At 40.8% G+C, this 51482-nt stretch overlaps 3 protein-coding genes across 3 annotated transcripts in view; 2 read left to right on the top strand and 1 right to left on the bottom strand.

Annotated features, from left to right (window-relative positions):
* Positions 1–8879, bottom strand: part of cox15 (cytochrome c oxidase assembly homolog 15 (yeast)) — a 38168-nt gene extending 29289 nt beyond the window's left edge. The window contains exons 1-6 of the mRNA XM_079842602.1: positions 8676–8879; positions 6158–6339; positions 5955–6077; positions 4806–4992; positions 783–950; positions 624–705 (exon numbers count right to left, since the gene is read on the bottom strand). Coding sequence (XP_079698728.1) covers positions 624–705; positions 783–950; positions 4806–4992; positions 5955–6077; positions 6158–6339; positions 8676–8744 — 811 coding nt within the window. The 5' untranslated portion in view covers positions 8745–8879. The remainder of the gene's footprint in view (positions 1–623; positions 706–782; positions 951–4805; positions 4993–5954; positions 6078–6157; positions 6340–8675) is intronic.
* Positions 8880–23327: 14448 nt separating this feature from the next.
* Positions 23328–31622, top strand: LOC307141763 (interferon-induced protein 44-like). The gene is made up of 8 exons (XM_079842205.1): positions 23328–23406; positions 24602–24675; positions 24780–24813; positions 24904–25108; positions 29004–29150; positions 29240–29411; positions 30478–30578; positions 30689–31622. Exons 2-8 carry the CDS (start codon positions 24651–24653, stop codon positions 30863–30865), a joined length of 861 nt encoding a protein of 286 aa, XP_079698331.1. The 5' UTR covers positions 23328–23406; positions 24602–24650; the 3' UTR covers positions 30866–31622.
* An 11294-nt stretch (positions 31623–42916) lies between these two features.
* On the top strand, positions 42917–50345 carry LOC307141709 (interferon-induced protein 44-like). The gene is made up of 4 exons (XM_079842102.1): positions 42917–43057; positions 43146–43317; positions 48442–48542; positions 48654–50345. The coding sequence occupies exons 1-4, from the start codon at positions 42971–42973 to the stop codon at positions 48828–48830; spliced, it is 537 nt and encodes a 178-aa protein (XP_079698228.1). The 5' UTR covers positions 42917–42970; the 3' UTR covers positions 48831–50345.
* The last annotated feature ends 1137 nt before the right edge of the window (positions 50346–51482 follow it).

Raw genomic sequence — 51482 nt, 5'->3', positions numbered from 1 at the left:
TCATAACGCTCCAAACTGCTGAATCGACTCACTGATTCATACCGCTTCAAACCGCTGAATCGACTCACTAATTCATAACGCTCCAAACTGCTGAATCGACTCACTGATTCATAACGCTCCGAACCGCTGAATCGACTCACTGATTCATAACGCTCCAAACTGCTGAATCGACTCACTGATTCATAACGCTTCGAAGCTTCATGAGGCCGTGTTTTGAAATCGTCATCACTATATAAGTCGTTATTTAGAGTTTTTTTGCGCATAAAAACTATTGTCGTCTTCTTAAAGTTATTGTAGAGCCGCTGTAGTGAGATGGACTTTGTAACTTTAGTCTTTAGTGTCTTTTAAGGGTCTTGAGAGTGTAAAGTTGAGCCAATGGAGGCCTTTCAGAGCATCAGATTTACACTAAAATATCTTCATTTGTGTCTGAAGATGAACGGAGGTCTGACGGGTGTCCAACCACATGAGGCTCAGCCATTAATGACACAATTTACATTTTTGGGTGAACTAGCCCTTTAAGGAGATTCCCCCCTTCTATGTAAAAGCCCTTTGAGTGAGTGCCAAAAAAAGCGCTATTTAAATGTAATTAATTATTATTATTAAGTCCGGTCATGCATGTGTACCTGAGAGAGCGGTGAGGAACACCAGGCCGCCGGTCACCTTGGCGAACCGCCTCAGATGAAGCAGCTGTCTGCTGTCCGGCATCTGCAGAGGAGAGAGAGATGGACCTGAGAGGGCATCAGCACAGAACCCAGCAGGCCGAGCGGCGGGCAAAGCCTTACCTTGTGTGCGGGCAGCAGGAGAGTGAGCCCGGTCCAGAGGCTGGCGCAGTACAGCAGCAGAGCCGAGCCCAGGTGAGCCGCCAGCCGGTACTGACTGACCCGCGGGACATCGTGCGACTCGGGCTTCTCCTCCAGCCCGCTCTTCACCATATACCAGCCCAGGAGACCCTGAACACGGGACCCGATCACTGATTACTGGACAGCACCATCTCAACCAACAGCTTGCATCCATTACAGTTTTACAGATAATACTTATAACCAGGGCTTAAAAACGGAAAAAAATATCAATGGGTTCACTCCGAGCAGAATCGATATTATAGCGTTTCCGTTTTTGCGTTCCTCAATAAACATTACTGTTCCGAAAACGGTTTGATTAAAAAAAAATACCGGTTAATAACGTTATTTTAATGTACCCTATACTTTAAACAAATATGTATAAATACACTTATTTTCACTCAATAATAATATAACGCATGATAATTAAACTTGAATATTTATTTCATAACATTTTTAAAACCACAACAGAAATACATAATTACAAAGCATAAACAGCGGGACAAATATTGACCTGTTTTAATGGAGCGTTAGACAATCTAAAGTGGCTCTTATGCCTAATTCTTTTCAGAAGAGAGATAACATTCTTTGTACATAACTTTTTTTCAACACGACTTGTTTTAAAAATCGCATGAATAAAGAATAAATAAACTGGATAACCATTGCTCTTTTAATGCACCGTCAACTGGTAATTTCACCGCAAACACTGCGCAACACTGCATCCCATAATCAAATCAGTCAGCTAATAAAGCTTGATCATTTAATGCAATATAACACCATTTTATACGACGCATCAACCGTCTATATAGAAAACATTGAGCTGTCCTGTATTGGCAATCTGAAAGACTATAGGAAAAATGTTTGATAGATGCTATAGCCTACTTGGATAGGTTTAAACAAAATCCATAAACTAGCCTAAATCAGTCTATTTGAGCTTAAAGTCCGTACTGCTAATTTAAACGTTCAAAAAGAATGTCCTCCAATACCTGCGCTTTCATTGATGACCTCAGCGGGGAGAGAAATGTCCTTGAGGCGTGTAAATGCGCTCACACTGACGGTAGATTCATAGATGATGCTGCGCGGGCATTTCACTCACGCTTGATCCGTCAACATCACATGCTGGACTACTCTATTCATGATTGGTCACTGCCAAATTAAAATATTAAAGAGAACGATAAAATAACGTTATTAACCGGTTAATGGTCATTTCAAATTAACGTTTCTGTTCAGAACGATTCAAATTGATTTTGATTTCGTTTTCTGTTCCTCTTAAAATTTCGTTCGTTTCCGGTTTTCGTTTTCGTTCCTTGAACCGGTTCAGAGCCCTGATTATAACACACATTTCATTTAAAGCTACACTGTGTGATATTTTCCTCCATCTAGTGGTGAAAAGGTATATGACCATCCAGTGAATATTAGTTTCTGTTCCTCTCAATTCCGATTTCGTTTTAACTCCTACGGTGGCTGATTTAGTCCAAGATTAACATGGCTTCCAGCTCGACCTCGTCCACATTCGTCACGGTGCCATCGAGTGTTAAAACGCCAAAGGCCAAGCTTGAATTTACGGGAATGTCCCTCTTTGGCTAATGTACTTTCAAGATGGAGGAGCAACATGGCGACCGGCATTCGAACCCTCACCCGTATGTGTTTACAATGGCATATTATAAACTTACGAGAATACTTTATTACTTGAAAGAAGTAAATATACATTAATGAGCACATATATTTTTGAAAGAACTAAGTGTTTTTAGCTGAGAATAAACTAAAAAAGTTACACAGTGTAGCTTTAAAAAGTTTTGTTTTAGTCAAGACTACTTTCAAAAACAAAACAATTGTACATAAAAAATGTAGAAAAAATGCTCTTAGTAATTTTTGTCTTGTTTCTAGTCTAAATATTTAAACATTCTTAAATCAAGATGCATTTACTAGATAAGTACAATATATAATAGATGTCCTGCTGCTCTCAGTCACACCTGAATTAAGCTCATTCATTATGCAGCTCATTAATGCGAGCTATTATGTTCTTTTGTCCTCTCAGGTGTTATCTCATCATTATTCATTAGCTATCACGCCTCCTCGCATACGGGCTTTGTGAAGAAAAACTGTCTAACACATTTTAAATCAGTGTATTGTTTTATGTGAATGAGTAGACTCAATGATTCTCACATCAGTTTGAAGCAAAAACTCTAGGCAAATACACCCATTGGTCAAAAGTCTTGTGAACACATATCTATTGTGTGTTTAGAGGCCTTAATTAAAACAAAACAAATGTTCTCAAAAACCATGCATAAACTTTATTCTCTCAAAAATACAAGCATGTTCATACATGTTGCTCAGATATTCTGGTAGCCCAGTTTGTGCTGAATACAGTGTAATGACACTTTTGCCATTAGTGTGTTTATAAGCAACTGAAAAAAGCACAAAGCATGTCAAAACTTCTAAAGGGCCCCAAAACAGCTCAGACTCTTAGGGGTTAAGAACATTTATTAATATAACTCTGATTGTGTTCGTCTGAAAGAAGAATGTCATACACACCTAGGATGAGCTGAGGGAGAGGAAATCATGGGCTCATTTTTGGGTGAACTATCCCTTTAAAGGCTATTGTCCACTTGGATCTATTTTTATTACCACAAAAAAATATCTGATTACCCGAAGCCCTAGCTTTGTTTGAGGTCATTGTTAGCATTTCCTTCAATTATTTTAATGTTTTTAACTACCAGCTAGGGATGCGCGGTATACCGGTACTGGAAAAATACCGGTATATATTTTATTTCAAACGGTACGATATCATGATTTTGCTCATTTCGGTATATGCTGCTGTTCCGAAGTACACCGCTAGATGGCAGCGCGCTACACAAACTGAAGCGAAACTGGCAAATGTGGCAACAGAACAAGATGAATACAGCAGTTGAATCTCACTCAACACGCACAAAACTCATTAATAAAGAGAGTAGACGTGAAATTTGGAATTAATTTGCTTATAAAACTGCTGAAGAACCATCAAACCTTGCCAAGCATCGTCACTTAATTCCTGACTTGTAAGACATCAAGAGATCGACAGCTGCGTGCATAATTCTAACGATCTAATGTAAACATTTTTAACACTGATTAACGCACATACACAAGATCGTATCGTTTAAATATAAAGAAATCTCCAGCGTTCGTTTCAACCAGTGACGTTTAGATTTCATAATATTTGCACGCATACTATTGCACTATTTACATCTGCGAAAGACACAACCAACTGTGTTTATGTGACGACTCACTAAAGATGGACATTTTTGACATAATTTTGTGTGTATTTGACTGAGGAAAAACAACTTAATTTGGAATGCGCGAGCTCTTTAGGCTTGTGTGTGTGTGTGTGTGTGTGTTTGTTGTTGGCATGAGCGCAAAGAAAACTCTCTCTCTAAGAGCTCGTCCCATATGTATTACGAAATGCTATAAAATCGCTGGCATGTTTAAATTGGCGAGGTTTAAAAAGACGTGGGCAGTGATTTCCGTCAGCTGTCCCGCAACAGAAGCGAAAGTGTTGAATCTGAGCGCGCAGATGCTTTTATAGGTGCGATGTCTTTTGAAGCCAGAAGCAATTTGCTCATTTTGAGAGAATGGAGACGCGCAGTAATGCTGAAATTACTTACAAAAAAGTTTCCAAATGACTGATTTGATAATCTTTGTTGATTAATTTAATAATAAACATTTGCGGTAATTTCCCACTTCATAAACCCAAAACTTGCGAGAGTGAGTAAAATTATGCGCAATACCCGCATCAAAATTCAGACCCTGTATGGTATCGATTTAATATCGGTACTTCGGTATTAGATTGTGTGTGGTACCGTACCGAAGATTAAATTGTGGTATCGAGCCATCCCTACTACCAGCTGACACTCAGATCTAAGTGAAGCTGAAATTCAAGGCTACAGTTGTGGAAACGGGTTTGCATTGACATTTCTGTACTTGACGGTTTACCTGGAAGAAGACGAAGCCACAAAGACCCAGAACCCGAGCCTTCATGGAGCGGCTGAAGTATCCTCTCCTCCAGAAATACGCCGCAGGAAGAATGTACGCCAGTCCCACCAGCCGGCCCCACATTCGGTGACCCCACTCCATGAAAAAGATGAACTTGAACTCTGTCAGAGTCATGTCGTGATTCATGCTGTTAAAAACAGGGCATTATCCTGTGATTAAAGCCTCATGTACAGCATCAGAATGTGACAGGGGACAGAAACTAGGGATCGACCGATATGGATTTTTTAGTGCCGATGCCGATTTTTTTTCCTCAGCCTTAGCCGATGGCGATACGAGCTGCCGATTATCTGGAGCCGATATTTGGAGCCGATACTGCTTTTGCTCCCTCAATTTACAATGATCATGATAACAATTTAAAATTTACAATTTAAAAAAGGAACATTTATTGAACTAAAAAAAAACAATATTTAACAAAAAGTAAAAACAGGTGAGGTAGAACAAGAAAAAAAAAGTTCAGTGGTGAAAATAAATTCAGAAAATAAATATTTAAGCATAAATAAAATAATGACACTATTGCACACAGTATCAACAAGCGAGCAGCATAATAAAGTGCACACTGACTGTACTATACTTAATTTAAAACTATTTACAACCTAGTCATTTAATGGTTACACTCTAAAAAATGCTGGGTTAAAAATAACCCAAGTTGGGTTGAATATGGACTAACCCAGCAATTGGGTTGTTTTGACCCAGCGTTTGGGTTAAATGTTTGCTTAAAACAACCCAATTGCTGGGTTAGTCCATTTTCAACCCAACTTGGGTTATTTTTAACCCAGCATGTTTTAGAGTGTAGGTGCACTTCACTGAATCTCTTGTAGAGCAACACCAGCGGTAATTCAGGAAAAATCTCCCAATGCTCCACGTGAAACTTCAGTCTTTCCACCTTTTACCATCGTCAATTCTCAATTGATTTTGATTAATATGCGCGAGGGAGAGCGAGAGAGTTTGCAGACGGTGAGAGCTGCCCTGTGGACGCCTGTCTGGAAATAATGCAGGGGAAAAACATTGGCCAATGCAGCAGCCTTGATACACATAAAAATCGCAAATATCGGCCCGATATATCGGTCTAACACTAACAGAAACACTCACATTTTGAACTCTGGGAACTGCTTGTACTTGGAGAACTCCTCTTCCCACTCCGCTTGGGTCTGCGGCGGCTTCATCTCCTTCACCAGATGCCAGTCAACCATGGACAGGCCGGACTCCGTCAATCTAAGACACACAGCCGTCACTGAGTGAGAGTAATGTTCACATGGACAGCCATGAGCTCAACGGTTTGATTGTGTTTTTACCTCGTAACTCCTCCCAGAACCACAGCGCCCAGAACCAGCCCACTGCAGCCCAGCAGCCATCGGCCAATCACACGATCCGTCGCTGCGTTGGGGACGGGCACGCTCCTGGCCAACACACTTCCACTTCCTGTGGCCAGCGTGGTCTGTCTTCTCTTCGGCAGCCATTGTCTCAAAGGGGTTCGCTGTCAACATAGTGACAATAAAGATACATTTCAATGAATAACTTGTGTAAAAGTGTCCAATCGTTTAGTTCCTGTCTGAATAGCTGTTTCCATCCAAAGTTGCGAACAGTATTGGGGGAAACACATTACAAGTAACTTGAGTTACGTAATAATATGACTTTTTCCAAGTAACTAGTAAAGTAACGCATTACTTTTCAAATTTACAACAAAATATCTGAGTTACTTTTTCACATTAATTTGACTGACAGCTCATGTTGAGAAGAATAAGTGCAGAGGCGTGTGTGTGTGTGTGTGTGTGTGTGTGTGTGAACATGATGGTTATTGTAGTTCTAGACTAAATGTGAGCATTTATTTCTCTCACTTGCACAATAAAGATTCTGTACTCCTCAAAATTATTAAAATCAGTCAAATGCAAAATCAGAATACTATGCAAACCTCCAATAATACAATTTTAAATAAAACAACAATTTTTATGCATAATCTACCTTTATATTTAATTGACCAATGTCTTGCTGCTGACCTTTGATGATGAAAAATACTAGATTTTTTGTTTTTATTGGTGTAACTTTTTTCTCCTGCGTCCTCTTCTCTCATTATCCAGAGCTGCGCCCTCTAGTGTTCATGCGGGAATCTGCATTTTTACCTCAGCCTGGGGCGCATTATTTACATTTTGGTATGAAGAGGTCTTTACAAAAATATAACTTTTTTTGTTATAAAAAAACAACAAAAACAAGCCCAGCCCAGGTGAGAAAAAGTAACGCAAAAGTAACGTAACGCATTACTTTTCTTAAAAAGTAACTAAGTAACTCAATTAGTTACTTTTTAAGGGAGTACCGCAATATTGTTGCATTACTTTTGTTGAAATGCAAATTTAAGAAAGTACATTGTATTTACAAATTTAATATAGATAATAAGTCTGGGGGTTTTCCAGCAGGAGATTTCTGCCGGACCTGTTTTCAGACTCTCACCGTCGTAGCATCTATGCATTTGAATAGTTATGCTGATTAGGAGTAGGTGATACTCTGTCTGGGCAGGTTTTCCCAAAACCTGTATATTTAATTAACATGCTTTGTTCAACCTCAATGTAAATCCCTCCCCCTTTGGACGGTATATAACCTATCAGGTATACTGTTAAAATCAGACTGTTTTCGGGCGACCTGCAGCACAGAAATTTCTCATTAAAAGAATTACTTCTGTTTGATCCCGACGTCTCCTGGTCTCCATACTTCAAGAAACAACTGAAGTTCACAACACTTTTCAAAGTAACTTTCCCCAACACTGGTTGCGTATATAATTTATGCGCAAAAATGCAATATCGCATAAAACATTTGCGAATAAAGCACTGTTTCCATCCAGTGAGTCAAACATAATCATCACTTCCTGATAAACTAAAGGCGAAAAAAATCTGTAAGAAACTACCATATATAATAATTTTCATATATCAATTATTTGCGTCTCAGAGTAACTTGTGGTGCGCCTCAATACACTTGTTGTGTTGCTTTCAGAGGCAGATGTTGCGGTTTGGGAACGCATGTAATACAGGAAATATATACCGAGCATCTTTGACTCAGACTTCTGAATGACCAAAACAGCATTTCAGATGTTTCGCAAAGAAGATTTTTCCGCTGGTTCCTACAGTTATGCTGTTACATCGCGAAAGTCACATGATTTTTTTTATGCACATCAAGGAATTTATTGGATAAATGCGTTTTCATCGTAGTTTATGCGCATGTTTTCGTATATCGGATAGAAAATGTATCCGACTCACTCAATATTGTTGGCTATTGCCACAGATATACCCGTGAGACTGCTTTTGAGCTCCAGGGTCACAAAAGTGCATTTACTTACAATTGTTCATGACAAGGCATTATTCCATGATTTCTAAATCCATCGTTTCCATCGTCTCTATTGTCAAGTTAAATGTTGCACTTGTTTTTAATTAGATTTTTATTAATATATATATATATATATATAGCCTATATATAATGTTTGTTTATATTCATAAAAACAATTCTGTGAAATTAATAAAATAATTTGATATCATGGTGACTTTAATGAGAGCGTGGACGTTTAAACGCAGTAAGTGTAGTTTTCACACGGTCCCTTACCATGCATTTTGACAGCACGTGAGAGCAGTTTTGAGTAAATATCAATATTCAATCGTTTTTCATAATATTATGTTGTGTATATAAAAATATGAATAATAGTATTGTATTAATTTTATTTTGTGACATTTCTACGCAGTTGTTTAAAAGCCATGAGCTGGAATCTCATTCAGGGCATCGAGGTCATGATGATGATATACATCCACAATAATAACATCTTCCCAGTCTTACGTGTGTGTGCTGGAAGATCCTCCACGCAGTGTGAGCGCGACACGACGCGAGCCTGAGCACCGGGAGCATGATGATGTCCAGCTCGGAGAAACGCGTCCTCGGCTAAATGTGTATTACAAAACTAGTCACATAACCAACATTTCGGTAACTCACAGCTCTCGCTCTTCTTCTTCGGGTGTGTGTCCCTTCCTTCCTGGAGGAAGTACCGCCCCCTGCTGTCCACTGTACACACACACACACACACACACACACACACACACACACACACACGAGAGATGATTCTACTGTACACGAGGGAGAATCGCATAATCTACATGTTTCCCCTGAAGGAAATAAAGGACTAGTTTCATGTCCAGCTGTATTAATTCATTTCAGGGTTTGGTCTCTGCATCACTCTAAAAAAGTTGGGTTGAAAATGGACTAACCCAGCAATTGGGTTGTTTTAACCCAGCGGTTGGGTTAAATGTTTGCTTAAAACAACCCAATTGCTGGGTAACCATCACCATCAACCATATCGTCACACAACCATCAACATGTTAAAGTGTTTACCATCACACTCTAAAAAATGCTGGGTTAAAAATAACCCATGTTGGGTTGAAAATGGACTAACCCAGCAATTGGGTTGTTTTAAGCAAACATTTAACCCAACCGCTGGGTTAAAACAACCCAATTGCTGGGTTAGTCCATTTTCAACCCAACTTGGGTTATTTTTAACCCAGCATTTACTATTAAACCCTTAAACAAACATGCAAATCAACAGCAGGGCTGCCAGTGTGTGTTATGCTGCCATAATGCAGTGAATTTGGGCTCTATGAAATCTTATTGTTTCCCAAATTGCATTAAAATTTTCATTTTTGGACTCCATTTAAATAGTTATTTAAAAAGCATGTCTAGTTAATTTAAATGAAACTTTTTATTAACAAGAATTTATTAAAAGTTTAACACAAATTACATTTTTGGGGCCTTATGAAATACGTTTTATTTATAATATCTCTTATATTATTTGTTTTTAGTTTTCTGGATTTAATTTTCAATGGTTTAATACATTTTCGTAATCAAAAAGCATGTCTAATTAATTTAAATGAAACTTTTTATTAACAAAAATGTATTAAAAGTTTACATGTTACAACAAAAATTACATGTTTAGGGCCTTATGAAATACGTTTTATTTGTAATATCTTTTTTATTATCTGTTTTTAGTTTTCTGGATTTCATTTTTAATGCAGTCTAAAAATGCTGGGTTAAAAATAACCCAAGTTGGGTTGAAAATGGACTACCCCAGCAATTGGGTTATTTTTAACCCAGCATTTTTTAGAGTGTACAAAGTCTTTTTTTCTGTTGTTTTAATAGAAAAAGATTAAAGAAATGTGTAATTTCTCTGTTTTAAAGAAGTTTTCTTTCATCATCTCGTGTTCGAGATCCACCTATAGGAAGGACATCCGTTCCGAACGCCTCGTTATATTTTGGATCTTTGAAATATGCATTTTAAAGCGTTTGTCACATGTTGTGAATGTACAAATAGGAAATATGAATGTGAAGTGAATTTGTGGTCCCGTTTCAAATGCATTACGTTGACCTCACTGAAGCCATGCAAGGCTATATTCCTGGTAATGGAAAATACCAAGCGCTTCCATTTCAGATTCCCTGTCTGTTGAAGATGTTGCTGATCATGTTTGTTAGCCCAGGACATTTGACAAATCCAGACCAGACGATGTTCCACGGCCATGTCTGGAATAAAGAGTAGCCTATCCATGTCACACAGTAAGATTTAAGAATTTGGCCATAAACCTATCCAAGTCACAGTCAGTATCAACGTCAATAGACGACATTTATTGTATTTCAACCACAAGGTGTCACTGTGGCCTCAAAGCTTCGCCCTCGCCTACTCTGAGCTCGACTGCTATGTCTGAGGTAAACCACGCCCTCCTCATTACCCTACGGACAAATACATGTATAAATAAATAAATGTATAAATACATAAATGTATAAATACATAAATGTATAAATAAATAAATGTATAAATGAATAAATGTATAAATAAATAAATGTATAAATGAATAATTGTATACATAAATAAATGTATAAATACATAAATGTATAAATAAATAAATGTATAAATACATAAATGTATAAATAAAGAAATGTAAAAATAAATAAATGTATAAATGAATAAATGTATAAATGTATAAATAAATAAATGTATAAATACATAAATGTATAAATAAAGAAATGTAAAAATAAATAAATGTATGAATGAATAAATGTATAAATAAATAAAATAATAAATAAATAAATATGGGAAAAAATAAACATTATATAAATAAGGAAATAAATGTATAAATAATTATTTATTTAAGGTTTTTTTTGCATTTCTATGTATATTTATTTATATATATATTTATTTATTTTAGCTTTTTTACATTTATTTGTATATTTATTTATTTATGTATGTATTTATTTTTAATATTGGCAGCTTTGGTTCCCACTTTTCTCTGTAAAGAGTGGACACCTCTCTGAACTTAAGCTTGCCGTCCCTAGTTTCCCCACTAGAGGGCATCATTGCATCACACATTAGCCAGCTGGGCATGCACGAAGCCAGCGCGGTGTGTGTCAGCTTGGCGAACTGCCGGACCACCCGAATGGGTAATGCGCACAATATCGCAGGGCTATCGTCTGCAGTTTGCTGTGAAACCCCCATGTTTCAGCAGCGTTCTCTCACACAGAGGAAAGCACGGCCCACGTTCTGAAGGAGGAAATCCCCTCTCTTCTGAGCAAAGGTGCAATTCAGGTGGTAGCCCCCAATCTGATAGACCAGGGTTTTTATTCTCGCTATTTCCTGGTTCCAAAGAAGGACAGTTCCCTCCGTCCTATTCCAGACCTCAGGGGGTTGAACAAACATTTGAGGAAATACAATTTCAGAATGTTAACTCATGGTTCGCCATAAAACGGAACGATCTGAAAGATGCTTTTTTCCACATAAGCATTTATCCACCACACAGGAAGTGTCTTCGTTTTGCCTATCAAGGCATTTGTTATGAATTCACGGTCCTGCCCTTTGGGTTAAGTCTAAGCCCTCGTAGTTTCTGTGTGTGTTTGGAAGCGGACTTGACTCCCCTGAGAATGTCTGGTCTATGGATCCTGATATACATAAACAATTGGCTCGTCATAGCCGATTCGAGGGAAAAGGTGATGCTCGCGCATATCCCATCTCTGGGCTTCAGGGTGAATGTGAACAAAAGCAATTTTACACCCAGCCAGAATGTGATCTTCCTGGGCATGGAGCTGAACTCAGTCTCCCTTCGAGCGCTTCTCTCGCTGATAAACTGCCCCAGTTCAGAGAAGGGGCGAGGGTGCAATATCGCACATGTCTCAGGCTACAGGGTCTTATGGCTTCATCTATCCAGGTTTAGCCAATACTCCTGAGAATGAGGGCGTTCATGAAATGGGTTTTGTCACTAACAGGGCTCCGAACCGGTTCAAGGAACGAAAACGAAAACCGGAAACGAATGAAATTTTAAGAGGAACAAAAACGAAAACGAAATCAAAATCAATTTGAATCGTTCTGAACAGAAACGTTAATTTGAAATGACCATTAACCGGTTAATAAGGTTATTTTATCGTTCTCTTTAATATTTTAATTTGGCAGTGCCCAATCATGAATAGAGTAGTCCAGCGTGTGACGTTGACGGATCAAGCGTGAGTGAAATGCCCGCGCAGCATCATCTATGAATCTACCGTCAGTGTGAGCGCGCATTTACACGCCTCAAGGACATTTCTTTCCCCGCTGAGGTCATCAATGAAAGCGCAGGTATTGGAGGACATTCTTTTCGTACGTTTAAATAAGCAGTGCGGACTTTAAGCTCAAATAGTCTGATTTAGGCTAGTTTGTGGATTTTGTTTAAGCCTATCCAAGTAGGCTATAGCATCTATCAAACATTTGTCCTATAGTCTTTCAGATTGCCAATACAGGACAGGTCAATGTTTTCTATATAGACGGTTGATGCTTCGTATTAAATGGTGTTATATTGCGTTAAATGATCAAGCTTTATTAGCTGACTGATTTGATTATGGGATGTAAGGACGTGTTGCGCAGTGTTTGCTTTGAAATAACCAGTTGACGGTGCATTAAAAGAGCAATGGTTATCCAGTTTATTTATTCTTTATTCATGCGATTTTTTAAACAAGTCGTGTTGAAAAAAAGTTATGTACAAAGAATGTTATCTCTCTTCTGAAAAGAATTCGGCATAAGAGGCCACTTTAGATTGTCTAACGCTCCATTAAAACAGGTCAATATTTGTCCCGCTGTTTATGCTTTGTAATTATGTATTTCTGTTGTGGTTTTAAAAATGTTATGAAATAAATATTCAAGTTTAATTACCATGCGTTATATTATTATTGAGTGAAAATAAGTGTATTTATACATATTTGTTTAAAGTATAGGGTACATTAAAATAACGTTATTAACCGGTATTTTTTTTTAATCAAACCGTTTTCGGAACAGTAATGTTTATTGAGGAACGCAAAAACGGAAACGGTAAAATATCGATTCTGCTCGGAGTGAACCGATTGATTTTTTTTTTCGTTTTTAAGCCCTGGTCACTACATTTCAGCCCGTTACACAATCTTTGCCGACAGTGACGCGCACCAGTTATGTTGCGGAAAGTTGTGACGACGTATGCGTCCTTAACAGGCTGGGGTGCCACCCAAGGGCAGAACTGTGAACAGTTTGTGGCCGAACAATCTACGTTCATTTGGAAGGCTCTGAATCATTTTCTGCCTCGTCTGCAGGGACATCATGTGCTCGTATGCTGCGACGATACCACGGCTTATATTAACCAGGGTGGCGTGCGCTCGTCGAAACTTCATGCTCTAGCTTACAAGCTTTTGGTATGGAGCTGGCGATTTTTCCTGTTGTTACGTGCGACTCATGTTCCAGGGATTCTGAACAGAGGCTGATCTTCTATCGAGGGGGAACCCGCTCTTCATAGATTGGCGTCTGCACCCTCAGATAGTGGGCATGATATGGATGAGATTCGGACAGGCGTCCGTAGATCTATTCGCCTTGCGTGAAAACAGCCATTGTCCCATGTTCTTTTCGCTAAAGGACTCGGACGGCCCCTCGGGGTAGATGCACTGGCCCACCCATACCCCTTTTCCACCAAAGCACAGCAAGAGCTAGATCGGAGCCAGAGCCTAGTTTCAAATCGGTTCTTTGTGTTTCCACACCCAAAGCCCCAGCTCCGAGCCAGGAAAAGTGGTTCTTAAGTAGCTCCAGAACATTGCTGGGCTAGAACAGGGCTAGAAGTAAGAACCGATTACGTCAGGCGCTGGGGGCGGGGTCAACAAGACCAACACACACTTGAGATCCGCCATTGTTGAAATAGCAGCTAATGGAGCTAATGGAGCTAACAGCTGCTGCTCGTTTGTAATCTCCGTCTATACAAATTACGGCGAACTGCATGAATGCGTTTGATTCGCTGTGTTTTGATGCCGATGTAGGATCGTAAAGCCATGTGAATCAATAGTAACGAAATGTTTGCTTTGTTGATGGAAGGCTTGTTCGCAGCAGTGTGATATGTGATACGTATGATAACGAGTCCAGCGACAGCATATGACTCCTTATGCTTTTGATTCACTCATGCGGTTTTTTTTTTATATATCATACGTGGATCGGTCTGCGCAGCGCCGATGCATCTCGAACAAGGTTGGTGTGTGTCTGTTTCCGCTGCCCACGGTTGCCAGGTTTTCACAACAAAACCAGCTCAATTGTTACTCAAAACAAGCCCAATCGCGTTCCAGGGGGGGATTCCCCAGTAAAAATCACATTTTGGGGTAAAATATGTGGTTTTTGGCATAGTTGCCTACTAAAATTCGCATTCCCGGGGCTAAATATCAGATAATTGGGGTCGCTTCATCCCGCGGACATGAAAAAACAGCCCGCGGCAAAACCACAGACTTGGCAACACTGCCGCTGCCTCGCTAGCGTTGCTGAGAAAGATGAGACGGATACAGTGACGTAAGACCGGCTCTGTTGTGGCTCTCAGCATGTGGAAAAGCAAACGGTTCTTAGAAGATTCCTCAGTCGAACCAACTATGAACTGGGACTAGCTCTGGCTCTGAATTAGCTCTAGCACTGCCTTGGTGGAAAAGGGGTACCAGAGTACTGCTGTATGCCTTTCCTCCCCTGTGCCTGATAATTCCCACTCCAGGGTGAGAGAGGGTCTGTCTCTCATTCTGATAGCGCCCTGGTGGCCCAAAGCACCACGGCTGGCGGAGATAATCCCTCTGTTACATGCCTCGCCCTCCGCACAGACCTATTGTCTCAAGCGAACGGGGAGATTTATCAGCCACACCTGGACAGGGTAGCTCTCTGGGCCTGGCCCATGAGAGGACGAACCTGAGCGCGTTAGGGCTTCCCCCGCGCGTGGTGGCTACTCTACAGAATGCCAGGGCTGTTTCTACACGGCCCTCATATGGCTGTAAGTGGCAAGTGTTCGATGAGTGGTGTTATGGGCGGGGTCTCACTTCATATCAGTGCTCTTTCTGATATTTTGTGTTTCCTCCAATACCTTATGGATAAGGGCAGGTCCTTTTCCACTATTAAAGGACAACTCCGGTGAAAAATGAACCTAGGGGTAATTAACACAATTTCGAAAATCGCGTTTTCATGAAAATCGAATGTAAAGAGTTTTATCTCTAAAAACAGATTAGCTTATAACGCTAGTATATGGGGCATAGAATAAGTCAAATTAAATCGCTAGTTAATACCACTAACAAGGCTCAAAATAGCCTCACACTAACACGGTGGCATAATGAGGGTCCCTACAAGCAAACCGAAGCATTGAGAAGTTGAACTTTGCAAGTGTAAAAACTGTTTAATAAGACAATACTTTATAAAGACAGTACATTACGCGTATACAGACAGGAGCCATCTTGGAAAACAGTCTCGACAAGTCGAGCCACGAACGCTGTGCTAAGTAATCAAGCTGGAGAAAGTTTTAATTATTGGAGATTTTAATCTTCATATTGATGATACCCCATGTATTGCAGCTACAGATCTCTTATCTATTACTGACTCTTTTAACTTTACGCAACACGTCTCAGGACCTACACATTTAAAGGGGCACACCCTGGACCTTGTTTTCTCATTAGGTCTAGAGATAGTAAATGTGTGTGTGGAGGATGTGAGTGATCATAGTTGTGTTTTCTTTAACCTGAACTTACCTTGGGACCCCCTGCCCCCGAGAATTAAGGCTCAAAGGAGAGTTATTAACCAGGATGTTGCTGGGAAGTTTTCTATTTTGTTTGATCCATGCCGCCTAAAGGGTTGCAGTGATGCAAATGTGTATGCTGAGTCTTTTAACAGCCAATGTTTAGAAATTTTAGATGAATTGGCACCTGTAAAATCAAACATTGTTTCACTTAAAAAGCCCTGCCCCTGGATAAATAAATCTATCCAGAGTTGTAGAAGTAAACGTCGGAAAATAGAGCGGTTATGGAAAACAACTAAACTCGAAGTTCACAGGCTCCATCTTAGGGAATTAACTGCTTCCCTAAATGAACTTCTGAAAAGTGCTAGAACTGAATACTTCTCTCAGCTAATATCCTCTAATAAGAAAAAACCCAAATTCTTGTTTGACACCATTAACTCTATTGTTTCGCCATCTGTACCTCCAATTGCAGTTCTCTCTCCATCAGATAGTAATGTATTCCTTAACTTCTTTGTTGAGAAGATTAGGGAAATCAGAGATAGTATCTTACCTCCACCTGCTTGTATCAAGGCATGTATTTTGGCTCCTTCCCATCCGTGCTTTTCTTTTAAACTAGTGACATTACATGAGGTCACCACTCTGCTAGATAAGTTGAAACCTTCTTCCTGTCACAGTGATGTTCTCCCGACTATGCTGTTTAAGCAGGTTTTTGATAGTATTGGCCCCTGTGTTGTACAAATTATCAATACTTCTCTTTTAACTGGTGTGGTTCCTAACTTCTTTAAACATGCTATTGTTGAACCTGTTCTTAAAAAGCCCAGTTTAGACCCATCAAAACCCATGAATTATAGGCCTATATCCAAACTCCCCTTTATGGCTAAGATTTTAGAGAAAGTGGTAGCAGAGCAGCTTACTACTTTCTTAGAGATAAATTATATTTTTGACAAATATCAGTCAGATTTCCGTAAAAAACATTCTACGGAAACTGCATTAATTAAAGTCTCGAGTGATATTTTGATGTCAGCTGATTCTGGGAAGCATACAGTGTTAGTTTTACTGGACCTTACATCTGCCTTTGACACTATTGATCATAATATTTTGATTAATAGACTTCAGGATCTAGTAGGGATATCTGAATCAGCTATAAAATGGTTTACCTCTTACCTTTCTGGTAGAAGTTTTAGTGTCTTTATTAATCAGAGCATGTCAGATACTGCAGGTTTATTGAGTGGTGTACCTCAGGGTTCTGTCCTGGGACCGATTCTTTTTCTTCTGTACATACTGCCTCTATGACAGATAATTGGCCAGTTTACTGATGTTTCCTATCATCTGTATGCAGACGACATTCAGTTGTAATGCTCTTTTAACCCTACTGAGTTACATAAACTTCTTTAATCAGCTGTCTGAGCAGTATCAAGCAGTGGCTAAATTATAACTTTTTACTTCTGAACTCAGCTAAGACTGAAACTCTGATCATTGCCCTTGAGCAAAGCATCCCTCAGATAAAACAACATATTGGTGCCCTAAGCTCGTCTGTCCAGCCGAGTCTTAGGAGCCTAGGTGTTGTTTTTGATTCTGCCATGTCCTTGAAGAAACACTCGAATCAACTTATTAAAAACGGTTTCTTTCAATTAAGGAACATTTCGAAAATAAGAGCCTTGGTGTCAAAGACCGAATTGGAGATGATTATTCATGCTTTTATCTCATCCCGTTTAGACTATTGTAACAGCCTCTTTATTTGTCTAAATAAGAACGATTTTTGTCACCTCCAGACTGTCCAGAATTCGGCTGCAAGGCTTTTAACCCACACCAGTAAAAGAGCACACATCACACCGGTCTTAGCTTCACTTCATTGGTTACCAATGAAATTTAGAATGCACTTTAAAATTCTGGTTCTTACTTTTAGAGCCCTACAAGGACAGGCGCCCTGTTACATCTCTGACCTGATACAGCTGCGTACATCTTCACGTATCTAAGATCAACAGGTCAAAGATTTTTAGTGGCCCCCCACACGCATTTTAAAACTAGAGGGGACCGTTCATTTCAAGCTATGGCACCTAGGCTGTGGAATGCATTGCCTCATTCCTTACGCTGCCTCGACTCAGTGGAAAATTTTAAAACACAGTTGAAAACTCTTCTATTTAAAGAGGCTTTCACTTAGACTGTAGGGTGGTTAGGTCGGTATTTTGTGCATTTCTGTTTATTTTTCTTTACTTTTTTGATTAGGTACTGTACTGTTGTGAAGCACTTTGTGATTTTTATCTGTGAAATGTGCTATACAAATACATTTTACTTACTTACTTACTTACTTACTAAGTGATGAACTGTGACTTGGAATCTCATATGGTCCGTTGTTTCCGGAAGAAAGCACTGAACGCAACAGAGACTAGTGCTTCCACAGGATACACACTAAAGAGATGGCGGATTATTCAACCGTGGCTCGACTTGTCCAAGGTGGCTCCTGTCTGTATACACGTTATGTACTGTCTTTATAAAGTATCTTCTTATTAAACTGTTTGTACACTTACAAACAGGGCTCTGAACCGGTTCTAGGAACGAAAACGAAAACCGGAAACGAACAAAATTTTAAATCAATTTGAATCGTTCTGAACAGAAACGTTAATTTGAAATGATCATTAACCGGTTAATAACGTTATTTTATCGTTCTCTTTAATATTTTAATTTGGCAGTGACCAATCATGAATAGAGTAGTCCAGCATGTGGCGTTGACGGATCAAGCGTGAGTGAAATGCCCGCGCAGCATCATCTGTGAATCTACCGTCAGTGTGAGCGCGCATTTTCATGCCTCAAGGACATTTCTTTCCCCGCTGAGCTCATCAATGAATGTGCAGGTATTGGAGGACATTCTTTTCGTACGTTTAAATAAGCAGTACGGACTTTAAGCTCAAATAGACTGATTTAGGCTAGTTTATGGATTTTGTCTAAGCCTGTCCAAATAGGCTATAGCATCTATCAAACATTTGTCCTATAGTCTTTCAGATTGCCAATACAGGACAGGTCAATGTTTTCTATATAGACGGTTGATGCTTCGTATTAAATGGTGTTATATTGCATTAAATGATCAAGCTTTATTAGCTGACTGAATTTGATTATGTGATGCAAGGACGTGTTGCGCAGTGTTTGCTTTGAAATTACCAGTTGACGGTGCATTAAAAGAGCAATGGTTATCCAGTTTATTTATTCTTTATTCATGCAATTTTTAAAACAAGTCGTGTTGAAAAAAAGTGATGTACAAAGAATGTTATCACTCTTCTGAAAATAATTCGGCATAAGAGGCCACTTTAGATTGCCTAACGCTCCATTAAAACAGGTCCGCTGTTTATGCTTTGTAATTCTAATGCATGTATTTCTGGTTTTAAAAATGTTATGAATTAAATATTAAAGTTTAATTACCATGCGTTATATTATTATTGAGTGAAAATAAGTCTATTTATACATATTTGTTTAAAGTATAGGCTAAATTAAAATAACGTTATTAACCGGTATTTTTTCATATCAAACCGTTTTCGGAACAGTAATGTTTATTGAGAAACGCAAAAACGGAAACGCTATAATATCGATTCTGCTCGGAGTGAACCCATTGATATTTTTTTCCGTTTTTAAGCCCTGCTTACAAAGTTCTCAATGCTTCGGTTTGCTTGTATGGACCCTCATTATGCTCCCGTGTTAGTGTGAGGCTATTTTGAGCCTTGTTGGTATTAACTAGCGATTTAATTTAACTTATTCTATGCACCATATACTAGCGTTATAAGCTAATCTGTTTTTAGAGATAAAACTCTTTACATTCGATTTTCATGAAAACGCATCCCAGTGAACGATCTACTCAGTAACCATGTGTTAATTACCCCTAGGCTCATTTTTCACCGGAGATGTCCTTTAAGGTCTATCTGGCAGCTATTTATGCTTGTCATGTGGACTTTGAGGGCTCAATGATTGGGCCGCATCCCCTAATCCGCAGATTTATGAAGGATGCCCGTCGCTCGTTGCCAGTCATTAGGAGAACAATCTCTGAATGGCACCTCTCCATGGCGCTGGAAGCTCTGTATCAATTCCATTTGGAGCCTCTGGGCAATATTTCCCTAAAGTTGCTGTCCTTGCTCTTGGCCTTGGCATCAGCCAAACGTGTCAGTGAGTTACATTGGTCCACCCCTCGTGCATTATATTCTCTCTGGGTAGAGATAAGGTTTTCCTTAAGCCTAATCCAGCCTTCATGCCGAAATGTTTCCCTGCGTTCTCATCGGAGGTGCTGGAGCTGTCCACTTTTCATCCTCTGTCCCTTTTCCTCCGCGGAGGATCAAGGGTTAAATGCGCTGTGTCCGGTCTGTGCGTTATAGACGTATTTGGCTAGGACCAGTGCGTTCCGGAAGAGTGACCAACTCTTTGTTTCATGGGCTCCTCCCCACAAAGGGGATCCCCTGTCTAAGCAACGCCTTTCACTTTGGCTTGTGGATGCTATTGTTTTTGGCTTACGAACCAAAGGGAGTGCAACTCTCAGAGCTCTTTCCACAAGGGGCTTAGCCGCCTCTTGGGCTCTGTTCAGGGGAGTATCGCTGCAGGCTATCTTCTCTGCTGCCAGTTGGCCTTTGCCCCGTACGTTTGTGCATTACTACAGGTTGGATGTCACCCGAACCTCGGTAGCACATTCGGTTTTTGTGGTGGGGACTTCCTAACCCTGCCTTATGGCCCTCATACTAGCCCTGTTTCATGTCCTGCTTTCACACCACAGTTACGTGTGTGCGTCGTTGTGGCGGGTTCATGATTATGAGACGTGTCAAGCACCGCCCCTTGGGGTGACCGTCTTTTTCTGGCTAACAGGAACTCACTGTGAGTGTATTGGGCAATCTGGGAGCTGTCCATGTCTCTCCCATAGGTGGATCTTGAACACGAGATGATGAAAGAGAACAATAGGTTACTGTCGTAACCCCGGTTCTCTGAAACATAGAGTGGAGAGATCCACCAGCCTTGCCCCACTTGCCGCACGAGAAGCGAATATACTTACTGATGGACAGTAGCACATGCAGGCTATACACTCACCTAAAGGATTATTAGGAACACCTGTTCAATTTCTCAATAATGCAATTATCTAATCAACCAATCACATGGCAGTTGCTTCAATGCATTTAGGGGTGTGGTCCTGGTCAAGACAATCTCCTGAACTCCACACTGAATGTCGGAATGGGAAAGAAATGTGATTTAAGCAATTTTGAGCGTGGCATGGTTGTTGGTGCCAGACGGGCCGGTCTGAGTATTTCACAATCTGCTCAGTTACTGGGATTTTCAAGCACAACCATTTCTAGGGTTTACAAAGAATGGTGTGAAAAGGGAAAATCATCCAGTATGCGGCAGTCCTGTGGGAGAAAATGCCTTGTTGATGCTAGAAGTCAGAGGAGAATGGGCCGACTGATTCAAGCTGATAGAAGAGCAACTTTGACTGAAATAACCACTCGTTACAACCGAGGTATGCAGCAAAGCATTTGTGACGCCACAACACACACAACCTTGAGGCGGATGGGCTACAACAGCAGAAGACCCCACCGGGTACCACTCATCTCCACTACAAATAGGAAAAAGAGGCGACAATTTGCACCAGCTCACCAAAATTGGACAGTTGAAGACTGGAAAAATGTTGCCTGGTCTGATGAGTCTCGATTTCTGTTGAGACATTCAGATGGTAGAGTCAGAATTTGGCGTAAACAGAATGAGAACATGGATCCATCATGCCTTGTTACCACTGTGCAGGCTGGTGGTGGTGGTGTAATGGTGTGGGGGATGTTTGCTTGGCACACTTTAGGCCCCTTAGAGCCAATTGGGCATCGTTTAAATGCCACGGCCTACCTGAGCATTGTTTCTGACCATGTCCATCCCTTTATGAGCACCATGTCCCCATCCTCTGATGGCTACTTCCAGCAGGATAATGCACCGTCACAAAGCTCCAATCATTTCAAATTGGTTTCTTGAACATGACAATGAGTTCACGGAACTAAAATGGCCCCACAGTCACCAGATCTCAACCCAATAGAGCATCTTTGGGATGTGGTGGAACGGGAGCTTCGTGCCCTGGATGTGCATCCCACAAATCTCCATCAACTGCAAGATGCTCTCCTATCAATATGGGCCAACATTTCTAAAGAATGCTTTCAGCACCTTGTTGAATCAATGCCACGTAGAATTAAGGCAGTTCTGAAGGTGAAAGGGGGTCAAACACAGTATTAGTGTGTGTTCCTAATAATCCTTTAGGTGAGTGTATGCCCGCGGGTAAAGGGTGGGACCGTACGGGGCATTGGATTCCGTCTTATCAGACTTGGAGTTGGATTCTTCTGCAGAGGTCAGGTACGGATGCCCTTCCCATAGGTGGATCTCTCCACACGATATTTCAAACATGGTCCTCTGTTGGTCATATAATAACACTCCTGATATGACTTTAGGGGACGTTCCATTTTGGTTATTCTATGGTCACATAGCAACTAGTCTAAAGTACAATGAACAATGAAACCAACTCAATGTGACTGAGTTTGACTGTAGTCCAAATTTATTTATCTTTCCAATCCAGGTAGTTTCTCTTATTTTATCTTTTGTAGATTCCTACATCAGCACTCAGCACTACTATGCTCAGTTCAGTTGCCGGGCTTTCACATTCTGTCAGACTGACGTCTACGTGTACCTGCATGTAAAATGATTATCTGCTATGATTACAACTCTCGCTGCCGCCAAGCTTGCCGTTTCCGTCGCAAGAGATCCCTTGACTGCACCTGCCACACCAATACTGTAATGCTGGGGCCAATCGACCTAAAAGGTCAGATGTCTCTCTGATAGTATGTCCAGAAGTGACAATTCTGTCATTATTTACTCACCCTTGTGTTGTTACTTTCTCTGTGGTGCACAAAAGGGAAATTCTGAGGAATCTAGGAAACGACGTGAAGATAAACAACACAATAAAGTCTGAATTATTAGGTCAGCTATCCATTTTTAAAACTTCTGATTAAAAATAATATCCCAGACAGCGACAAATCCAGGCCACATCTGGTATATGTAGTATTAGTATTGTATTTCTGACAGCTCTATCCCCTTATCCCTAAAGGTGCAGGACGGAGACATGCTTTCAGACGGCATGAGAAGATTGAGAAGAGTGATTTGATCATCATCAGCAACATTATTTCTCATCTGTATTATTAATCAAGTAATTTTATCCTTCCTAAGAAAAACAGCATTGAACAGCATTGTCCAATAGGACAGAACACGTGTTACAAAATAACAAGAAGGCCATTTCTTCTTTGTTATCACTCAGGTTATTCAAAGAGGTAAAATGACTCTGATTTGCAAGATTTTTTTCCCAGCTTTATGCCCAGGCTTTTTTTTAATCATTCCTCATGCAGAGTAAACATGAACAGGCAGAACAGCAGAGGGATGGGTCTTTGTGTTTAAAAGTGAAAGTAAAGGTGTATAAATTAGACTGTTACATGTCTGAGGCTTCATATAATAGCTGAACACGGAAGGATACGGTGAGTACATCATGAGGGATGGGTTGTTTAGATGTAATGCTTTATGGCTTTAAAATGACTTACTGTCTCTTACACGGTGCTCTTTAAACTTTCTATTTTGTAGAATGTTTGAATTTAGTGCATGGGTGTAGAGAAGAGATAAGCAGAAAAAGAAAAAAACAGAAAACAGTCGTGCAGTGTTAATGCTTGTGGGCTCTCTGCCTTTATAAAGTCAATTCCTCTGAATCTTTCTTCATTAAAGTATTAAATATGTTCAATATAAATCGAATTGAAAATTTGATTATAATATAGAAGTTAGTGGGCACAGATGCACTGGGTGTGTTTGGAGGTAAAATAAAACTTGTCATGTCCTGGCATGATTTAATAATCCAGATTGAAGAGGCATGACGCATGAATGAAGAAATCATATTTAATAAACACAAAGACTGTTCCATGCTGGTGGAATGACCTGCCTATCTCAATCTGAGCTGAACCTTCAGCCATTTCAAGAGATGTCTGAAGACAAGAGGAAACAGGAACTCAAACAAGAAACATCACGACAAACTAACAACATACAAATAAGTGGATTCTAGATGCTCCAAAAACTGACACACAGTCCAGGAGGAGCGTACTTTCACATATGCAGTGTTTTAATTTATTTCTTTTTATACATAATTGATTATATAGACTTTGGTTAGCTAAATTCCATAAACTTATGAGCTCATTTGGCCCAACATATCAAATGCTAAGTTCAGAGACTTCTTCACTATTTTGCGATAAGTTAACCAATCTGGAACGTGAACCTTTGCAATGGTGTGGATGATGTTAAAGGATTAGTTCACTTCAAAATGAACATCTCCTTCCTCACCCACTCTCATCCAAGATGTTCATGTCTTTCTTTCTTCAGTGGAAAAGAAAATAGTTTTTTTGAGGAAAACATTCCAGGATTTTTCTCCATATAATAGACTTCAATGGGAGCATGCATTGATTTGGACCTTCAGACGTTGGTTCCCATTGAAGTCTATTATGTGCAGAAAAACCCTGGAATATTTTCCTCAAAAAAACGATTTTCTTTTCCACTGAAGAAAGAAAGACATGAACATCTTGGATGTAAATTATCAGGAAATTTTCATTTTGAGTGAACTAATAATTTAATGAACTGAATCTGCTTTATGATTGCTCTGACTTTATCATATTTCCCCATCTTTACTTGTAGGGGAACCTTTTCAAGTTGTATTTTGGAGAATTTGCATTATTCAGAAGAAATGGGCAACAGGAAATCCCAACTTGGTGAGTCTCTCTCATTTAACAAAAACCAATGAGCTGCTTAATTACGTTATATCTCAGCGTATAAAGTGTGTCATATAGGCCAACTAAAACATGATCTCTCACAGAATACGATGCTCCATGGAGAAAAACTACTTGGGGGTTCGTTCAGTATGATTTGATTTTAACATTTTAACAGACAGCTGGCTAAAAAAGTATTTTATATTTTCTGATAATTGTCCTTTTGTTTAGGACGAAAAAGAAAGATGACTTGATAAACGACATTAAAGGGATTGAACCAACCACAGGAGATCTGAAATGCTTGAGGGTCTTATTGGTTGGACCCTGTGGATCAGGAAAATCAAGTTTCATAAACTCTGTTAATAATGCCTTAAAGGGACGGATAACAAGCGGTGCACTGTGTGACAGAGCTACTGGTGGAAGTTTCACAGTTGAAGTAAGTTTTTTTTTTTATGATGTATGTGCTTTCTAATTATTTTTATTTATGTTATGCTTAAATGGTCCGTGTACCTTAAGATCATTTGTTTTCAAATTTTTGTCTTCAAAATTGAAAAAAAAATAAAATTCATTTATCACATAAAAACTCATCTCATGGGGTTTTTTCCCCTCATATTTTTATTATAAAATCACCAAATCTTGCTTCTAAATCACAAAATGGAAACAAAAAAATTATAAGCATCTTGAATATTCGATCTCTACATGGGTGGGAAATGAAACGGCCCTTTCCATTCATTGGTCAATGATTTACATGTGGAAAATGAATTTTGAAGTCATTTATCCGTTTTCTACCCATGAACCAAAAAAATCAAGCTGAAATCTTGTTCCCATTCAGTCGGTCACTCCCAACGCCACGTCGGGGACGACAAATAGGAATCTCGCTTGCGAGAGCCAATCTACTTCGAGTGTAACTAAACGAGCCAATGCACATGCAATGATTGCACCAGGTGCTCATGCCATACAGCGCGGGTATAAATGAGACACAGGTTATTGCATCAAATAAGCTTTTTGCTTAGAAGCCGAGTGGTGGATGGTTTGTCCTGAAAACACTCTCTACAAAGCAGTGTAACTGACTAACTGTGTAATTCTGCCTTTTGGAAGTGGATCTCTTCAGTCAGTGTTGGTGTGACTTCTTCCTCTTGTACAAAAAAGTATGCATCCTTTAGGTCGATTGGAAACCGATGCATTTGAAAATGCGTTGCAGCGTGAGCATCTTGAACGATAGCTTGTGAAGGCTCTGATTCAGAACTCGCAGGTCCAAGATTGCCCGTTAAGGCCCTTTCACACCGGACACGTAACGAAAAAGCGAAGCGAAAAAAGCGAATATTTCGAATAGTTTACGTCAAAACCATTCACATCAGCCGCGACACAAATTTGCGACGTCTGTGATGTTTCAGAGCTCCAACACGCCGAAACGTTTGCGGCGACAGCCGAGAAAACACGGACACTTCATCATCCAGGGAAGACGAGCTTTACATTTTCTTTAAAAGACCGAAGAGAAGAAGGTTTTGGGTGCACCCAGTCTTAAAGAACAGAGAGTCTGAAGGGGGGTATGCTAATCTTGTACATGAGCTAAAACTTTATCATGGCCAGTTCCGCTCTTACTTTTAAATGTCCGTGGGACAATTTGTGGAACCAATCCATCCGGAGCAGCTGTGTTTCACAATGTGAGTCACAATGTAAACATTTAAATGCCACAGACATACTGACGGAAACACATTCACTTTCCATAGTCGCGGACACAATTAACGTTAGGTTAGAAAAAAATCTACGAGTTTTAACTCAAAAGGTGATGTTATCGTTGTCTGTAGCCTACAGTGGGCAAACACATCTGCATCTACACAACTAACGTTACAGCTGTAATCCTGTGACAAATGCTAGACCTGGCAAAGGTTAATGTTGAGTGAATGGCTAATGACATCAACTGGATATTTCGCGACCTTTATTTCCTTGTATTTGATTGGTTTAAGCCTTTTCTGACGCTGCGAGTGTTAAAAAAAATCGACATTGAAACGAAAAAAATAAACATTGTTTTCAGATTCAGATTCGGTGTGGAAGCACTCATTATACAAACAGCCGATCAAAAAATTAAACCATCGCGCAAATTATTTGCTCGTCAAAATCATGTCCAGTGCGAAAGGACCTTAACCCATTGGTTTTCTTGGGAACAATGAAGTACGGGCTGTAGAAGCCTGTCTTCAAATCGGCTGGAGAGACCGGCTCTATCGCGTCCTTCGCCAGTAGGACTGTGATCTCCGCACGCAGGACATAGGCATCTGTGGTGTTCACCGAAGTGAAGCAGAAGCCCATGAACCTGGGGCGAACTGAATCACATAGCCTAGTCTGATGGTCCGAATGAGCCAGTGAGACAGACTGGGGAGCGCTGAGACCATACAAGCAGTAGACCATCCACTGCGGCCCGCTGGCGAAGGGGGAGGATGAGTGTGGTAGGACGTTTGACCGGCCACAAGGAAACAAAACAGAACAAAAGATTCTCCACCTGGCCCTCCTATGGGGGATGGAGCGGTGTGGTAACCGTCTCCTGAAGAGTAAAACCTCCCCATCTCTGGGTTGCCCATTTCATGGTCGCTTGCCCTCGGCCTTGCCACCCCTCTTGGCGTTGGCCTGGACGGGCTGGGTGGCCTGCTTGCGCCCGGCTCCTCGCAGCAGCTGACCACCGTGGCAGGATGTCTGATCACCTCAGTCTGCTTCTATGCGGCCGAGAACTGCTGGGCGAAGTTCTGGACCGTGTTGCAGAAGAGGCCGGTCTGGGACACAGGGGAATTAAGGTTTCCCTCACGAAGCGTGAGGTCAGTTGAGATTCTCAGTTTGCGCAGTACTGAGGGATCATGACCACCCTCGTGCAAGCTCTTCAGTGCCTGGGCCTGATGAACTTGCAACAATGCCATGGCATGTAAGGCGGACGAAGCATCTCAACAAGCCTGGTAGGCCTTTCTGATCAGATTGGACAAGTACCTACAGGCCCGGGAGGGGAGACACGAGTTCCCCCTGGATGTGGAGTTAGGGCACAGTTGCATAGCAATGGCCGGTTCCACGGGAGGAACCTGCATGTAACTATCTGCAGGTCCGCCATCGAGGGTGGTGACGGAGGAGGATCCACTAGGCCAGTTTCGGGCAGTAAAAGGTGCCGTCCACAACCTGGTGAGCTCCTCATGCACCTCTGGAAAGAAAGGAACCAGGGTGGGGCGCTTAGAACCAGCACAGGCCACCCCGAGAAACCAATCGTCCAGCCTCGAGGGTTCGGGAAACACGGTGGAGGGTTCCACACGAGCCCGACTCTCTCAGCGGCCCGGGAAAGCCCCCCAGAGGCTCCAAGGGGATATGGCAGCTGCAGAGGCAGTAACACCACTCGGATGGCCCAAGATGGCCGTGGCAACGTGGCACTCATCAGGTGAGTATCACACCGGCCTCCTGCCAAACCTTCAGCCCGTGGTCAGACCCCTTGTTACTTCAGGCCGGAGTGCCCTTGGAACAGGTGTCCAGGCATGCTGTGGTTTTCACGGATACCTCTGCCATGCGTTGGGGGCCACGTACAATGGGCATGCAGTGTCAGGGGTTTGGATGGGCCTGCACCTGCATTGGCACATCAATTGCCTCAAGTTACTAGCAGTACATCTTGCACTGAGCTGCCTCAAAAGGCTGTTACGGGGCAAAGGTGTACTGATCCGCACGGACAATACTGCGACTGTTGCGTACATCAAACGACAAGGTGGTCTGCGCTCCCGTTGTATGTTGCAACTCGCCCGCCATCTCCTCCTCTGGAGTCAGAAGTGTCTGAGGTCACTTCGGGCCATTAATGTCCCCAGTGTGCTTAACCGCATGGCTGATGAGCTGCGCTCCCGGGAGAGTGTCCAGCTGATCTGGAGACAGTTTGGGGAGGTGCAGGTCGACCTGTCTGCCTCCCCAAAAATGTCCCACTGCCAGTGGTTTTATTCGCTGACCGAGGGCACACTCGGCACGGATGCACTCGCACACAGCTGGCCCTGGGGCCTGTGCAAATATGTGTTCCCCCCAGTGAACATACGTGCACAAACTCTGTGCAAGGTCAGGGAGGATGAGGAGAAGCTCCTGTTAGTAGCACTTGGTTCCCAGAGCTTATTTTTCTCGCGACAGCCCCTCCTTGGCCGATTCCTCTGAAGGACCTTCTGACTCAGAGACAGGGCACCCTGTGGCACAAATTGGAGTTTGCATCAAATTTACATCAAATTGGAGAACAAACTATCAAAACGTACACGGACCCATCAGGGTACCCTGATGACCTTCATTAAATATTTGTGTTTGTTTTAATGATATCATGTAACATATGTTTGTAGTACAAACCAATCAAAATTGAATCTGGACATTCAAGTTTGTCTGTTGTCTTCAATGATATCATGGGAATGGAACCAGGATGTAAGCAAGGATGCCCTGTGGAGGACATCATCAAAGCCATTCATGGACACGTCCGAAATGGTCATGTGGTAAATAATAAAAAAGCCTTCAAATACTCTATTGATAAAACAGTCTTATAAGCATATTTTACACTGATGCCTGTCTTGATCAATCATAGTTTAATCCAGAAAAACCACTGTCTCCAGAGGATGAAGACTATGTTAAGGACCCAACACTCTCAGATCAGGCCTTCTGTGTAGTGTATGTTTTAGCGGCTGACCGAATCCAACTCACAGATCCTAGTGTTTTGGAAAAGATCAAAGATATCCGAATGCAAGTTAGAGCTCTTGGTAAGACTAACACAGAGTTAATATACAGCTATGCAAACATTTAGCAACACATAACTTCATTAAAGGTGCAATGTGTAGTATTTAAGAGGATGTACTGACAGAAATGCAATATAATATAAAGTTTTCAGTGGTGTATAAAGACCTTACATAATGAACCGTTATGTTTTTATTACCTTAGAATGAACCATTTATCACTGTATAAAAAGTCCCTGTAAAATGTACGGTAAATAAACAGCAGCTGTGGTTGACAGAACTTTTTAGCAACGTTTTAGGTTTTACAGATTTAAGTTATATTTACAGTAAATAACCGTATTTCATTAACTGAAATGATGTTAAATTACCATCCTATTGAAATACTGTTATGTAACTTTGATATATACTGACAACCACCAATCACAGTGAAGATGAGAGTCACATGATGAATCAAAGCTTTTAGGAGAACAGTATATAGTCATTCATACAAACACTAAACACCATCATGCTAACACACTTGACATTTTAAGAATGCAATAAACATTAATTTAACAACATGTAACATACAACCCTAATGTACATAACTGATTAGAAAAAAACTAAGAAAATACGAAAATACATCAAATGTTAAGTGTCATGCAGGGAATTCTGGGAATGTCAATTTAAGTTTTCACTGTAAATTACACAAAGACTTGTTCTTTTTCACTTCTGGCAACTGTACATTTAACTGTATTTTACTGTAAATTTACATTAAATGTAAGGTTAGATCTATTACAGTTATTCACCGTATATAGTGAATAATGTATAAGTTTCTGCTAACCAGTTAACTGTTTTAACCGTAGCATTTTTACAGTCTTTTACCATTAAAATCCTGATAATTTGTTACCCGTGGGTCCCCTTACCTTCACTTTCTAACTAAATAATGTGATAGTTAAAATGTTATTTAAAACACTTCATACAAGCACATCTTTATAATATGTTACATTGTTAATACATAAAGCTAATATAATATAAAATATAATTTAAATATCTAACCACATAGAAATACGTTTAAAAAAATCTATGTATAAAGTATATTCTGAATATTTTGCAGCGTTGCCCCAGGTCATGGTCTTGACAAATGTGGATCAAGCATGTCCATTGGTGAATGCTAATTTACAGAGGATCTACTACAGCAAAAAAATCAAAGAAAAGGTATATTATGTATTCAAATAAGTATTAACAAGTCTCAGGCTCCATATTCTACTGATGATATGCATTTTGAATTCCAGTTTGAGCTTGACTCCCTTTTTTTCTTCTTCTAGATGGAATGGTGCAGTAATAGATTGGGAGTTCCCATGTGTCACGCCTTTCCAGTGAAGAACTACCACGAGGAAATCGAAACCAACAATGACATGGACATTCTGATTTTACAGGCATTACATCAAATTATACATGTGGCTAACGACAACTCACAGGCTCGCTCATCAAATAATTACTGAGCATTTTGAATTCAAGTTTAATCTACAAATTAGCAACTTCTGCATAATACCCTTTCTGTAGTCAAGGTCAGTAGGCCTGGGAAGAGTTTGAGACTGATTTATACTTCTGTGTAGAAACCAGTGTTAATTTTGACAGCAAATTTCGATTTAGTTTTAGTCTAGTCTTTTGACTAAAATGACATTTATTTTTAGTCATATTTTAGTCACCTGAATTGTTTTTAGTTTTAGTCTAGTTTTAGTCGACTAAATATCATAAGATTTTAGTCGACTAAATCTACAGTAGATTTAGTTGACTAAAATCTAATGAGTTTAGTTAAATTGTAATAGATTAAGCATTTAAGCATTACATAACAGACTGTCACTTGAACTGACATTTTGACATCATTTTGTTTTTGACATAAAAATACACGAAAGAGCTCAATTAACTTTTTTGTTTGTTTTTTAAAAACATCTATATCGTTTTTATAACTTTGTATTTCTGTTTTAGTTAGTAGGCCATATCAGGTTAAGCTAAAGCTTAAAATAAGTGTTTTTTATTTTATTTCAGTTAACATTTATTTAATTTCAAGTAATGAAGATTTGTTTAATGGTTTTAGTGAACTATTATAACCCTGATACTTTATTGAATATGTGTCCAATATTGGTCTTTCCTCCTGACTATGAATTAAATAGGAATTAAATTACAACCCCAAATCAGAAAAAGTTGGGACTGTATGGAAAACGCAAATAAAAAAAAAAAGAAGTGATTTCTAAATTTTCTTTGACTTGTATTTCATTGCAGGCAATATGAACACAAAATATTTCATGTTTTGTCTGGTCAACTTCATGTCATTTGTAAATATGCATCCTTTCCTGTCATTCAGACCTGCAACACATTTAAAAAAAAGTTGGGACAGTAAAGCATTTACCACTTTGTAATGTTGCCATTCTTTTCACAACACTTAAAAGACGTTTAGGGACTGAAAACACCAAGTGATGAAGTGTTTCAGGTGTAATTTTGTCCCATTCTTCCTGCAAACAATTCTTATGGTGGGCAACAGTACGGGGTCTTCGTTGTCGCATTTTGCGCTTCAAAATGCGCCACACATTCTCTATTGGAGACAGGTCGGGACTGCAGGCAGGCCAGTCAAGTACCCGAACCCTCTTCCTCCACAGGCAGGACTTTGTAATGTGTGCAGAATGTGGTTTTGCAAATATGCATGGACGTCCCTGGAAAAGATGTCTTCTTGAAGGCAGCATATTATGCTCCAAAATCTCTATGTACTTTTCAGCATTAATGGTGCCTTCACAGAAGTGCAAGTTACCTTTGCCAAGGGCACTGACACAACCCCATACCATGACAGACCCTGGCTTTTGGACTTGTTGCTGGTAACAGTCTGGATGATCCTTTTCTTCTTTGGTCCGGAGCACACGGCGTCCATTCCTCCCAAAAAATACCTGAAATACTGCTTCATCTGACCACAGTACACGTTTCCACTGTGTGATGGTCCATCCCAGATGCCTCCGAGCCCAGAGAAGCCGACGGCGCTTCTGGACACTGTTAACATAGGGCTTCCTTTTGACACAGTACAGTTTGAACTGGCATTTGTGGATGTAACTACGTATTGTGGTGCTTGACAAAGGTTTGCCAAAGTAGTCCTGAGCCCATGTGGTGATATCGCTTCTAGATGAATGACGATTCTTGATGCAGTGCCGCCTGAGGGATCGGAGATCACGGTTGTTCAGCTTAGGCTTGCGCCCTTGTCCTTTACGCACTGAAATTCCTCCAGATTCCTTGAATCTTTTAATTATGTTATGCACTGTTGAATGTGAAATATCCAAATCTCTTCCTATCTTTCTTTGAGGAACATTGTTTTTAAACATTTCAATAATTTTCTCACGTATTTGTTGGCAAACTGGCGATCCTCGGCCCATCTTTGCTCCTAAAGGATTAGACCTTTCTTGGATGCTGCTTTTGTACCAAATCATAATTACAATCTCCTGTTGACATCACCTGTTTCAAATCACATCATTATTTAACCATTTTACCTCATTACTAGCCCTAAATTACTCCTGTCCCAACTTTTTTTGAAATGTGTTGCAGGTCTGAATGACAGGAAAGGATGCATATTTACAAATGACATGAAGTTGACCAGACAAAACATTAAATATTTTGTGTTCATATTGTCTGCAATGAAATACAAGTCAAAGTAAATTTAGAAATCACTTTTTTTTTTTTTTGCGTTTTCCATACTGTCCCAACTTTTTCTGATTTGGGATTGTAAATACAGTTTATTGTGTAAGCAAAAAACGAATAAATAATGCGTGACTTTTAATGATAAACAAGCTCGAATTACACCGGGACTCTTATTTTGAAATGCACCTTACTATTGCAGTTGCAGGAGCTCATTCAAGTTCAGATGAGGAGATAAAATATGCATTGTTACAACCGTCTAAAACATATTACTATATAAACATGGTAAAGTAAATATTGTCATTACTCATCAGCATTAGTTCATAAACAATTGCCTGGCATAAATGTGTGTTATTCATTGATTGTGAGCCGCTCTGGAGCGCTGGATTGGGGATGCGTGAGCCTGTAGAAGCGCAACAGAGCCGTGTTTTCCAGCGGTTAGATCAGCACGGTCAAATCAAATGTGTGCATCTGTTACACAGGACATCAGTTCTGACTGGATCTCTTCAATAATCGACCCTCCCAAACATTTTCTTCTCGTTTTTATTTGTTGACGAAAATGACAGTTGATTTTCGTCATAGTTTTTGTCATCCAACACTAGTTTTTATTTAGTTATCGTCTCGTTTTCATCAGTGAAAAAAGGTTGTTGACGAAAATTATGACGAAAATGATTCGTCAACGAAATTAACACTGAGATGAGATGAGATTGAGATTCAAGTTTATTGTCATTACACATGTACAAGTACAATGCAACGAAATGAAGTTTGGAGCAAGCCTCCGAGCCGCAGCTATTTAAAGCGCCGCCACACGCTCTCCAGAAATAAAGAAATGCAGATTGCTAAGCATACATGCAAACATTACATACATAGTACACACAGTACACGTGGTCACGTGATGGTATTTTTTGTTGGGAATAGTAAGGGAGATAGGAAGGAGGAAAGGGGAGGCAGACGGTTGGATGGGGGGCAGGGATGGGGTGAGGTGTGTATGATGCGAGTAAGAGTCTTGAAGCTTCCTGTGTTGTGTGAGAATGTTAGCCATAACTTAAGATGTTTTCAAAGTTCAGTTCTGTGGCTTGTCCTTGAAAGGAGATATGGCCGTGCACAGGGAACGAAAGCAAGATAGCAGGACCCAGCTGTCAAGCTGACCTCCCAACCGAGAGATAGGGACAAGCTGGACGATGGGATGAGGGAAAATATCTTAATCCATTTAGCTGATCTTCTGTAATTTTCCAGACCATAATCAATCAATCCGTTCTGATCCTCAGCGTCAGCGGCGAGCGTCCGGTTCATGAATGGACCTGGACATTTCATCCAATTTCATGGTCAGACCAGACATACTGCGTAGCAGTTCACTAGCCTGACCCCCGATGGAGCCCACTCTTCCCTGCGTCTCCGCAGTCCGGGCTGAGATGTTACGATACAGCTCCTCAATCAATGTCATTCTTTGATCTAATACCTTCAGTCGGTCACACACATCCACAAAGCACTCTTTAATTTCCACAGACAGCGGCTGGGTGAATTTACTGGCAGCTGTCTTACCCATTTTTCGATAGGTCAGGGCAATCCCAAGGCCGAGAAATAGGAACCCCACTATCATAATGCCAATTATGAATAAATCCTCAATATCCTCCACGGACAGGACTTCCAGGCACAGGACTTGCCAGTTGTTCCAGGCGTCCCGCGTGTAGCCCGCGGGGAAGGTCCCGTCCGGGCAGGTGGGTTCTCCCGGAGTACCCTTCCTCAGTGAGAAAATCTTGTCAATCGCGCTGAGAGACCAGTTAATTAATTCCATTTCAGTATTTTCAGGAGTCCAGCAAGCAGGGAGTCAAGAAAAAAAGACAAAAAGATCAGCGCCAAAGCAGAGCGGGGAGCAGATAGAAGGCACGTCTGCTCTGTATGAGATCAGGAAGTGGAAGTAGAAACTGGTAGAAACCTATGGAGTAGCTACATTGTAGGGTGTGTGTAGCACGCGTAGCCTATGGCGTAGCCTGACGTCCACCTCTCTAAAAATGTAATAGCGTGTCAGTTCTACGCTGCCTGCAAGCATTGTGATTGGTCTACCCTCAGGTACAGACCACACACTCTCCAGAGTTTATTTGACTCCACACTCAAAACTGAAGCAGTGTTAAAGTTAATGAGATAATTATGTGATTAATTGAGTGATGATTGACCATTAGTGATGAACAACTGATAACAACAAGCAGAATCACAAAAGGAAAGAGTCACCATTTGTAGTCACCATTATGGTGATTAGTGTTTGCTTTGGTTGGGTTGTTTAAAAATAAATTCTGACTGCTTTCACAGAAATTGTGTTCAGGTAATGGTTTTATTTTGATAGTGACATGATCATCATGTAGGCTAGTGACCTTATTAACTGAGATCATTCTTAGCCCAATCTCTGATTATATGGGTGATGGTTACATTGTTGATTACAGCAGCCCTGTGGTGCTACAGCAGATCCTGCACAAAAAAAAGTTTGAACTACTTCATTTTTTTACACACTCCCACACACATCAAGAATCAGCGTATGAATCTCAACAACAGAGATTAGGGTTGGGATGATAAACGGTTTCATGATAAACCACGATAAAATGCACTGACGGTTAGTTATATTGTTTAAAATTGAATCATCATTAAAACTGTGTTTGATTATTGTGATTTTAGTCAGCGTCAGTCTAACGCAGACGCAGCGTTGTTTTTTGATCGAGGAGAAATGGCGGAAGGCAGTGACAGCGTTCAGGAGATTTTTTAGCTTTCTAAAAGGACCAAATCTGAGGTGTGGTCATATTTTAGGTTTTACAAAAGACCCAAGGGAAACTTAATTGAGGATGGTCACCCTGTCTGCAGAACATGCACAAATAAAATCTGCAATAGGAGGAAACACCTCAAATCTGCCGAGTCGTCTCGAGACCATCACACACTGTTGTATAGCGAACGCAAGGCAAATTAACGTTGACCTAGTCTCAGCCTCAGACTGAGCGTTGGCTGAGCGTCTGACGCATATGGCACACTTATCTGGAGTTTCGAAGTCATCTTCTGATTGGTTGAATTCTACAGGATGTCCGCGAGACGTGTGTGTTGCATTCTTTAACGGTCCATCTGGAAACAAATGCCGTGAATAAGGAAGAAGAACGCCAAAAATAAGGTCTGCAATAGGTGGAAATCTTCAAATCTGCAAATTGAATGAAACGAGAGCGCGTCCGTTGTGACACGTGGATGTGCGCTGTTATTATGCGTTGCTATTGACGACGGTCATTATAAGGAAGGAAATGCCACAGAATAAAATCTTGCTTAAAAAGTGCACAGAGCTGCTCGATTTATCTGTTGTTTGTTGATTTTCAAATATAAAACTTGTTGAAATGTTTTCAGTGTGTGCATCAGTTATTTTTGAACACTTTAATCTCATTTTAACAAAACCGTAATAATATTAATAATCGTGATAATTTTGGTCACGGTAATCGTGATAGGAAATTTTCACACCGTCCCATCCCTAATTCAGATAAACAGATCAATTCTGAACATCACAGAACAAGCTCACGTAAAACAGCCAAAATAAATGAAAACAGTAAGAACCAAATAAATGACTAAGACAAACCAGACAGAATTGTTTATTCATGCCACAATGCATGCTGGAAGCCATAGATGAGTTTTGATTAGTGCACCCAGAATGCACTGCAAAAAGCTTTCTGATGGCCACCATTGTTGAGATTCATACACTGATTCTTGATGTCTAAAGCCCCGTCCACACAGAGACACATTTAGCTGTATAGGTAAAAATGTTGTCCCGTATCAGCGTTTCGTCCACACGGATCCGACGTTTTGTGAGCCTGAAACCGGTATTTTTTGAAAGCGGGTCCGAGAGTGGATAAATCTGAAAATGACACCCTTGTGTTTTCGTGTGTACGGCCAATCCGTATATTTTGTGAACCGGTGATGTCATCACACCACGTCCCGCACGGGAAAGACTAGAAGGGATACAGCTATGGCCACTGGACATGCGCACATCAAAACTGCATCATTTAATAACTGTATTTGCATTAATGCAAGGGCAGGTTTAGGGTTGGGGTAGGTGTAGGCATTAATAAAGCACAATCTGGTAAGTAGCAAATGTATTTATTGTTATTTTATTGTGAGATTTTGCCTCACTTTCTACCATTGCTGTACCCCTTCTAGCCACAACTCTTCTTCTCTGTTTTTAGTGTTTCTGTGGCAGAATTACAGCGCCACACACTGGCCTGGCATGTGTACTACATCGCTTTGAGTCGGTTTCAGTGCTCTCGTGTGTACGCAGATATTTCTTGAAACTAGGGGGGAAAAAGATTGGATAGGGAAAGATCTGGCTTTGTGTGGACGGGCCTAAATGACAGGGTAGTTCAATCCTTTTTGATCACGTAAATCTAACTCAGAGATTAGGCTCTAAATGTTATCAATGATTCAGGTCACAACATGATGATTATGTCAAAACATAACCAATAACATCTGGGCTGCGTTCAGCCCCGACAAAACGTTGCAAAACGTTTTTTAAACGGTAACGGTGCTGCGTTGAACACCCTGTTCTGTTGACGCAAGAGTTGTAACTATGGCAGCCGAGAAGGCCATTCTTTGTGTTCTTTTTGTGGAATTTTCGGAGCCTGATGAAATCGATATAAATACTGCAAAATACATGCAATCACTGCCCTTGCCGTCCAGAATAAAAGACAACATCCCAATCCCATTTAATGAACCTTTTTCATCTCCTGGTAATCAATTCTAACTTAAATCATTTTATTTCTAGTTCTTACTTTTTTAATAGCTTGTATTTTCTTTCTCACTGTCAAGCAATTACCATATATGAAATTTGGTATATAAATAAACTTACCTTGCAATTAAGCTAAAGATATAAATAAATACATCATCATGTTGATTATATATATATATATTAAACTCTTACGACAATCATGTCTTCTAATACCAGCGGACACATTAAACAACTTTACTTCCATTGTGTGAGCTGTCTCTTTAATACTGCGTGGTTTATATACATTTTGCCGCTGATTGGGCTGTCATTTTTGACACACCCACCAAACGAGATCAAACGCATCTCAAACCCGTTGCACACCGTTTCCAGGAAACATGACGTTCAACCGGAAACCGTTGCAAAACGTTGCGCACCGGTTTGAGCTTTGAACGTGCCCCTGGTCACATTTCCTCTTGGATTGCCTGGGTCAGTTACAATAGCCAGACAACATCTAAAATGGTGACTCTTTCCTTCAGTGATTCTGCTCATTATCATCAGGTGTCTTCAATAACGGTCAATCATCACTCAAGTAATCACTTAATTATCTCATTAACTTTAGTTCATTTCAACACTCTTGGGTGTGGCCTCAAATAATCTCTGAGGAGAGCAAATTTAACACTGGAGTTTTTCCTGTGCATCTTCTCCTGTTCTGTTGTAGTCTCATTCTTTGTAGTTTTAAATAAAGGATCTGTTCTTCGATATTTATCAACTCAAGCTGCAACAAAAGTCGCTGTCTATATCAGTGCTGCTGCTTCTTCTTCGGCTTTTGCCTTGACACTGTGTATTGGTTTTGGTTTTTTGGTTTTAGTTTATTTGCACAAATATAAAATATACACAATAAAAAAAACTAAAGTACAATCCATATACAGTGAAGGGTGAGGCAAAAAACCCAAAGGGCTTATCTTAAAGCCTCCACCTAAACAACAACAAAAAACGAAATTGTAAATATATGAATGTATATAACTGCAACAAGTTAATTACAGCATGTATATAATAAATGAAAAATGATAATAATATACTTAAAAAACAAACGATATGAAGTGCATGAGACATCAATAAACAAACAAACTAACAAAAAACACAATTACAAAGCCGCAATAAAATGCTTCTTTATACATCTTTTGAAACTTTTTAAAGAACATTTTTTTGCTAGATGAGATGCCCAATTATTACTCCATCGTTACTCCACACTGCCTACTAGTGGCCTGCATGTGTAACTGCACGTCGACGTGGACAACAAAGCAGAAGTATTAATGAAAACCGCCACGGTCTGATACAGAAGTATAAATCAGCCTTTAGGGAGTCTGATAAAATGTTGCCAATTAAAATATATTACATATGTCAGGTGAGCATATTATGGGATGTCAAGGAAGACCAATGTGGATGAAGGTGAACTGGAAAGTGTACATATATGACAAAAGGAAGTAGGAGGCCTTATGAAAATCTGTTTATTTGCTTATCCAATAAACTTTGAAAGTCTTTGTTCAATGATAAATTAATATGTGTATGATTTTACTGAATAAAAACTCTTGTTTGCTTGAAGCTCATTTTGTAGCTCTCTCAGATGTTTCGGTTGGATCGCAATTTCAGAAAAATAAAATGTATTTAATTTTAATGCTGAATTTCCACCAGATTTCTATTACTAGTTATACTTCTAGTTCTATTAAAACTGATGATACACTATATTGCCAAAAGTGTTGTGACGCCTGCCTTCACATGCACATGAGCTTTAATCGCACTGGACGAAGGTTTAATAGACAGACCCGAATCGCTGTCATAAGATTGTGAGGGTTTTTGAATCCAGATGGTGATCTCGGAGAAGCGCATGTTAAAACAGTGCATATGCACGCGAATGAGCCGGCAAGGCTTTAAAACGCATGCAAATAATGAACTTTAGTGATTGTGAATAACTCTAGTGTTCTGTGAGTATAACTCTACCACTAACGTGTGATGTGAATGTATGTCACGTTGTTCAGTATATTGGGATGGAGGCAAATTATAGAATTTGTAGAAAAATAATTAATTAAATGCAAAACCGAAAAACCGCAATTCACAGGCGCGTATTGAACCGTGAAGGCCGTACCGAACGGTTCAATATTATATTGAGTATTGTGGCATCCCTAATATATATATATATATATATATATATATATATATATATATATATATATATATATATATATATATATATATATATATATATATATATACATTCACCTAAAGGATTATTAGGAACACATACTAATACTGTGTTTGACCGCCTTTCGCCGTCAGAACTGCCTTAATTCTACGTGGCATTGATTCAACAAGGTGCTGAAAGCATGCTTTAGAAATGTTGGCCATATTGATAGGAGAGCATCTTGCAGTTGATGGAGATTTGTGGGATGCACATCCAGGGCACGAAGCCCCCGTTCCACCACATCCCAAAGATGCTCTATTGGGTTGAGATCTGGTGATTGTGGGGGCCATTTTAGTTCAGTGAACTCATTGTCATGTTCAAGAAACCAATTTGAAATGATTGGAGCTTTGTGACGGTGCATTATCCTGCTGGAAGTAGCCATCAGAGGATGGGGACATGGTGGTCATAAAGGGATGGACATGGGCAGAAACAATGCTCAGGTAGGCCGTGGCATTTAAACCATGCCCAATTAGCACTAAGGGGCCTAAAGTGTGCCAAGAAAACATCCCCCACACCATTACACCACCACCACCAGCCTGCACAGTGGGAACAAGGCATGATGGATCCATGTTCTCATTCTGTTTATGCCAAATTCTGAAACAGAAATCGAGACTCATCAGACCAGGCAACATTTTTCCAGTCTTCAACTGTCCAATTTTGGTGAGCTTGTGCAAATTGTAGCCTGTTTTTCCTATTTGTAGTGGAGATGAGTGGTACCCGGTGGGGTCTTCTGCTGTTGTAGCCCATCCGCCTCAAGGTTGTGTGTGTTGTGGCTTCACAAATGCTTTGCTGCAGACCTCGGTTGTAACGAGTGGTTATTTCAGTCAAAGTTGCTCTTCTATCAGCTTGAATCAGTCGGCCCATTCTCCTCTGACCTCTAGCATCAACAAGGCATTTTCTCCCACAGGACTGCCGCATACTGGATGTTTTTCCCTTTTCACACCATTCTTTGTAAACCCTAGAAATGGTTGTGCGTGAAAATCCCAGTAACTGAGCAGATTGTGAAATACTCAGACCGGCCCGCCTGGCACCAACAACCATGCCACGCTCAAAATTGCTTAAATCACATTTCTTTCCCATTCCGACATTCAGTGTGGAGTTCAGGAGATTGTCTTGACCAGGACCACACCCCTAAATGCATTGAAGCAACTGCCATGTGATTGGTTGATTAGATAATTGTATTAATGAGAAATTGAACAGGTGTTCCTAATAATCCTTTAGGTGAGTGTATATATGTACTGTTGTGTGCTTGTGTAGTGGATGGTGGATGAGAATCATGATACACTGGAGAAAGTCTTATCTAATCAGGAAATGTAGCCAAAGCAGAAGGTCCAAGTTCGAGAAGACCCGAGTTTGAGTCACGGCTCGCGGAGCTTTCCCACTTTGCCTCCTGTCTACTCTATACTATCCTATCACAATAAAGGCAAAAACACCAAACATACATCTTTTAATGTTGTCTGGTAAAGTCCAAAGTTTAGAACAGCATTATCAAATCTTGATTTAGTTTGACCCAGGGTTGTGCAATAACAGGCTGTCGTTGATGAATGTCCTTTCCTCAGAGATCCTATGAATGAATTCTTCTTTGTTTTCAGGAATAGAAGAAGAATATGTGGCGACATTCAAAGGTTCAGAATACTTCTGCTACGACCTTTCTCTGAACCCGATCCAGAGCAGCAGTGAAGAAATCACACTGTCCTTCAGAACGCTTCAGAGAAACGGGCTGATGCTGCACACGGGGAAATCCGCAGATTACGTCAATCTGGCGCTGATCAACGGGGCGGTGTCTCTCATCATTCATCTGGGTTCTGGGGCGTTTCAAGCTCTGGTGGAGCCGGTCAATGGGAAATTTAATGACAATGAATGGCATGATGTGAAAGTAACACGGAATGTGCGTCAGGTAATAGAGCGACCAATGATTCAGTCGAGATCACACTACCATAGTTGAGGTTGAGGTCAGGACTCTACAGGCCAGTCCAGTTCCTCCACACCAAACTCGCTCATCCATGTCTTAATGGAGCGGCGCTTTGGTCAGTCATGCTGGGACAGGAAGGGGCCGTCCCCAAACTGATCCCACAAAGTTGGGAGCATGAAATTGTCCAAAATGTCTTGGTGACGCATTAAGAGTTCCTTTCACTGGAACTAACCTTTGAAAAACTGGTTATGGGGTGGGGAACAACCCCACCCCATAATCCCCCCTCCACCAAATTTTACACTTGGCACAATGCGGTCAGGCAAGTCCCGTTCTCCTGGCAACCTCCAAACCCAGACCCAGAAAGCATGATTATCTATTCTTGTAAATAAGCAAATAGTCTACACTAGTTTCATACTGAATACATTGTTTTGTTGTTCAATAGTTAACATTGGTTGTTATTGGTTTGATTAATCATAACAGTTCAACTGGATAAAAAAATAAAAAAAATTCTCTCTGGAGAAATCGTGTGGAAATCGTTGATGCTCGTATGGTCAACGAGCCAACGAGCCATGAATCGGCGACAATAGTTTTTGTGCGCAAAAAAACCCTAAATAACGACTTACATAATGATGACGATTTCAAAACAAAGCATCATTAAGCTTCGAAGCGTTATGAATCACTTTTTTGCGCACAAAAACTATTGTCGCCGAATCATAAAGTTATTTTAGAACCACTGTAGTGAGATGGACTTCGTAACGACGTCTTTAGTACCTTTTAAGGGTCTTGAGAGTGTAGAGTACCATTGAGCCAATGGAGGACTTTCAGAGGCATCAGATTTCAACTAAAATATCTTAATTTCTGTTCCGAAGATGAACGGAGGTCTGACGGGTGTCGAACGACATGAGGGTAAGTAATTAATGACAGAATTTTCATTTTTGGGTGAACTAACCCTTTAAGTATTTGTGTTTGTTTTAATGATGTCATGTAACATGTGATTGTAGTACAAACCATTCAAAATTGAATCTGGACATTCGAGTTTGTCTGTTGTCTTCAATGATACCATGGGACTGGAACCAGGATGTATGCAAGGATGCCCTGTGGAGGACATCATCAAAGCCATTCATGGCCACGTCCGAAATGGTCATGTGGTAAATAATAAAAGAGCCTTAAAATACTCTCTTGATAAAACAGTCTTTAAGCATATTTTACACTGATGCCTGTCTTGATCAATCATAGTTTAATCCAGAAAAACCACTGTCTCCAGAGGATGAAGACTATGTTACGGACCCAACACTCTCTGATCAGGCCTTCTGTGTAGTGTTTGTTTTAGCAGCTGACCGAATCGAATTCACAGATCCTAGTGTTTTGGAAAAGATCAGAGATATCCGAATGCAAGTTAAAACTCTCGGTAAGAATAACACAGATTGAATTTACAGCTATGCAAACATTTAGCAACACAAAAAAATGTCAACAACTTCATTAAAGGGGCAGTGTGTAGTATTTATGAGGATCTATTAACAGAAATGCAATATAATATACACAACCTCTCTGTTACGTATGCAACCTTGGTTTCCTGACTAGGGAATGAGACACTGCGAAACACCTTCGGTGTGACGATGGTCTTAAGCCCTTATACCATCACGCCAATTGATTGGCAAGTGACGCTTAGCACTGCCCCGAGAATACATGTTCATATCAGCGTGCTAGGCGTCATATCATCAGATTTTCAAGACGAAGGAAGCTACTACCCAAAGATAGGGGAATGGCCAGAGTCACAATGTCTCATTCCCTATTCAGGGAACCAATACGTAACCGAGACGTTCCCTTTCATAGGTTCACTGAAAGCTGCCATCACTATGGGAATGATATACCATAATGTCTTCACAAAACTGAGAGTAGCTAGAGACTGTGGAAAGCAACCGCTCAAGTACATAAAACCTGGGAGCCAGGAGCCATCTTAACGTCCAGACCGTAGAACTGGACAAAGGTGTTAGGCTGCAGAAATAGCCTCAATCATCCAATAAGACATTCTTTGCTTGGTCACGGCAGGAGAACAGTTTTGAGGGTAAGACATTTTTCTGCTACCAACTCCAATGGCTGAAAAGAAATATCCCATGAGGGAACTCGTGCAGGGCGGAAAGGCCTAAGCCGTCTCTCGTCCCTTGCAGAAAACGAGAGACCTGGGGGTGACGTCCAATGGAAGCACCCTCCATCTATAAATGCTGTTATTGGATCAATAGGGCAATGAACTGGGTCTAGATTACGTTGATTACATAGATCACCAGGAGGTTAAGAGCTTACACTTGAAGGCATAAAGACGCTTCATGGAGGGGGATCTGGCGTTAAGAATAGTGTCTGTAATCTCAGCTGAGAGATCAGAACGTCTTAACCTGCTCTTCTCAGCAGGTCTGGTCTGAGGGGAACCTCCCATGGAGGGCCAACTAACAGACTGACCAGGTCTGAAAACCAAATCTGAGAGGGCCAGTGAGGGGTCACCAACAACAGGTGTCTTACTTGTCCGTTCGCACTCTGAGCAGCACCACTGAGAGCAAGTGAACAGGTGGAAAGGCAAAAAGACTGGTCCTGGGCCATGTATGGGCCAGAGCATCTATCCCCAGAGGGAAATGTGAACTGCTTTGACTGACAGAAAGGTCTGCACCCAGAGAAGCACACACCGTGCCAGCCTGTACAAGAGACGAGAGCATAGCCCTCCCTCACGATTCAGGTACTATATTACAGTCATGTTGTCCATCCTGACCAATACATGACACCCCTTCAGATGGGGTAAGAACTGTTTGAGTGCCAGAAACACTGCTAGCAACTCCAAACGATTTATGCGCAAACCCCGATGCACTTCGCTCCAGACTCCGAAGGTCGGGCATCCCTGATAAACCTCCCCCAGCCTGTCAGTAATGCGTCCGTCGTGATCATCTTGCGACGACAGAACGAGCCACAATGGGGCCAGAGCAGCGTCCATACATTTCATAAATGTCAGAGGAGCTAAGGCTAATCTCCGGTTCGAACCTGAGACATTTCATAAATGTGCAGTCGTGGCCCCTTTCAAAATGGGCAGTCGTGGCCCAATGGTTAGAGTGTCGGACTTGTAACCCGAGGGTTGTGGGTTCGAGTCTCAGGTCTGGCAGGAATTGTCAGTGGGGGAGTGAATTACCAGCGCTCTCCTCCACCATCAATACCACGACTGAGGTGAGACCCTTGAGCAAGGCACCGAACCCCCAACTGCTCTGCCCACTGCTCTGGGTGTGTGTTCACTACTGTGTGTGTGCACTTGGATGGGTTAAATGCAGAGCACAATTTTCCAAGTATGGGTTACCGTACTTGGCCACACGTCACTTCACTCAGACAGAATGCATGAATTTGCTCACTCTGAGCGCAATATTTAAGTGACAAAAGTCCAAAATTGGACATAACCCACCATCCTTTTTGGGCACCACAAAATAATGACTGTAGAAGCCTGCATTTGCCTGAGTGGGGGGTATCTCTTCTATAGCCCTTTTCTCTAAGAGAGACACAATTTCCTGACTCAAAGCCAGGGCCTCCCAGGGACGCACCGTGGGAAGAGCACCGCTGGAAAGAGGTGGGCCTTTGCGGAATTGGATGGTGTAGTCGTGGCAAATAGTACGTAACACCCATTGTGAGACCTCAGGCAGGCCCAGTGCTCCACTAGGGGCGTTAACCGTCTGGTCCAATAGGCGATGGTTCACTGTACCTCATCTGGGCGCTGAAGGGAGAATGAGTACAAATGAGCCGGAGGTGGTTGCCGTTCAACCTCCCTGGACCTACGTGGGATGAGCTGGTGAAACGCAGCAGACTGCTGTTTTGCTGCTCAATCTTTTAACCACAGTAGTCACAGACTCTCCAAATAGGCCGTCATTAGATATGGGGGTGTCTAACAAGAAAGATTTGTCTTTTTCTTTGATGTCAGTGAGAGTAAGCCAAAGGTGGCGCTCTACTGACACCATCACCGCCATGGGATATCCTACTGCACGGCAAGTATGCTTTGTAGCTCTTAGCGCCAAATCAGTAGCCCGTCTGAGCTCTTTAACAGCCTCAGGAGTCATGCCTTCTCCCTCGTCTAGCTCCTTTTATTAATCAGCTTGCCATAGAATGAAGGGTAGCTGCTGCTTGCCATGTAGGATTTACCAACCAAAGAAGAAGTAATCCTACACGGTTTGGAAGGCAACATCGTGACTTCCACGATGGAGCCAAAGTCGGTGCGAAATGGGCTACGAGAGTCTCTTCAACAGCCAGCATCATCGCATAACCGTGATCCATCATTTGGAAACAGTGGTGAAATATGCAGCCACGGAATCAGTAATGTGCGTCGAAAATGGCTGCTTCCAAGTCTTGGAAGAAGAGTAGAGGCCTACGGGACTGGGTTGGGGCACGACTAGTAAAGAATCGATTGTCCAGCTTTGACTGGGCCTGATGTGCACAGGCTCGCTGTCCCATTCCAGCCCCAGCGTAACTACAGCGTGAGTGACCACTTCTAACAGCTCTTTGTACGACTGTGAAGCACGTTTCTCCTGTCCACTCCGGGGAGAGAACTACAAATTTCATCCACAAGCCCCTCAGAATTAGAAGGGCCTCTAGATAAAACAGCATTGTCAAAAAGGCCACAGCCAAAAAAATCAAATCATGAGCTTCTGGGATAGGCTGCATTTCGTCGTGGACAAAAAAAACAGGGACGTCGCTGTCGTGGTTTTCGAACACACGAATGCAACCGGGGGAGATAGAGAGAGAAAGGGGTCATAATCCGTCTGCTCACTCTCCATGTGCTCAGGCTTGCCAACGTCACCCCAAGCGTCCATCTCGTGCGATGCCTCGACAGCCGCAGAAACGGAGAGGCACGGGTCAGACGAGTTGCCTTTTGTAAAGGCGGCGAGCCTAGAGCGCAACACTTTCAGGCGCAGCCTATCGCAGTGTGGACAGTCAGATAGGGTATTAAGCGTGGCCTGAGCATGCTGAATGCCTAAACATTGCACTTACCTGTCATGAGTGACTCCTCCTGTGATAAATCTGTCGCACGGACCGATGCATCTCATCGTGTCCGCTTAAGAGTAAAAACTGCTCTGAAAGTGTAGCTATGAACACAATAAATTTGCTTTCCAATGGGCACAGAGAATCCAATTCCTAGAGGAATGAAATCTGATGATTTGACACCTAGCATGCTGATATGAACATGTATTCTCGGGGCGGTGCTAAGCGTCACTTGCCAATCAATTGGCGTGATGGTATAAGGGCTTCAGACATTCGTCACACTTCGTTGTGTTCCCATAGTGATGGTTAGCAGTGTTGAGTGAACCTATGAAAGGGAACTATGCTTTAGAATGAGCCATTTCTCACTGTATAAAAAAAAATCCCCGTAAAATTACGGTAAAAAGGCGGCCGCTGTGGTTGCCAGAAATTTGCCGTAAAAAATATATTAGCAACATTTTAGGTTTTACAGATTTAAGTTAAATTTACTGTAAATAACCGTATTTCATTAACTGAAATAATAATAAATGATCAACCTATTGAAATACTAATATCTTTTATATACCTTTGATATATACTGACAACCACCAATCACAGTGAAGATGAGAGTCACATGATGAATCAAAGCTTTTAGGAGAACAGTACTCATATATAGTCATTCATACAAACACTAAACACCATCATGGCAACACACTTGACATTTTAAGAATGCAATAAACATTCATTTAACTTTAGATGTAACATAAAAACTGATTTGAAAAAACTAAGAAGAAACAATTATTTAAACGAAAATACATCAAATGTGAAGTGTCACGCAGTGAATTCTGGGAATGTCAATATACGTTTTTTCACTGTAAATTACACAACGACTTGTTCTTTTTCACTTCCAAAAACGTTAAAATGTAATGGTATTTTACTGTAAAATTACATTAAATGTAAGGTTAGATCTATTACAGTTAGTAGTAGTATATAGTACAGAAACTTTCTCTTTCTCTTGTCTTTTACCATTAAAATAACAATAATTTTGTACCCTTCTCTTGAAGTCGCCATTTTGTGCTACCATGTCTCTATGGTAGCCCTAAACGGACAAACTTCTCTACAGAGCACTAGTCACTCTCTATGACATCTTTGTCCTGTGATGGCCACCGTAGCTTCTCTATACTCTCCGAAAGGGAGCGGTGAGCCACCTCACCACTAGATGCCACTAAAATTCACACACTGCACCTTTAAAACAATTACATATGCATTTACCATATTGTTTGAACATTTTATGTTTAACACATTTTTCCTAGGAGGTATATTATGAGTGAAAGTTGACTAATTGACTAATTTGCACTTTTCTAGCTTCACTTTCTGACTTTTCTGCTACATATTAAATAATGTGATAATTAAAAATAATTATATTAGCGCATCTTTATAATATGTTACATTGTTAATACATAAAGCTTATTTAATATTAAATACATTTAAATATCTAGCCACATAGAAATACGTTTAAAAAAATCTATGTATAAAGTATATTCCGAATATTTTGCAGCGTTGCCCCAGGTCATGGTCTTGACAAATGTGGATCAAGCATGTCCATTGGTGAAAGCTAATTTACAGAGGATCTACTACAGCAAAAAAATCAAAGAGACGGTATATTATGTATTCAAATAAGTATTTTCAAGTCTCAGGCTCCATATTCTGCTGATGATATGCATTTTGAATTCAAGTTTGTGCTTGACTCCTTTTTATCCCTTCTTCTAGATGGAATTGTACAGTAATAGATTGGGAGTTCCCATGTGTCACGTCTTTCCAGTGAAGAACTACCATGAGGAAATCGAAACCAACGATGACATGGACGTTCTGATTTTACAAGCATTACATCAAATTATACATGTGGCTAACGACAACTTACAGGCTCGCTCATCAAATAATTACTGAGCATTTTGAATTCAAGTTTAATCTACAAATACTGTGAGAAGCAACTTGTGAATACCATTTTCTGTAGTCAAGATCAGTAGGCCTGGGAAAAGTTTGAGACTGATTTATACTTCTGTGTAGAAACCTATGGACTAGCTACATCGTAGGGTGTGTGTAGCACGCGTAGCCTATGGCGTAGCCTGACGTGCACCTCTCTAAAAGTTTAATAGTGCATCAGTTCATTTGACTCCACACTCAAAACTGAAGCAGTGTTAAAATGAGATAATTAAGTTAATAACTGAGTAATGATTGACCATTAGTGATGAACAACTGATAACAACAAGCAGAATCACTGAAGGAAAGAGTCACCTCTTTAAGTCACCATTATGACGATCAGTATTTGCTTTTGGGGGGGGGGGGTCACCCTGGGTCACCCTGTCTACAGAACATGCAAAAAGAAAGTCGCTGCAATAGTTGGAAACACTTCAAATCTGCTAATTGAATGAAACGAGAGAGTGCGTCCTTTGTGATACATGAATGTTATAATGCGTTGCTATTGACAACGGTATTTATAAGGAAGGAAATGCCACAGAATAAAATGTGGCTTGAAAAAGTGCATAGAGCTGCTTGTTTTATCTCTTTGTTGATTTTCAAATATAAAACTTGTTGAAATGTTTTCAGTGTCTTTATGAACACTTGAATCCCATTTTAACAAAATCGTGATAATATTAATAATCGTGATAATTTTGATCACTATTATCTTGATATGAAAGCCAAGGGTAAGGAGCTCAACTATAGCAAAAACTGATCACCATAACGGTGACCTAAAATGGTGACTCTTTCCTTCAGTGATTCTGCTCATTATCATTAGGTGTCTTCAATAACAGTCAGTCATCAGTGAATCTCTTAATAATCTCATTTACTTTAGTTCATTTCAACACTCTTGGGTGTGGCCTCAAATAATCTCTGAGGAGAGTAAATTTAACACTGGAGTTTTTCCTGTGCATCTTCTCCTGTTCTGTTGTAGTCTCATTTTTTGTAGTTTTAAATAAAGGATCTGTTCTTCGATATTTATCAACTCAAGCTGCAACAAAAGTCGCTGTCTATTTGCCGCCGTCAGTGCTGCTGCTTCTTCTTCTTCGGCTTTTGCCTTGACACTGTGTATTACTCCATCGTTACTCCACACTGCCTACTAGTGGCCTGCATGTGTAACTGCACGTCGACATGGACAACAAAGCAGAAGTATTAATGAAAACCGTCACGGTCTGATACAGAAGTATAAATCAGCCTTTAGGGAGTCTGATGAAATGTTGCCAATTAAAATATATTACATATGTCAGGTGAGCATATTATGGGATGTCAAGGAAGACCAATGTGGATGAAGGTGAACTGGAAAGTGTACATATATGACAAAAGGAAGTAGGAGGCCTTATGAAAATCTGTTTATTTGCTTATCCAATAAACTTTGAAAGTCTTTGTTCAATGATAAATTAATATGTGTATGATTTTACTGAATAAAAACTCTATTTAGCTTGGAACTCATTTTGTAGCTCTCTGAGATGTTTCGGTTGTAAGAGAGAAAACCCTTTCAGAAAATTTCAGAAAAATAAATTACATTTAATTTTAATGGTGAATTTCCACCACAATAGTCAAGAGACTTCTATTACAAGTTCTACCTCTAGTTCTATTAAAACTGAAGATACACTATATTGCCAAAAGTGTTGTGACGTCTGCCTTCACATGCACATGAGCTTTAATGCCATCCCATTCTTAATCTGTAGGGTTTAATATGGAGTCGGCCACCCTTTGCAGCTCTAACAGCTTCAGCTCTTCTTTCCTCAAGGTTTGGGAGTGTGTTTATGGGGATTCTTCATTTGTGATGTTGGACGAGAAGGCCTGGCTCTCAGTCTCCGCTCTAATTCATCCCAAAGCTGTTCTATCGGGTTGAGGTCAGGACTCAAGTTCCTCCACACCAAACTCGCTCATCCATGTCTTTATGGAGACGCTTTGTGCACTGGTGCATGCTGGGACAGGAAGGGGCCGTCCCCAAACTGGTCCCACAAAGTTGGGAGCATGAAATTGTCCAAAATGTCTTGGTGAAGCATTAAGAGTTCCTTTCACTGGAACTAACCCCTGAAAAACAACCCCACCCCATAACCCCCCCTCCACCAAACTTTACACTTGGCACAATGCAGTCAGGCAAGTCCCGTTCTCCTGGCAACCGCCAAACCCAGACTCGTCCATGGGATTGTCAGACAGAGAAGCGTGATTGGTCACTCAGAGAACACGTCAGTGGTTCTCAACTCCAGTCCTTGGGACCCATTGCTCTGCACATTTTGTATGTCTACCTTATTTAAGGCACCTGATTCTGATCATCAGCTCGTTAGGAGAGAGCTCCATGAACTGAACTGAGTGTGTCAGATAAGAGAGACACAAAATCTGCAGAGCAGTGGGTCCCCAGGACTGGAGTTGAGAACCACTGCTCTAGAGTCCAGTGGCGGCGCACTTTACCCCACTGCATCCCACGCTTTGCATTGCACTTGGTGATGTAAGGCTTGGATGAGCAGCTCAGCCATGGAAACCCATTCCATGAAGCTCTACACACTGTTCTTGAGCTCATCTGAAGGACACAGAAGTTTGGAGGTCTGGAGCTCTTGGCGACTTCTGTGACCC

The sequence above is a fragment of the Gobio gobio genome, assembly GCF_949357685.1.
Source record: "Gobio gobio genome assembly, chromosome: 18".
Taxonomy (NCBI): domain Eukaryota; kingdom Metazoa; phylum Chordata; class Actinopteri; order Cypriniformes; family Gobionidae; genus Gobio; species Gobio gobio.
The sequence above is the reverse complement of the archived record's forward strand: the minus strand, read 5'-3'. Positions and strand labels throughout refer to the sequence as shown.

Coding starts and splice junctions, on each gene's coding strand:
- LOC307141763 (XM_079842205.1), top strand. CDS start 24,651: ATGGGCAACAGGAAATCCCAACTTG. Junction 24,814..24,903: donor TGGAGAAAAACTACTTGGGG/GTTCGTTCAGTA, acceptor CCTTTTGTTTAG/GACGAAAAAGAAAGATGACT. Junction 25,109..29,003: donor GTGGAAGTTTCACAGTTGAA/GTAAGTTTTTTT, acceptor ATATGTTTGTAG/TACAAACCAATCAAAATTGA.
- LOC307141709 (XM_079842102.1), top strand. CDS start 42,971: ATGGGACTGGAACCAGGATGTATGCAAGGATGCCCTGTGGAGGACATC. Junction 43,058..43,145: donor ACGTCCGAAATGGTCATGTG/GTAAATAATAAA, acceptor GATCAATCATAG/TTTAATCCAGAAAAACCACT. Junction 48,543..48,653: donor GCAAAAAAATCAAAGAGACG/GTATATTATGTA, acceptor CCCTTCTTCTAG/ATGGAATTGTACAGTAATAG.